The sequence below is a fragment of the Aristolochia californica genome, unplaced genomic scaffold (genome assembly GCF_029961685.1).
Source record: "Aristolochia californica isolate CCGP_79_NKW_82.1479 unplaced genomic scaffold, dmAriCali1.0.hap1 SCAF_4, whole genome shotgun sequence".
NCBI lineage: Eukaryota > Viridiplantae > Streptophyta > Magnoliopsida > Piperales > Aristolochiaceae > Aristolochia > Aristolochia californica.
Genome location: NW_027182103.1, coordinates 8081429 through 8153517, shown reverse-complemented (window position 1 = coordinate 8153517; position 72089 = coordinate 8081429). Strand labels below are relative to the sequence as shown.

At 37.4% G+C, this 72089-nt stretch overlaps 2 protein-coding genes across 2 annotated transcripts; one reads left to right on the top strand and one right to left on the bottom strand.

The window, feature by feature from the left end:
• The first annotated feature begins 39005 nt into the window (after positions 1 to 39005).
• Positions 39006 to 40362, top strand: LOC137963869 (uncharacterized). The gene has a single exon (XM_068811087.1). It carries the CDS (start codon positions 39465 to 39467, stop codon positions 39870 to 39872), a length of 408 nt encoding a protein of 135 aa, XP_068667188.1. The 5' UTR covers positions 39006 to 39464; the 3' UTR covers positions 39873 to 40362.
• Positions 40363 to 49210: 8848 nt separating this feature from the next.
• On the bottom strand, positions 49211 to 52583 carry LOC137963712 (peroxisomal membrane protein PMP22-like). The gene is made up of 7 exons (XM_068810882.1): positions 52441 to 52583; positions 52225 to 52323; positions 51449 to 51550; positions 51082 to 51157; positions 50267 to 50337; positions 50065 to 50150; positions 49211 to 49910 (listed from the first exon to the last, which is right to left on the bottom strand). The coding sequence occupies exons 1-7, from the start codon at positions 52510 to 52512 to the stop codon at positions 49859 to 49861; spliced, it is 558 nt and encodes a 185-aa protein (XP_068666983.1). The 5' UTR covers positions 52513 to 52583; the 3' UTR covers positions 49211 to 49858.
• Between the last annotated feature and the right edge of the window lie 19506 nt (positions 52584 to 72089).

Here is a 72089-nt window from a genome sequence, read left to right as displayed (position 1 = left end):
GTTTCAGTCCAGGTGGAGGGGCGATTCTAAGGTACACTAAACTGGACTTCCCTATTTTCAATGGGTCTGAAGACCCTCTAATATGGCTTTATAGATGTGAAATTTTTTTTCCTTCCAAAGAACGGCTGAAATAGACAAGGTGGGTTTGGCCACCTTCCACATGCTCGATGAAGCGCAACTATGGGGCCATCAACTAGAATTGGAGAACCCGAGCTAGATTGGGAAGATTTTAAGGAGTTGTGCACCATTCAGTTTGGACTACCTGCTCAGAGCAACCCATTGGGGGTATTTAGTGTGGAGCAATACCAAAAACACTTCCAAGAAAAATTGGCCCTGGCAAGTAAGGTTGTGAGGGTTGACCAACATGTTAGTCTGTTTACAACAGGTTTGACTGAGTCACTCCGATTAGAAGTGGAACTCCTCACCCCTCTGGACCTAGCAAGAGCCATGAATTTGGCCAAAGCATTGGAAGCCAAGCAAAAGATTCAAGCATGTAGGTCAAATTGGCAAGGAGGGAAAAATAATTCTGTATTGGCCACAACAGCCCAACCGTGGAGAGGTAGTGTTGCTGCGGGTAATCCTACAACGACTAAGGCCAGTACTCCCACTCTAGCATTCATCCGGAAGTTGAAAAGGACAGAGATGAAAGACCGCAGAGCTAAAGGATTATGTTACAATTATGAGGAGCAGTACACTTTCAGCCATCAATGTAAAAAATTATTTTGGTTGGAAGTTGAGAATGAGGAAGATGAGGGAGTAGAAGTGGAACATGCTAAAGTTGAAGAACCAACTATTTCATTGAATGCAATCACAGGACTCCATTCAACCAAGACGATGCAAGTGTGTGTGTTAGTCCAAGATCAGCCCCTATTAAGCCTTGTGGATTCGGGAAGTACTCATAATTTTTTGAGTTTCACAACAGCTCAACATTTACACCTTCAGATTCAACCTCAACCACTTGCTTCGGTTTCTATTACAAATGGGGAGAAAGGTTCCTAGCTACGGGGTCAGCAAGGCGGTAATATTTTCTATTGATGACACCCCTTTTTCTGTGGAATTTTTTATCATTCCATTAGCGGGATTTGACATGGTTTTGGGAATTAAATGGCTGCAAACCTTGGGCCCCATCTTATGGGATTTCGTGGCTTTGATATGAGCTTCGAGTTTGGAGGGCACCAAGTTAGACTACAAGGTCATAAGGCTGACTTTCCAGCACAGCTACACTTACTCCACCAACAGGACACTTCAGACAGCACTTTAGACAAATTGTTGGATGAATTTACATACCTATTTCTGGACCCTTCCGGTCTGCCTCCCTTGAGAAATTGTGACCATCGGATTTGTTTGAAGGTTGGGTCAGAGGTGGTGGTTGTTTGTTCTTATAGGTATCCATACCTACAAAAGGATGAAATTGAACGTCAATGCAAAATCATGCTCGAACAATGCATCATCCAACTGAGTAGGTCCCCTTTCTCCTCTCCAGTTCTGCTTGTGAAGAAACATGACAACACTTGGAGGTTTTGTGTGGACTACAGAGAATTGAATGCCAAGACGATCAAACACAAGTTTCCCATAACTATTGTGTTGGAGTTACTAGATGAATTATATGGTGCTCAATTTTTCACTAAATTGGATTTGTGGTCAGGTTATCATCAAGTAAGGATGTATCCACCGGATATTGAGAAGACAATATTCCGTACCCACCATGACCACTTTGAGTTTGTAGTGATGCCCTTCGGTCTCTCCAATGAGCCTTCCACTTTTCAGGCCTTGATGAATGAGGTATTTAGTGCCTATCTCTGAAAGTTCGTTTTAGTCTTCTTTGACAATATTTTAATCTTCAACAAATCTTGGGACCAGCACTTAGAGGACTTACAATGTGCCTTCCACTTTTCAGGCCTTGATGAATGAGGTATTTAGTGCCTTTCTCTGAAAGTTCGTTTTAGTCTTCTTTGACAATATTTTAATCTTCAGCAAGTCTTGGGACCATCACTTAGAGGACTTACACCTTGTCTTTCAACTTCTTCGAGAACATCATCTTTACTTGAAATGTTCCAAGTGTTCTTTTGGAAGACCTCAGGTGGCCTATCTGGGTCATTTCATAACAGCAACAAGGGTGACCATGGACCCAGAAAAAATTCAAGTCATCACACATTGGCTCCAACTGGCCCACATTTTAGCGCTAAGGGGATTTTTGGGTTCAGCTGGCTATTATCGAAAGTTCATTCAGAATTATGGTCCATTAGCTGCTCCTTTGACAAGCCTACTCAAACGCAATGCCCTTCAGTGGAGTAAAGCTGCCAACCAATCATTCAATGTCCCCAAGCAAGCTTTAGCCTCCGCTCCAGTGTTGTAGCTACCAGATTTTGAGGCCGTATTTGTGGTTGAATGTGACACTTCGGGAGGAGATATTGGGGCGGTGCTTCAACAATCCCAACACCCTATTGCCTATTTCAGCCGTCAACTAGCAGACCACCATCACAAATTACCACCCCATGAACGAGAACTCATTGGATTAACCAGGTGGTTCGACATTGGAGACCTTTCTTGTGGGGCAAATTTTTTATCATCCGAACTGATCACTACAACCTAAAATTTTTGTTGGACCAGAGGATTTCCACATCCCCACAACAACATTGGATTAGCAAATTAATGAGTTTTGACTTTACACTGGAACATAAGGCGGGTACCTTGAACAAATCGGTTGACACTCTCTCAAGACGTTTAGAAGAACCACAACAAATCTGTGTCATCAGTCATCCCAAACCTCTCTTGCTTGACTCAATCAAAGAGGAAATCCAGCACATCCCAACACTCCAGGAATTGTATCAACAGATTGCTGATGGAAAAATGCCTTCCAAATGGTCCCTTCAAGACAAACTCATTTTATATGATCGGCGCACCTACTCATCCTCTTCTTCTCCCTTGGTTGCAGTGGTTTTATCAACTTATCATGATAGCACTCATGAAGGCCTTCACAAAATGTTACATCGGATTCGAGATGATTTTTATTGGGAGGGTATGAAATCTGCAATTGCAGATTATGTGGCTGCTTGTCAAGTTTACCAAAGAAACAAGGCCGAACATTTAAGTCCTGCGGGTGTTCTCCAACCAATCGATCTTCCCACACAGGTTTGGTCTGACATTTCTATGGATTTCATTGAGAGCCTCCCTAAGGCTTCGGGAAAGTCTGTCCTGTTTGTGGTGGTAGACAGATTTTCCAAATATGGTCATTTTATTCATTTAGATCACCTTTATACAGCTTCTAGCGTGGCGCAAGTATTCTTCTCCAATATTGTTCGCCTCCATGGCATTCTGGACTCCATTGTGAGTGATAGGGATGTCGTCTTGACCAGCCACTTCTGGTGAGACCTGTTTCTGGTTATGTGGGACCAAACTCAAATTTTCATCGGCTTATCACCCTCAATCCAATGGCCAAACTGAAGTGGTTAACCGCAGTGTTGAAATGTATTTAAGGTGTTTTGTGGGTGATCGTCCCAAACATTGGGTGGAATGGATTCCTTGGGCGGAGTATTGCTATAATACGTCTTTACACACTGCCTTACAAGATACCCCCTTCCAGATCTTATACGGGTGGGAACCCCCTTGTTCGCTCTCTTATGCTCCAAGTTCCACCAGAGTTGACGTTGTTGACTAGGCCCTTATGGACCGTGATCAAGTGCTGCAACATGCTGTCCAACGCCTTCAGAAAGTTCAAGCTCGCATGAAAGAATATTGTGACCAAGGGCACCTGGATATTCAATATAATTTGCGTGATGTGGTGTGGCTCCGTCTCCAGCCTTACCATCAAAATTCCCTTGTTGGCCATCGACACAAGCTCCCTCCTAAATATTTTGGGCCCTTCACTATTCTTTAGCAAGTCAGCCAGGTGGCCTATAAGCTGCAGCTTCAGCCCAATTCCAAGCTTCACAATGTTTTTCATGTGTCCCTTCTCAAGCTGTTCAAGGGGACAACACCACCTCCAGCTCCATTTTTACCTCTGGTTGAAGATGGGCACATTCTTCTCACTCCAGCCAATATTTTGAGTACTAGACAAAACCAAAACAGGTGGGAAGTCCTCGTTCAGTGGACCAACACTGATGCAACTAAGGCCACTTGGGAGGACGTGGACGTGTTTCAGTAAGTTTATCCTACCTTCAAGCTTGAGGACAAGCTCTTTCTCCAGGGGGGAATGATGTTGTGGATTCAATAGCGGGATGAGTCATTCAGAGGTGACACGTATGAGTTAGTAACTCAGTGGGTGGATGCACATTCAAGTACTTTGGGGACTATTAATTTTACTTTATTATTTATATGGTTAGTAGTGTTATAGCCACCGATGGCACTTTCATAATTTTTCTATTCGAACTCCCTTATGTTGTAAACCTTTAAAAAGGCTATCGGAAGTGAAGAAGGCAAGTATTATCTCTCTCAGAAATTGTATCAGTGCTCTCCTCAACGAACCCTAGGATCGGTGTTCTCCGAAATCAAACCCAAGGGTGCAGGTTCCCCTCCATGAATCTGATATTTTCTCCTTCTTTTATCTCCTACTCGCCAACACAGGGCGTCCAAGGAAATCAGGCCTTCCTGGTTTCACTCCAACACCTCTAGACGATTTCTCTCTTCGTCAAGTCACGAGGTCAATGGTCCGGGACCATAACAAAATCTATCAAGTGTATCTTTTTAGGATACTCTTGCATACAAAAGGGTAATGTTTTCTGCAATCCCACTCTCCAACGTTTACTTGTATCCAGGGATGTCACTTTTTGTTAAGACTCTTCATACTATTCTGACAATGCTCCTCCAGGTCTATCTTCAGTACCAAATTCTCCTCGACCGGTTGTGCCCTGTTCTATAAAAATTGCTCAACCCCAGACAATCTAGCGGACACCACACTTGCTGAGTTTATAGATCCCATCGAGGTAAGTCCATCTTCTCCTGTTGTTTTTGGCCCACAATATGATACTTGTCCCATTGCCTTGCGAAAAGAACCCAGAACTTGCACTAGGCTGTCTACTTCTCACCCCATATCCAATTTTGTGTCTTACCAACGTTTATCCCCTTTTATGTTGTTAATTTATTTCATCTATCTCCTGGATATAAGTCCCACAGTCCTATCAGGAGGCTCTCAAAAATCCAAGGTGGAAGGCGGCAATAGACAAAGAAATGCAGGCACTAAATGAAAATCAGACATGGGCTCTAGTTCCTCTTCCATCAAATAAGAAACTTGTCGATTGGAAGTGGGTTTTTACAGTGAAACACAATCCAAAGAAATATCAGTAAGGCTATTCTTTTACCTATTCAACCAAATTTTGATCTGAGTTACCTACAAATAGAAATTGATATTTGAAGCAGCAAAGGTCAGATTAAAAAAGAGGTTCGAGCAGTAGTAGAAAGCTTCAACTTCCGAGGATATTTATGCTATCAATAAAGAGACTTTATATGGATAATTATATATAAAAAGAAAGATCTATAAGTCTATTTTCTTATCTATTCAACCAATTCTCGTTATGATTTTTTTATAAGGAGATATTGATCTTGTAAGAGTCGATGGTCATTCTGGAAAAAAAGGAGAAACAATATTTAGTTCGGCTAGATGACAGAGACATAAATCTATCAGATTATTTATCTTCTGATAATTATATTTTATGAAGAGAAGTTATACTTGGATGACAGGTATTTAAGTTTAATTTTAGAATAAGAAAATTTCATTTCAGTTTGATCTATATTTAAAGATATATTCGCACTAGAAGAATCAAAGGTCATGTTGGTATCATGTTACATTGAAAAATCCGAATTTAAGACTTTTTAATTTTCTATATCAGGAAAATATCTCAATTTTCTCTGGTTTAAGGGCTTATTACTACATCTATGTTATTTGGGCTTATTACTGCATCTATGATATTTGGTTTAAGTGGGGATCACTGCCATTACTTCCCAACTTGAGGAGGAAAAGTAGAAGAAGTACAAGAAAGAGGTATTTTATTCCATATGTTGTGGATAAGTTTATGTCACCAAAATATTCAATAAAGGGGGTGCACAAAAGAAAAAAAAAATTATATCGGATTATGATTATTTCATGGGTCCTTCTACAAGGTTTATTATTTTGGTTCGTGTTATATGAGTTGGAAGATGGTCATGTTATATTCAGTTGCAGTTATTATGTCTCTTTGGGGACATTATTATTTAAGAAGACGTGGCCTCAGTACCTTTTCTCATTCCACAATTTATTTGACTCTAAAAAATAATCATGGTTGGGACACCATGAGAGTCGGTGTCCGGACTGGGATACCTTTATAAATAAACCCACTACACCCCCTGTAATGGCTTTTATTACTCTTACCACTTGAGAATCGTTGTCCTGTGGAGGGACACGGTGATGGAGGATTTTTTTATTATTACACTTCCAAACAGCGTATAGACCCACTACCTATAGAAGATATGAATGACACTACCTATAGAAGATAGGAGTGTATCGAATATCCAACATGAGTTAATTGATTGGATTAAAGAGCAATGTCATACGACTAGAAGTGATTTTTTACTCTCACTTATATTATGCCAGCAAGGCTTCATGGAAGGACGCAACAGCATGAGGGGGAGTATTAGAAGATGAAGGCATATTAAAAGATGTGTCATTTTATACAAAAAGATTCTATACATCATTTGCAGCAAGCTGGGAGTTCATGTTGTTCTCTCACCCCCAGCATGAGGGAGAGTGTTGGAAGATAGGCCCAAGGCCACATGACCAAGGAAGGCCCACAAGATGGGCCTAATCACATAAGAAGTAGGATCCACCATGATTACCACAAGCTGGCATCCTTATCACATAAGTTGGAAGATCAAGAAGGACTCACAAAGGCATCTTTATCCTATTGTCACGTCCTAGAAGATTTTTAGTTTGAGTTATGTTTGTCTTTTATCTATATTGAGTTATTTAATTATGGTAGGACTTATTTTAAGTGTTAGAGTTTGGGTGTAATTGGAACAAAGGTAGTTTTATTGTAATTGGACTCTGCTACCTTCATCTATTATAAATAGAGGTTCATGTACTCTAATTATAATAAGTCAATGAAGTATTTATCTTTTCCATAAATTCAAAAAAGTACTACAATCTAGACATGGGATTGTACTATATCAAATGAAGTATGTCCTTGATCTACTGGAGGAGACAAGAATGATGGAGTGTAGACTAGTAGAAACCCCTATGGACTCAAATACAAAATTATGAGTAGGTACTAGAGAAGATGTGGATATTGGAAAATATTAAAGACAATTGGGAAAACTTATTTATCTCTATGTAACAAGACCAGATATATCATGTGCAGTAAGTGTGGTAAGTCAATGCATGCACAAACCACAACTCAGTCACTGGCAAGCCCTAGAAAGAATATTGTAATATTTGAAAGAAGCTCCAGGAAGAGGGCTTCTCTATAAGAACCATGGTCATTTCAACATAGAAGGATTCTTAGATGCAGACTGGGCCGGATCCGCGGATGACAAAAAATCTACTTGGGGATATTGTACAATGATTGGAGGGAACTTGGTTACATGGAGAAGTAAGAAGCAGAATGTAGTTACACGGTCTAGTGTAAAAACAGAGTACAGAACCATGGCATACACAGTTAGTGAGCTTCTATGGATCAGATCCCTTCTCACTGAACTGGGATTTAAACAGGCAGCAATACATATCACATCAAATCCGGTCTTCCATGAGAGAACAAAACACATTGAAATAGACTGTCACTTCATATGAGAAAATTTTCAAACAGGCATTTTATCTCTCAAACATATATCTTCACTGAGCCAAGTTGTAGACATTCTCACAAAACCAATCACTCATATGGATCTATATTTCATAATCAAGCAGCAATACATATCACATCAAATCCGATCTTCCATGAGAGAACAAAGCACATTAAAATAGACTATCACTTCATATGAGAAAAATTTTAAACCGCCATATTATCTCTCAAACATATATCTTCACAGAGCCAAGTTGTAGACATTCTCACCAAACCAATAACTAATAAGATCTTGTCCACCATCTGTAGCAAGTTGGGCATTTACAATGTTTTCTCACCCCCGACTTGAGGGAGAGTGTTACAATGTGGGACCCACCATGGTTGCAAGGGCTGGTGGAACCCACCATGACAATGTGAGATGCCAAGAGGAATCATCACATGAGCTAGCATGAGTTGGAAGATAAGAAACACGAGCTAGAATGAGTTGAAAGATTTTAAGATCAAGTGGGACCCACAAAGATACCACGAGCTGGTATGCTTATCACATGAGTTGGAAAATCAAGTGGAACCCACAAACATGAAAGTTGGCATCTTTATCCTATTGTCACGTCCTCATAGATGAGGTTTCATTTGAGTTATTTTAGTCTTCTAATGTTGAGTTATTTTATTATGATAAACTTATCTTTAAGAGTTATAGTTTGAATATAATTAGGGGAAGGTAGTTTAATTGTACTTGGATTCCTACAACGTATAATTCTTTAAGATTTACACCATCAATGAAAGATGCAATTGAAAAATATATATATATATCCTCGGGTTCATCAGCCATTCCGGACACAAGACACCACATGATAGGAGAACTTGGACGAGACTGTCTCGTGCGATCTCCTCTCACAACCAAAATTAAATTTTATCGAGTCGTGTGACCTGCCAAGCAAGCGCATGTTAGGGTCCTGGGCATTAAGTACCTATGTCTTCCGCTCCTAACAGGCCGGTCTTTTGGGTAGTATTGGCTAGGTGCTTAATATTTGGTATCCCAGTGACACGACATGGGAGCCCTTAGCTGCGTTCTGCACCCTCTACCCCTACTTCGAGCTTGAGGACAAACTCTTTCTCCAAGAGGGGGGTGATGTTATGGACTCCATAGCATCACGAGTTATCCATAGGCATAGGAATTAAATTATGTCAATTTACTTTTAATGTAATTTAATTTGGGTTGGTTTGGTTTAGTTTGGTTTGGTTTGGTTTAGATGTAATGTGGCGTGAACCACTTGACCCATGGGTCTATTTTGTAATTCCATCCTCAACCCTATTTAGGGGGACGTCAAGGTGAAGGAAAAGAAAAGTATTGAGAAATTAGAATTAAACAGGTCAGATTCTCCCTCAGAGGTCTAGGTCGGATTCTCCCTTTGAGGTCCAGGTCAAGCTTCCTTCAAAGCTCAATCATTCCATTCCTATTTCCATCATTCCATGTTTAAGGAACAAGAATCCTCTTCCCGCGTCAAGAAGCAATATGGAGGAAAGAGAGGAAAGAAGGGTGACTCGATCCATGGCTCGGGAAGAACCTAACAGCGCACCAGACATGGCAAAGGCATGAATTATAAAGACAATCGATACAAAAGTGGCAACAATAATCTTGCACTCCTCCCCCAACTGCTTAGAGTCCATCCCAATGTTGTGGGCATGCAAGAAACTAAATTGCATACACTCAGACATCCAAACAAAGTAAGATTTGGTTATAGGAGTTGCCTCTGACTAATCTAGAATTATTCCTAAATGTACAACCTAAATAATGACAATACCAAATATAAGAATCAAAAAGAGAATCTGTTATAAACAAAATCTCAACAAATAGTTATAAAATTCTTTTTATTAGATAAAAATGTTGAATAGATGGAAAGACAATGAAAATAGAGGTAAGGGAAATAAAAAAAATAGGAAATGAATAACAAAAAAAAACAATTTTTTTATTTTCCTTTTTTTCATATCATTGCATGCTCAAGTACCTCTATCAGGATTGTCATCTATTAAACATTACACCATGCATACTTGACATAAATCAAAGCAAGATCACAAAGAAACAAAGGATAAAAAATAAGAACATTTATGTTTTCTCTTCCTCTTCATACCTTAAACTGCAGGGGCAATCAATGTTCTTGTGGACCCTCACTATCGATATGATAAAAAGCAAGCTTGCAACCAAACAACTAATATTAATAATAATAATAAAATAAAAAATTTCAATCACATCAAAGAATAGATTATAAACAAATGAAAACTTAGATAAGCTTTTCAGTTTACCTTTGATTGTGCCATAGAAACTCAGCCTTTGGTCAAACACACCAATAACAGAAGGACCACTTCAGCAGAATTAACTGATGAGATTGGTGATTCTCTTGCTTCACCAAGCCACCTTGGGAAGAAACACCTTTTCAACAAGGACGCTTCTTACTACTTAAAATTATTTAAAATTTACACCATATTTGGAAAATACAATTGTAAAAAAGAAACCTCCTCAAGATCATCAGCCATTCTGGACACAAGACACCACTTGAGAGGAGAACCCGGGCAAGATGCTTCGTGCGATCTCTGCTCACAACCAAAATTAAATTTTATTGAGTTGTGTGACCTACCAAGTAGGCACACCAGACATGGCAAAGGCATGAATTACAAAGACAGTTGATACAAAAGTGACAACAATAGTCTTGCAATCTTGCCCCCAACTGCCTATAGTCCATCCCAATTCTATGGGTGTACAAGAAACTAAATTTCAAACACTCAGACATCCAACAAACTGAGATGTGGTTCTAGGAGTGGCCTCCGACAAATCCTAAATTATTCCCAAAGGTACAACCTACATAATGACAATACTAAATAAAAGAATCACAAAAGAGGATTTTTTATTAAAAAAAATCTGAACAAATAGTCTATCAAATTCTTTTTATTTGATAAAAACGTACAATAGATGGGAAGAAAAAATGAAAATAGAGGTCAGGGAAAGACATAAAATAAGAAATGATGAACAAACAAAAAACATTTTTTCTATTTTCCTTCATTTCATATCATTGCATGCTCAAATACCTCTATCAGGATTGTCAGCTATTAAATAATACAAGATGCCTACTTGACATAAATCAAAGGAAGATCACAAAGAAATAAGGGAAAAAAATAAGAATATTTATGTTTTCTCTTACTCTTCATGCCTTAAACTGCAGGAGACAATCAATGTACTTCCAGACCCCCACTATTGACATGATTAAAAGCATGTTTTCAACTGAACAAACTAAAAATAAATAAATAAAAAAAAAATAAAAAAATTCAATGACATCAAAGAATACATAATAAACAAAAGAAAAGTTAGATAAGCTTTTCACTTTTACCTTTGATCATGACATAGCAAATCAGCCTCTGATCAAATCCTTCAATAATAGAACAACCACTTGAGCAGAATTAACCAATGTCATTGGTTATTCTCTTGCTTCACAATATCACCTAGGGAAGGAACACCATTCCGACAGAGACGTTTTCTGCTGCATACAATTCTTCAAAATTTACACCATCTTTTGAAGATACAAATGAAAAAGAAAAAAGAAACCTCCCTAGGATTATCAATCATTCTAGACACAAGATACCACAAGAGAGGAGAACCCAGGCAAGAGTGCCTTGTGCGATCTCCTCTCCCAACAAAAAATAAAATTTTATTGAGTTGTGTGACCTGCCAAGCAAGTGCACTTGACATGGCAAAAGGCCAAAATTGCAAAGACAATCCATACAAAAGTAACAAGAATAATCAAGCACTCCTTCCCCCAACTGCCTATAGTCCATCCCAATTCTCTGCGCATACAAGAAACTAAATTGCATACACACAGACATCCAACAAACAAAGATGAGGTTTTAGGAGTGGCCACTAGAAAATCTTAAATTATTCCAATAGGTACCACCTACATAATGACAATATCAAATAAAATAATCACAAAGAGGAGTTTTTATAAACAAAATCTGAGCAAAAAGTCTATAATTTTTTTATTAAGTAAAAATGTTGAATAGATGGGAAGGCCAAATGAAAATAGAGGTCAGGGGAAAGACAAAGAAAGGGAAATAAAGAACAAACAAAAAACATTAATTTTCTTTTCCATTTTTTTATATCGTTGCATGATCAAGTACCTCTATCAGGATTGTCAGCTATATACAATACAATATGCCTAAAAGAAAATCAAGGGAAGACCACGAACAAACAATGGATAAATAAATAAGAACATTTATGTTTTCTCCCTCTTAGTACCTTAAACTGCTGGAGCTAATCAAGGTACTTACTAAGCTCCACTATCGATACGACAAACAAGCAAGCTTTCCACCGGAGAAACTACAAAAATATATATAAATAATTGCAATCACTTCAAAGAATACATAATAAACAAAATAAAAGTTTGATAAGTTTTTCATTTTTACCTTTGATCATGTCATATCAAATGAGTCTCTGATCAAACACTCAAATAAAAAAATGTCCACTTCATCCGAATTAACTGATGTCATTATGATTCTCTTGCTTCACCATGCCACCTAGGGAAGGAACACCACTTCGGCAAGGACGTTTGTTGCTGCATATAATCCTTTAACATTTACACCATTTATAAAAGATACAATTGAAAAAAAGAAACCTTCCCAAGATCATGGGCCATTCCAGACACAAGACACCACTTGAGAAGAGAACCCGGGCCAGACTGCCTAGTGCGATTTCCTCACACAACAAAAATAAAATTTTATCGAGTTGTGTGACCTATCAAGCAAGCACACCTGACGTGGCAAAGGCATGAATTACAAAGAAAATTGATACAAAAGTGACAACAATAATCTTGCACTCTTGCCCCCAACTGTAGTGCATCCCATTTTTGTGGGCGTACAAGAATCTAAATTTCATACACTCAGACATCTAACAAACAGAAGTGTGGTTGTAGGAGTGGCCTCTGCAAATCCTGACAAGAGCAAATAAAAGAATCACAAAAGAGGATTTTTTATAAACAAAATTTGAACAAATATACTATAAAATTCTTTTTATTAGATAAAAATGTTGAATAGATGGGAAGACAAAACGAAAATAGAGGTAAGGGAAAGACCAAAAATATGAGAATAAACCGAAAACAATGTCTATGTTTTTCTTTTTTCATATCATTGCACACTCAAGTACCTCTATTAGCATTATCAACTATTAAACAGTACAACATGCCTACTAGACATAAATCAAAGGAAGAACACAAAGAAACAAGGAATAAAAAAATAAGAACATTTATATTTTCTCTTCCTCTTCATACCTTAAATTGCAAGAGGCAATGATAAAAAGCAAGCTTTCAACCAAAGAAACTACAAAAACTAAATAATATTAAAATAAATAATTTCAATCACATCAAAGAATACATAATAAACAAAAGGAAAGTGTGATAGGTTTTTCATTTTTATCTTTGATCAGGCCATAGCAAATCAGCCTCTGATAAAACACTCCAATAACAGAATGACCACTTTAGCAGAATTAACTGATGTCATTCGTAATTCTCTTGCTTTACCATACCATCTAGGGAAGGAACACTATTTTGGCAAAGACGCTTCTTATTGCTTATAATTCTTTAAAAATTACACCTACTTTTGAATATACAAATGAAAAAAATAAACCTCGCTAGGATCATCAGCAATTCCAGACACAAGACACCACAAGAGAGGAGAACCTGAGCAAGACTGCCACATGCGATCTCCTCTCCCAAAAAAAAAATTTATTGAGTTGTGTGACCTACCAAGCAAGCACACCTGACATGGCAAAAGCCAAAATTAGAAAGACAATCCATACAAAAGTGACAAGAATAATCTAGCATTCATGTCCCCAACTTCCTATAGTCCATCCAAATTCTTGTTCGTACAATAAACTAAATTGCATACATAGAGACATCCAACAAAAAAGAGATGTGGTAGTAGGAGTGGCCACCGGCAAATCCTGAATTATTCCCATAGGTACCAGCTACATAATGACAATACGAAATAAAATAATCACAAAGAGAAGTTTTTATAAACAATAGTTGAACTAATAGTCTAGAAAAAAAATTTATTAGATAAAAATGTTTAATATATGGGAAGACCAAATGAAAATAGAGGTCAGGGGAACGACAAAAAAAAAGTAATGAAGAACAAACAAAAAACAATTTTTTTGTTTTTCATTTTTTTCATGTCGTTGCATGTTCAAGTACCTCTATCAAGATTATCAGCTATTAAATAGTACAATATGCCTAGTAGACATAAATCAAGGTAAGAGCACAAAGAAACAAGAGATAAAAAAGAAGAACATTTATGTTTTTTCTACCTCTTAATACTTTAAACTACAAGTGGCAATCAATGTACTTACGGACCCCCACTATCGACATGATAAAAAACAAGCTTTCAACTAAACAAACTAAAAAAATTAAAATAAATAATTCAATCACACCAAAGGATACATAATAAACATAAGAAAAGTTAGATAAGCTTTTCAGTTTTATCTTTGATCTTGCCATAGCAAATCAGCCTCTAAGAAAACACTCCAATAATAGAACGACCTCTTCAACATAAATAACTGTTGTCATTGGTAATTCTCTTGCTTTACCATTTTGGCAAGAATGATTCCTACTGTTTATAATACTTTAACATTTACACCATCTATGAAAGATACAATTGAAAAAAAGAAAGCTCCCATGGATCATCAGTCATTCCGAACACAAGACACCACATGAGAGGAGAACCCAGGTGAGACTGCCTCGTGTGATCTCCTGTCACAACAAAAATAAAATTTTATTGAGTTGTGTGATCTGCCAAGTAAGTGCACCTGATATGGCAAATGCTAGAATTACAAAGACAATCCATACAAAAGTGACAACAATAATCTTGCACTCCTACCCCTAACTGCCTATTGGCCATCCCAATTCTTTGTGCGTACAAGAAACTAAATTGCATACACAAAAACATTGAACAAACTGAGATTTGACTATAGGAGTAGCCTCCAACAAATCTTGAATTATTCCCATAGAAACAACCTACATAATGACAATACCAAATAAAAGAATCACAAAGAGGATTTTCTATAAACAAAAGCTAAACCAATATTCAATAAAACTCTTTTTATTTGATAAAAACTTTGAATAGATGGGAAGAAAAATGAAAACTCTGTCATGGAAAGATAAAAAATAGGAAATGAAAAGCAAAAGAAAAAACAATTTTTCTGTTTTTTCTTTTACCATATCGTTGCATGCTTAAGTGCCTCTATTAGAATTATTAGCTATTAAATAGTACAACATGCCTACTAGACATAAATCAAAGGAAGAACACAAAGAAACAAAGGATAAAAAGTAAGAACATTTATGTTTTTTCTTCCTCTTCATACCTTAAATTGTAGGAGGCAATCAATGCACTTGCCAACACCCACTGTCAACATGATAAAAATCAACCTTTCAATCGAACAAATTGAAAAAAATAAATAATATTAAAATAAGTAATTTCAATCACACCACAGAATACGTAATAAAAAAAGAAAAATTAGATAGGCTTTTTAGTTTTATCATTTATCATGCTATAGCCAATCACCCTTTGATCAAACACTCCAATAATAGAACGACCACTTCAGCAAAACTAATTGATATCATTGGTAATTTCTCTTGCTTCACCATACAACCTAGAGAAGGAACACCAGTTCGTAGGGATGCTTCCTACTGCTTAGAATTACTACTATACCCCTGGAAAGGGTATAGTAGTAAATCTGAGTATGTCACTCTTGTGACTCAAGTTTTCTTCAGCCACAATAGGCAATTCAAAAAAAATTCTCCAATCAAACACTAATAAAAAAAAACAAGTAGAGTTCTTTAACCAACTCGGTTAATGGAAAGGCTTAGCATATAAGCTAAGTAATCATATTTCTGAAATTCAATGAATAACCACTCATAATAGGTTCAATACCAATCTTCTTTATCAGGTAATCTTGTTCCCACAAAATTATAACTTTTTATGCATAAATCTCAACATAAACTGGTCTCGATAAAAATTTTCCAAACCAATAAAATTGCCTTGGTAACTTCTTCTAATCTGAAATGCATACCTCTCCATAATCTCCTAAGATGAAGACAGACATAAAAACATCTCTAAACCATCTTCTAATATCCAAAACTAAGAGCATGAATCAATAATATCAAAAAATAAAGAAACCTATCTCATGAGCTTCAATCTTGCTTCATAAAGAACCTTCTATGAGTAGCTTTGATCATAACTTCTTAGAGCATTCATTTGATGTGGGGAACCTAAATTTGATGCTCTGATACCATGTTGAATTTAGGACCCCTTTACTGATATCTCAAGCAAGGTGAGAGAGGGAGAAAGATAAGGGGGGAGAGAGAGAGAGAGCTCTCGGGTAGAGAAGAGAGATGAGAGAAAAAAAAGGTAGAAGAGTTTAGACTAGAGAGGAGGGTTTCACGATGAGAAGTGGAGAACTACTTCTTTCTTATTCATAATTTGAGTAAAAACACCTCTATTTATAGTAGAGGAAAGTAGTAGAGTGCAAGTACAATTGAACTATAATTCTCCTAATTACATTCAAACTATAACTCTTAAAGATAAGTCTATCATAATAAATAACTCAACATAATTAGAAGACTAACATAACTCAAACTCAACCTCTTCTATGAGGATGTGACCATAAGTTAGAGATGCCAGCTCGTGGCTATCATTGTGGGTCCCACGTGATCTTCTATCTCATATGATAAGGATACCAGCCCATGGTATCTTTGTGGGTCCCACTTGATCTTCAAATATTCCAACTCATGCTAGCTCATGCTTCTTATCTTCCAACTCATGACAACTCGTGTGATGACCCATCATGTCATCTCTCATTCTCATGGTGGGCCCCACCATCTCATGCATCCATGGTGGATGAGTGAGAAAATATCGTAAACTCCCAACTCGTTGCAGAAGGTGAACAGGATCTTATGAGTAATTGGTTTGGTAAGAATGTCTGCAACTTGGCTCTGTGAAGATATATGTTTGAGAGATAATATGCCGGTTTGAAAATTTTCTCGTATGAAGTGGCAGTCTACTTCAATGTGCTTTGTTCTCTCATGGAAGACCGGATTTGATGTGATATGTATTGCCGCATGATTATCACAATATAGATCCATAGGGGCTTCTTTATAAAATCTCAGTTCATTGAGAAGGGATCTGATCCATAGAAGCTCACTAACTGTGTGTGCCATGGCTATGTACTCTACTTCTGCACTAGACCGTGCAACTACATTTTACTTCTTGCTTCTCCATGTAACCAAGTTCCCTCTAATCATTGTACAATATCCCATAGTAGATTTTCTGTCATCCAGGGATCCGACCCAGTCTGCATCTGAGAATCTTTCTATATTGAAATGACCATGGTTCTTATAGAGAAACCCTCTTCTTGGAGCTCCTTTCAAATATCGCAATATTCTTTCTAGGGCTTGCCAGTGACTGAGTTGTGGTTTGTGCATGTATTGACTTACCATACTTACTATATATGATATATCTGGCCTTGTTACACAAAGATAAATCAGTTTTCCCACAAGTCTTTCATATTTTCCAATACCCACATCTTCTCTGGTACCTGCTCATAATTTTGTATTTGAGTCTATAGGGGTTTCTATTTGTCTACACCCCATCATTCCTGTTGAATTTTTGGAAAAGATAAATACTTCATTGACTTCATTAACTTATTTTAATCAGAGTACATGAACCTCTATTTATAATAGAGGAAGGTAGTAGAGTCTAATTACGATATAACTACCTTTGTCCAAATTACACCCAAACTCTAACACTTAAAGATAAGTCCTAGCATAATTAAATAACTCAATATAGATAAAATACAAACATAACTCAAACTAGAACTCTTCTAGGACATGACCATAAGATAAAGATGCCTTTGTGAGTCCCTCTTGATCTTCCAACTAATGTGATAAGGATGCTAACTCGTGGTAATCATAGTGGGTCCTACTTCTTATGTGCTTGGGGTCATCTTGTGCCTTCCATGGTCGTGTGATTCATCTAATAATACTCTTAGATATGTGGATCTTCCTTGGTCATGTAGACTTGGGCTTATCTTCCAGCACTCTCCCTCAAGCTGGGGGTGAGAGAACAACATGAACTCTCAGCTTGTTGCAAATGATGTATAGAATCTTTTTGTATAAAATGGCACATCTTCCAAAATGTCTTCATCTTCCAACACTCCCCCTCACGCTGTTGTGTCCTTCCATGAGGCCCTGCTGGCATAATATAAGTGAGAGTAAAAATCACTTCTAGCCGGTAAGACATTGCTCCGTACTCCACACTTCGTCTTCTATAGGTATTGTGTCTATCAGCATTGCTCTGAAGTGTCCACCACCGTGTCCCTCCACAGAACAATGACTCTCAAGTTATAGGAGTAATAAAAGCCATTACAAGGGGGGTAGTGGGTTTATTTAAAATGGTGTTCCAATCCGGATACCAACTCTCATGGTATCCCAATTGTGGTATTTTTTAGAGTTAAATTTATCATGGTGTCCCAATCTAGGCACCGACTCTCACGGTATCCCAACCATGATATTTTTTAGAGTCAAATAAATTATCGTAAGGGAAAAGGTACTGAGGCCACCTCTTCTTAAAAAATAATGTCTCATCTAAAGAGACATAATAGCAACATCTGTAATGTAACACGACCATCTTCCAACACATATAACACGAACCAAAATAATAAACCTTGTAGAAGGACCCATGAAATAATCATAACCCGATATAAATATTTTTCCCTAGATGCATAAGCTTCATCTTTTGTGCTCTCCATTTCTTGAATATTTTGGTAACATAAACTTATCCACAACATATGAAATAAAATACCTCTTTCTTGTACTTCTTCTACTTCTCCCCCTCAAGCTAGGAGGTAATGGAAGTGATCCCAGCTTGAACCAAATATCATAGATGCAGTAATAAGCCCAAATAATGTAGATGTAGTAATAAGCCCTTAAACCAAGGAGAAGTGAGATATTTTTCTGATATAGAAACTCAAATAGTGACTCAAAACAATCGGCTTAAATTCAGATTTTTCAATACAACAGAATACCAGCATGACCTTTGATTCTTCCAATGCGAATATATCTTTAAATATAGATCAGATTGACATGAAATTTTCTCCTCCTGAAACTAGACTTAAATACCTTTCATCCAAGTATAACTTCTCTTCATAAAATATAATTATCAGAAGATAAATAATCAGATAGATTTCGGTATCTGTAATCTTGTCGAACTAAGTAATGTTTCTCCTTTTTTTCCAGCATGACCATTGACTCTTCCAAGATTAATATATCCTTATAAAAAACTCAAATAGAGAATTGGTTGAATAGGTAAGAAAATATACTTACAGATATTTTTTTATATATATAATTCTCCATATAAAGTTTCGTTCTTGATTGCATAAAATACTTCAGAAATTGAAGTTTTTTGCTGCTGCTCGAACCTCTTTTGCAATCTGACCTTTGATGCTGAAAATATCAATTTCTCTTTGTAGATAATTCAGATTAAAAAATTGGTTGAATAGTTAAAATAATAGAATTACATATATTTCTTTTGATATATATTTCTCCATATAAATTCTAGTTCTTTAGAGCATAAAATACCTCGAAAGCTAAAGCTTTCTGCTGCTGCTCAAACCTATTTTGTAATCTGATCTTTGCTCATTCAAATATCGATATCACTTTGTAGATAACTCCGATTGGAACAAATCATTTTTCCTTGGAAATTAGACTCAAATATATTTCTAGAAATATATAATTTGCAATATGAAAATCTCATTATAGATTTGAAAAACTCAAATAAAACTATGGGTGTAGGGAATGAAAAAAATAACTTCGAACTTAGACTTAGGGTTTAGGGTTTAGGGTTTAGAGAAAATGATCAGATTATCTCTGTGGGTTGACCAAGTCAACTCATAGAACCTACTCTGATACCATGTTGAATTTATGTAAAAGATAAATGCTTCATTGACTTCATTAACTTATTATAATGAGAGTATATAAACCTCTACTTATAATAGAGGAAGGTAGTAGAGTCCAATTATAATATAACTACCTTTGTCCCAATTACACCCAAACTCTAACACTTAAAGATAAGTCTTACCATAATTAAATAACTCAATATAGATAAAAGACAAACATAACTCAAACTAGAACTCTTCTAGGACGTGACCATAAGATAAAGATGTCTTTGTGAGTCCTTCTTGATCTTCCAACTAATGTGATAAGGATGACAACTCGTGGTAATCATGGTGGGTCCTACTTCTTATGTGCTTGGGGCCATCTAGTGGGCCTTCCTTAATCATGTGGCCCATCGAATAATACTCTTAGATATGTGGATCTTCCTTTGTCATGTGGGATTGGGCCTATCTTCTAAAAATTCATGTTTCCTCTAGTAGATCAAGGACATACTTCCTTTGAGATAGTACAATCCCATGTCTAGATTGTAGTACTTTAATACCCATAAAATATTTTAGTCCAAGATCTTTTGTCTTGAATTCTGCATATATTTTTTTCTTGGTTTTCTGGATGCCCTCTGGATCACTACCTGTTAAAACAATATCATTAACATATACTGTTAAAATCACCTTGCCTTTAGGTGTGTCTTTAATAAATAAAGAGTGATCTACCGAACATCTATGAAATCCAACCCGTATGAGGGCTTGGCTAAAATTTTCAATCCATGCTCAAGGAGATTGTTTTAGACCATACATGGATTTCTTCAATCGACATACCGACTCCCCCTCAACCACATAACCAGGTGATTGATGCATATAAATTTCTTCCTTGATATCTCTATTAAGAAAAATATTTTTCACATCAAGCTTATATGCCTGCTAGGAAGAATTAGCCACCAGAGATAATAAAATAAGTACCGAGTTCATTTTGGCCACCGGAGAGAATGTTTCCTCATAATCAATTCCATAACACTGTGTATAGCCTTTAGCAATGAGGCGAGCCTTAAGGTGAGCAACAGAGCCATCCGGATTGTGTTTCACTGTAAAAACCCACTTGCAACCGATAGGTTTCTTATCTGATGGAAGAGGAACTAGTGCCCATGTTTGATTTTCATATAGTGCCTACATTTCTTCGTCCCATTGCCACCTTCCACCCTGGATGTTTGAGAGCCTCCTGATAGGAATGTGGGACTGATAAGGAGGACATAGATGAAAGAAATTGACAACATAAAGGGGATCAACGATGGCGAGACACAAAATTGGATATGGGGTGAGAAGTAGAGGGCCTAGTGCAAGTTCTAGGTCCTTTTCGCAAGACATTGGGACGAGTATCATATAGTGGGCTAAAAACAACAGGAGAAGATGGACTTACCTCGGAGGGATCCGTAAACTTAGCATGTGTGGTGTCAACTAGTGTGTCTGGGGGTTGAGCAGTTTTCGTAGCACGGGGCAAAACTGGTCGAGGAGAATTTGGTACAGATGATAGACCTCGAGGAGCATTGTCAGAATAGTATGAGGACTCTTAAAAAAAGTGACATCTCTGAGCACAAGATGGACTTACCTCGGTGGGATCCGTAAACTTAGCATGTGTGGTGTCAACTAGTGTGTCTGAGGGTTGAGCAGTTTTCGTAGCACGGGGCAAAACTGGTCGAGGAGAATTTGGTACAGATGATAGACCTCGAGGAGCATTGTCAGAATAGTATGAAGACTCTTAAAAAAAGTGACATCTCTGGACACAAGTAAATGTTGGAGAGTGGTATTGTAGCAAATATAGCCCTTTTGTGTGCGAGAGTATCCTAAAAAGATACACTCGATAGATTTGGGATCAAGTTTACTGTGTTATGGGGAGGTAATATGAACAAAACATTGACACCCAAAGACTTTCAAGGGAAGTAAAAAAGGATCATAATGTAGCAATAATAACGAGTTTGGGGATTTATTACCTAGAATAGAGAGTAACTTATTTACAAGAAAACTTGCAGTAAGGATGGCATGCGGCCAATAAAAGTATGGAACTTTCATGGTATATAGTAAACTGTGAGCTTGTTACGATATCTTGGGATGTATATTAGATAGGATTTATGTTAATACTTGTTGTATAATTTATGTTATGTACATAGGGTAATTAGATAGGGCTTAATGGGCTAGGTGGCATTGTATTGGGCCCATGGGCCGTTATGTAATAATCTTTCTAAGACCTAAGTTTAAATAGAAAATGAAGGAGGGAAGGAAGGCACTCCATTCATTCCCGAAATCTCTTCCTCTCCCTCCTCTTCGTTTCCCTCGCCGAGAAACCAGAGAGCTTGAAGCTCTCTGTCTGGACTGTGTCGTCAGTCCCTAGAGGGTGTGGTGGTTTTGTCCACCACCATAAGAGTTGAGAGCTCTCTGATGGGTTGTGCTGTCAGCCTCGTGATGAGGTGTTCCATTCCTGGGAAAACCAGTCCGTGAACTATGGTCTTGGTTGATCCGTCAGCCTTGGTTCACCGTCGTAAACCTCTTTTGTCATGGTATCAGAGCTTAGTGGTTCAGCTATGTTATTAAGCTATCTCCATTCGAAGAGTTTCCGTCCGAAGAACTTTTGTCCGACGAGCTACTGTCTGACGACTCAGAGTTCAGTTAGAGCTCTCGGGAGTGGTCAGAAACCTCTGTCCGAGCTTAGTGGAGTGGTCGGAAACCACTGTCCAAGCTCAGAGGAGTGAGGTGATGGATTCTTACTGGGAAGGTGAATGGCCAGGTGGGTGTTTCTCTCCGTGCTCGGATTTCTGGGCTGACTTTATTTGTGTAAGGTGTATGGGATGATATTATTTGCATAAGGTGGGGGCAGATCTAGAATTTCTGAAAGTGTAGGGGCAGATCTAGAATTTCTGAAAGTGTGGGGGCAGATCTAGAATTTCTGAAAGTGTGGGGGTAGATCTGGAATTTATGAAAGTGTGGGACAGATCTGGAATTTCTGATATCATGAGGGTAAATCTGAAATTTCTAATATCATGGGGGCAGATCGAGAATTTCTGAAATTGCGAGGGTATATCTGGAATTTTTGGCAACTGTAGTTAGCGGGGTGGTATTTCTGAAAATCTCAGCAAACTTTTGCTCTTATCATGTCAATGGACAAGTTAGATTTCTCTCCTATTCGGTTCATGGGTAAGAACTACAATGCATGGGCATTTCAATTCCAGTTATTTGTCATGGAAAAAGATTTATGGGGTCATATTGATGGGTGTGATTCAGCACCTCGCGAGGCTGAAGCGTTGTCAAAATGGACTACCATAGATACTAGAGTCATGACCTGGATACTTGGATCCATTGAGCCTCCTCTAGTCCTTAATCTGAGGCCCTACAAAACTGTGGTGGATATATGGAATTACCTCCACAAGGTTTATCATCAAAATAGCACGGCCCGATGGTTTCAAGTCGAATATGAAATGACAAATTTTACGCAAGGAAGTCGTTTCGTTGAAGAATATTACTTGGGCTTCCAAAATTTGTGGGCTAACTATACCTGATATTGTTTATGAGAACGTCTCAATTGCTGCTCTCTCTACAGTGCAAACCGTACATGAATCCAGTAAGAAGTATCAATTCTTGATGAAGCTTTGTCCATAATTTGAGATTGCTCATTCACATCTGATGAATCGTCATCCAGTGTCGTTTCTTGATGCATGTTTGAGTGAAATTTTAGGGAGGAGCAGCGCATTGCTACTCAGGCTGGCATGGAACATCGAGCCCAGGATGATACCTCTACTTTTGTGGCCTATACAGCAAAAGGGAAAAATAAGGGTCAGGACATGAGTTTTGTTCAGTTCTTCCACTGTGTTGAATTTAGGACCCCTTTTCCATAATCACGAGCAAAAGAAAGAAGAAAGAAAATGAGAAAATTTTGGAGAAAAGCTCTCAGGTAGAGTAGAAAAAATTAAAAGGGAAAGGATGAGTTGGGCCAAGCCAGGAGAGGGAGAGAGAGAGAACAAACTCGGGATTGAATGTGTTGCTCTTTTTAATTCCGAATTAAAACCTCTCTATTTATAGGAGAGGAGGAGGTAGAGTCCTTATACAAGTTGTCATTCAATCCTAATTACATTCTAACTCTAACTCTTTAATATAAGTACGTCTCAATATAAGTAAGTCTATTCAAACTAGAACTCCTAGAAGACTAATTGGAGTAGAATTAGGAGTTCTTTATTATCCACGTGAATATAATGGATAAGCCAGCTCATAGCCTTATCCTAGTGAGCCCCTCATGATTCTCCAATGCACCTTGATAATTGTGCCAGCTCGTGAGATCTTGTGGGCCCCACTTGATCTTCAAGTCTTCTAAATCAACTTAGCTTGTGCTTCATGATTCCTTTACTCGATCTTGCTTTGGGAGAGGACTCTTCTTGGTGTCCCAAGTCCTCTAGGATTCTTCTTGATGACCTATGTCCTCATGGTGGGTCCCACCAACTCAAGCACCATGGTGGGCCCCACATTGTAACACTCCCCCACAAACTGGGGGTGAGAAGACGTCATAAACACCCAGCTTGCTGCATATGATCTTGTGAGTGACTGGTTTGGTGAGGATGTCTGCAACTTGATTTTGTGAGGAAATGTGCTTCGGGGATAAGAGACCAGCTTAGAATTTTTCTCGTATAAAGTGGCAATCAACTTCAATGTGCTTTGTCCTCTCATGGAAGACTGGATTCGATGCAATATGTATTGCTGCTTGGTTGTCACAATATAGATCCATTGGAGCTTCTTTATAAAATCCCAATTCAGTGAGAAGGGACCTTATCCATAAAATTTCACTTACAGTGTGTGCCATGGCTGTGTATTCTGCTTCTACACTGGACCGTGCTACCACATTCTGTTTTTTGCTTTTCCATGTAACCAGATTTCCTCCAGCCATCGTGCAAAACCCAGAAGTAGATTTTCTATCATCTAGGGATCCAGCCCAGTCTGCATCCGTAAATTCATCAATGTTAAATTATCCATGTTTTTTATAAAGCAACCCCCTTCCAGGAGCCCCTTTCAGATAATGTAGTATCCTCTCAAGTGTTTGCCAATGACTAAGTTGTGGCTTGTGCATATACTGACTTACCACACTTACTGCAAATGAAATATCTGGCCTCTTTACACATAGGTAAATAAGACGCCCTACTAACCTTTGATATTTGCCAATATCTATGTCTTCTCCAGTGCCTCCACATAACTTTGTATTTGCATCCATAGAAGTGTCTACCGGTTTGCATCCCAGCATACTTGTTTCTTCTAGTAGATCAAGGGCATATTTTCTTTGGGATAGAATAATCCCATGTCTGGATTGTAAGACCTCAATACCCAAAAAGTATTTCAGTAATCCAAGATCCTTTGTCTTGAATTCAGCACATATTTTTTTCTTTTATTTTTTAAATGCCCTCAGAGTCACTTCCAGTTAAAATGATATCATCAACATAAACTGCTAGAATCACCTTACCTCTTGTTGTGTTCTCAATAAATACCGAGTGGTCTGTAGAGCATTTGTAAAAACCTGCCATTGATATATTGGCCATGATGTAGCTGCCAAGGATAATAATATACGTACCGAGGTCATTTTTGCCATTGGAGAGAATGTCTCATCATAATCAATGTCATAGCATTGAGTGTATCCTTTAGCCACCAGTCGAGCTTTCAGTCGTGCAATAGTCCCATATGGATTATGTTTAATTGTATAAACCCACTTGCAACCAACGAGTTTTTTGTCTGTAGGTAGAGGAACCAGTGACCATATATGATTCTCATTGGAGATAGGATGAGAAGTAGAAGGTTGAGTGCATGAATGAGATTCTTTTCTGATAGCAATAGGGCAAGTATCAAATTGAGGACCAAAAACAACTAGAGAGGAAGAACTTACCTCTGGTGGATCCAAAAATTTGGCAGGTGTGGTATCGGCCATTGTCTCTGGGGGCTGATCAATCTCTGTATCACGAGGCACAACTGGTCTAGGAGAATTTGGTACTGATGACATACCAGGTGGAGCGTTGTCAGAATAATATGACGAGTCTTCAAAGAATGTGACATCCCTAGAAAAATATAAACGTTGCAAAGAGGGACTATAACAAACATAACCCTTTGTGTTCAAGAGTATCCAAAAAAGATACACTTTATAGATTTAGGGTCAAGTTTGCAGTGTCTAGGTAAAGTATTATGAACAAAACATTGACAACCGAAGACTTTCAATGGTAATGCAAACGGATCATCATGTGGTAAAAGTTTAGAGTAGGGGGATTTATTCCCAAGAACAGTAGACGGTAAATGATTTATAAGAAAACACATTGTAAGGACAGCATGGGGCCAATAAAAATATGAAACTTTCATTGCATATAATAAACCTCGAGTTACCTCAAGAATATGACGATTTTTCCATTCGGCTACACCATTTTGTTGGGGAGTGTAGGCACATGATGTCTGATGGATAATGTCATTCTCTTGACAAAAGGAGTCAAGGTCTTTTGAAATATACTCTTTGGCATTATCAGACCAGAGGATTTTTATCTTCTGACCAAATTGTGTGAGTACCATCACATAAAAAGATTTAAAAATAGATGGTATCTTAGAACGCTCCTTAAAAATAAACAACCAAGTTGTGCGAGTGAAATCATCAATAAAAGTGATAAAATATTTGGCTTGAGAAATATTAGAGACACTCAAAGGCCCCCAAACATCAATATGGATCACTGAAAAAGGAATGTTACTTTTGACTTCAGGACGAAGAGAGTATGTACTCCTTTGATGTTTACTTAACTAACATACCTCACAACTGAATTCTGACCTTATCTTAAGAGATGGAAACATATGATGAAGAGATTGTATGGAAGGATGTCCCAACCGATTGTGCCATAATCGTGTCTCATTCTTAGTAGTAGACACAATATTGACCTTTGGCACGTACAAGTAGTAGAGCCCCCCTTGTTCATGGCCTCCACCAATCACCTGCTTCGTTATAAGATCCTGAAAAACATATGAAGTAGGTGTGAAGGTAACCGAGCAATTAAAATATTTTGTAAGCTGACTCACAGAGAGCAAGTTTAAAGGAAAGGAAGGAACAAAAAGAATATCATTGAGCGGAAGTGATGGGGTGCAAAAGTGGAACCTTTTCCTTGGACTTTGGTTTGAGAATCGTTAGCTATGGTAACAAACTTGTGTGAAAGACTCAGAGATAAAAAAAAATGTAATAAAGTTTTGTTACCTTTAAGATGCTCGGAGGCTCTTGAATCAATTATCCAGGATGAAGAGGAGGCAGATAACATACCTGAAGTAGTAGTGGCAGAGGGGATAGGAGAAGACCCTAGCATGGTCTTTATTTTCTGAAATAATTCATACTCTTCATCAGGAATAATTTTCTATGCAGCTGGTGTTGGGCGATGGTCTGCTTGCGCATCACTAATGAAGGCTTGATTAGCCCTTATTGATTCTGACTTGTCATTAGCCTTATAGCATAATTCTTTATAGTGACCATATCTACCACAGTAAATGCATGCCCTATAACGGCACTAGTCTATAGTGTGGCCCCAAAATTTACAATGAGTGCATTTAATATCATCTGTTTTGCCAGCACTATAGGGTCTATACAGTGTATCAAGGCTTGAATATAGGTACATGTCTCCCAAATATGTTTAGTTGTGTCAAGATGAATAACATTACTAGAGACATGTGCTTCCATGCTATTTATCAGCCAACCAATTACCAAAGTATCATTCTTCAGCCATTTCATATAAAAAAATATCATCTTCATCAATAGGTGGTCCTCGGGTAGTGAGGTGACCAAGTAGGTCTTTGGTTATGAGAAACCTCCTAACCGAGGTGGACCAACTCTTAAAATTTGATACCCCACGTAAGGGTATGGCGGTGATCTTCAGTATATCACCTTTGATATTCATAATCTCATCAACCATGATGGGCTCTTCTTTTTCAAAAAAAACTTCAAATAATATCACCAAGTAGCACTTCTTCAATCAACTCGGTATATGTAAATATAGCATCAATGCAAATTATTATTTGTTTTTTCAGAAAACCACTCATAAGAGGTTCTATAACAATCTTCAATATCAGGGAAATCTTATCCCACAAAAAAAATTTCAATAATCTGAGTATGAACTGGTCTCAGCAAACAGAATTTCTAAACTGATAAAACTGTTTTGATAGCTCCTTCTAGATTGAGGGGCATGCATATTCATAATATAATCAGATGAAAGAATTCACATATTCATACTTGAATCATCATCAAAAAATGAGAACCAGTAGCATAAAATAAAAATTTTAAACACTTATCTCTCGGCAAGTGTTCTTCCTTCACACAAGAGCCTTCTTTGAGTGGTGTTGATCATCACTTTTCTAGAGAATGTTTTGTTGAGGGATCCTAAATATGTTGCTCTGATACCATGTTGAATTTAGGACCCCTTTTCCATAATCACGAGCAAAAGAAAGAAGAAATAAAAAGAGATAAAAGGGGAGAAAATCTCTCAGGTAGAGTAGAAAAAATTAAAAGGGAAAGGATGAGTTACGCTAAGCAAGGAGAGGGAGAGAGAGAACAAACTTGGGATTGAATGTGTTGCTCTTTTTAATTCTGAATTACAACCTCTCTATTTATAGGATAGGAGGAGGCAGAGTCCTCGTACAAGTTGTCATTCAATCCTATTTACATTCTAACTCTAACTCTTCAATATAAGTAAGTCTATTCAAACTAGAACTCCTAGAAGACTAATTGGAGTAGAACTAGGAGTTCTTTATTATCCACGTGAATATAAGGGATAAGCCAGCTCGTGGCCTTATCCTAGTGGGCCCCTCTTGATTCCCCAATGCACCTTGATAATTGTGCCAGTTCGTGAGATCTTGTGGGCCCCGCTTGATCTTCAAGTCTTCTAAATCAACTCAGCTTGTGCTTCTTGATTCCTTTACTCGAGCTTGCTTTGGGAGAGGACTCTTCTTGGTGTCCCAAGTCCTCTAGGATTCTTCTTGATGACCTACGTCCTCATGGTGGGTCCCACCAGCTCGAGCACCATGGTGGGCCCCACATTGTAACACACTGCAAGGCATATGGTCACTTTGCTCGGGAATGCCCCAAGAAGTCTTGTAACTACTGCAAGAAGCCACATCATCTTATCACAGCTTGCCCTACTCGCCCTAAAAAGAAGAAGAATACAACTTATCATGCCTCCACTGGTACTTCTAGTTCTGCAGTATTGCCGACTGCCGTCACAGTTACTACAATTCTTGTTCCTCCAACACCTGCAAGTTCAAACACACTCACCCCTAAAATGGTACAACATATGATCATATCTGTTTTTTCTACTTGTGGTCTCTCAAGTAAGTAGAAAATCTCTACTCAGCCATGGTATTTTGATTCCGATGCTTTAACCATATGACCAACAATGTAGTGTCTCTTTCTAACGTCAGAAAGTATGATGGAAATCTGCACATTAACACTGCTGATGGCAGCTCTCTACCTATCAGTGTTGTTGGTGATCTCTCCCCCTCCTTAGCTGATGTCTTTGTGTCTCCTGACCTATCAACAAACCCTCTGTCTATTGGTCAACTGGTTGATAAAAATTTTAATGCTCAGTTCTCTCGCTCTAGTTGTGTTGTGCAAGATTAAGCGTCAGGGAAGCTGATTGTGAAGGGACCTAAAGTGGGAAGGCTATTTCCACTTAAAGTCTTTTTATCCACCATTATTCTGCGTACTCCTGTACTTTATTTTGCATGTAATGTTGTTGGCTCTGGCACTAAGATGTGGCATAGACGTCTAGGCCACCCAAACTCAAATGTTCTTTGTACAATGTTTAAATTTGGTTTATTAGGCAGTCAAAAATGCACCTCTCTTGATACTTCTTTTGACTGTTCATCATGCAAACTTGGCAAAAGTAAAGTTTTACCATTTCCTCATCATGCCTCCCACTGCTTTGATCATATTCATAGTGATGTCTGCGAAATTGCTCCTATTGTCTCATATGCACAATATAAGTACTTTGTTACCTTTATTGATGGTTTTAGTTGGTTTACCTGGGTCTACTTCTTAAGGGCTAAGTATGAAGTTTTTGTCGTCTTTAAGAGGTTTCTTGTGCTTCTTGAAATACAATTCTCTGCTCACATTAAAGTACTGCACTCTGACTCTGGAAGCGAGTACATGTCTACTGAATTCTAGGATTTTCTTTAAAGCAAAGGCATTATCACTCAGCGTTCTTGTCCCTCGACACCGCAATAAAATGGGGTTGTTGAGCAAAAAAATCGTCACCTTCTTGATATGGTCCGCACCCTTCTCCTTGAATCATCCATTCCTCCCCATTTTCTGTGTGAAGCACTCTCTACCTCAGTTCATTTAATCAACTGCCTGCCCTCGCCTACCTTGCATCATGTCTCTCCATTTGTTATATTATTTGGTTATTCTTCGTCATACATTGATCTTTAAATGTTCGGTTGTGTTTGTTTTGTGCATCTACCTGATCATGAACGACATAAACTTATAGCCCAATTAGTTATGTGTGCATTTCTTGGGTATGCCATTTCTCAAAAAGGTTATGTTTGCTATGATCCCCAGGGGCGTCGAATCCGTGTTTCTCGGAATGTGGTCTTCTTTGAAAATAAATATTTTTTTCCATCTCAAGTTACATTGCCATTTGCATCTCTGCCTAATCTACCGAGCTTTGATGAGTTTTGCCCCACTTCATCGGTGCCCCCTCCCGATCCCAACCTGGCGCTTGCTCCTAATCATCCCTCTGCTCTTGCCCCCATCACTCTTTGCATATCTACTCGTCCTTCTTGCCCTTCTGATAGGTATGGTTTCCCCTCCCCTGTATCACTTGCTACAAACAGGCTATGGCACATAAGTGTTGGCAACAAATAATGCAAAAAGAACTACAAGCGCTAGAGGAGAATCACACTTGGGACATTATGACTTGCCCCCTTGATATTCAGCCTCTTAGGAGTAAGTGGTTATTATTTGTCAAGCTGGCGTTCAGATGGATCGTTGGATCGGTACAAAGCCCGCCTTGTGGCCCTAGGAAACAAGCAGGAATATGGGATTGATTATGACGAAACATTTGTGCCAGTTTCCAAGATGACCACAGTCCGCACTATATTAGCCATTGCAGCCTCTCAGTTTTGGCTACTGCATCAGATGGATGTGAAGAATGCATTTTTACATGGTGACCTACAGGAAGATGTCTACATGAAGCTCCCCTTGAGTATGACTACCTCCCCTCCTGATAATGTCTGCAAGCTACGTCGTCCTCTGTATGGGCTTAACCAAGCCCATCGGGCTTGGTTTGGGAAGTTTCGCGGCACAGTTATTCTCCACAAGTTTACATAGAGTCAGTATGATTCATCTCTCTTCTATCATAAGTTTGTCACGAGAATGGTTATTCTCTTGGTTTATGTGGTTGACATCATCATTACTGGCACTGACTCTAGCCTAATTACCAAGCTTCAACAAGTGTTGCATGCCACCTTTCATATGAAGGACCTTGGACAACTCACATACTTTTTAGGGCTGGAGGTACATCACCAACCCAATGGTATTTTCTTAAACCAACATAAGTATATTCAATATGTTATTACTCTAGCTGTGTTGGAGGACACATCTTCGGTTGCTATTCCTATGGAGATCAATGTCAAATATAGGAAAGATGAAGGGACTCTTCTTGATGATCCTACTATCTATCGACGACTGGTTGGGAGTCTCATATACTTGATCACTATTCGCCCGGATATCTCCTATGTTGTTCATCAGGTAGTTCAGTTTATGTCATCTCCTCGGCACTTCATCTTGCAGTAGTTCGGAGCATCATCCGCTATCTACACGGTTCTCCTACTAGTAGATTATTCTTTCCTACAGGCTTCGCGCTACGAGCGGTTGCATACAGTGATGTTGATTGGGTAGGATGCCCCGATACCCGTCGCTCTACTACAGACTGGTGTATGTTTTTAGGGGATGCACTGATTTTTTGGAAATGTAAGAAACAGGACCGGGTGTCCAAGTCATCCACCGAGGCCGAGTATCAAGCCATGTCTACTGCGTGTTTTGAAGTCATTTGGATCCGCGGTCTTCTTGTTAAGCTCCAATTTACTCAGACCTCACCTACACCACTTCATGCTGATAATATGAGTACTATTCAGATTGCGGCCAACCCTGTTTTCCATGAGCACACCAAGCACATTGAGGTTGACTGTCACTCTATCCGCAACACTTTGGAGAGTCTAGTAATATCTCTTCTGTACATTTCTTCAAATATTCAAGTGGCTGATGTCTTAACCAAAACATTGTCTCAACCTCGGCATAATTTTCTGGTTGGCAAATTGTTGTTGGTTGACTCACCAACATCAATGTGAGGGGGGATGTTATGATATTTTGGGATGTATATTAGATAGAATATATGTTGTATAATTAGATAGGGCTTAATGGGCTGGGTGGCATTGTATTGGGTCTATGGGCCGTTATATAATAATCTTCCTAAGACCTAACTTTAAATGGAAAATGAAGGAGGGAAGACACTCCATTCATTCCCGAAATCTCTTCGTCTCCCTCGCCGAGAAACCAAAGAGCGTGAAGCTCTCTGTCTGGACTGTGCCGTTAGTCCTTGGAGGTCGTGGTGGTTCCGTCCACCACCATAAGAGTTGAGAGCTCTCTGTTGGGTTGTGTCTTTAGCCTCGTGACAAGGTGTTCCGTCCCCGAGAAAACCAGACCGTGAACTCTGGTCTTGGCTGATCCGTCAGCCTTGGTTCACTGTGACCTCTTTTGTCAGTGCTACCTCAAGAAGATGACAGTTCTTCCGTTCTGCTACACCATTTTGTTGATGGGTATAGGTACAAGATGTTTGATAGATAATGACATTCTCTTGACAAAATGAGTCAAGGTCCCTGGAAGTATATTCTTTGGCATTATCAGACCGAAGTACTTTTATTTTCTGACCAAACTGAGTGAGTACCATAGCATGAAAGGATTTAAATATGGATGGTATTTTAGAATGTTCTTTAAAGAGAAATAACTGTTGATTTTCAGGACTCCATGGATTTAGTTCATGGAGAAATAGGGAGAGAGACCCATTGGGAGAAAACTGGAGGAAGAAGAGGTTCTGGATTTGATGATCCTAACCCTCCCTGTAAAGCTCTATTTACAAATTAATGAAAGTATTGTATTACAATAATACGCTTGAACTTAGGGTTTAGGGTTTTAACTCTGGAACTTTAATCTAATTACATCAATGTCATCTCTATGAGATGACTCTCTATTTACCATCATGTCATCATTGTATGTGGGCTATGGGTCTTTTCTTTGATCTATGGGCCTTGAGTCCGTCTTCTATATCTTTTGGATGCACGGGTCTTCCTTGGTCTTATGGGCTTGGGCCCATCTTCTAATACACTTGGATATGTGGGTCTTTCTTGGTCATGTGGGTTTGGGCCCTATCTTCCAACACTCCCCCTCAAACTGGGGGTGAGAGAACAACATAAACTCCCAGTTTGCTGCAAATGATATATAAAATCTTTTTTTGTATAAAATGGCACATCTTCCAATATGTTTTCATCTTCCAACACCCCCCCTCACACTGGTGCTCTCGTTCATGAGGCCCAACTGGCATATCACAATGAGAGTAAATCAGTCCTAGCCACTAAGACATTGCTTCGTACTTCAGTCTTAACTCATGTTGGATATAGGGCACCGTCTTCTGTAGGTAGTGTGTCTATCGGCATTGCTCTGAAGTGTTCGCCTCCACCACTGTGTCCCTCCACTGGACAACAACTCTCAAGTGGTATATGACGTTAATGGGGTGGGGTGGAGTAACATAAATGTAATAATAAGTTCCTCCATCATGGAATCCCAACCGCAAATATTTTTGATATTTTTAATATTAAGTTCCTCCGTCATGCAATCCCAACCGCAAATATTTTTTATATTTTTGACGGGGTATTATGTTCCTCTGTCATGGAATCCCAACCACAAATATTTTTTTATATTTTTGACGGGGTATTAAGTTCCTCCGTCATGGAATCCCAACCGCAAATATTTTTGATATTTTTACAGGGACAAATAAATAATGGTATGAAGCTACCTCTTCTTCAATAATAATGTCTCATCAAAAAAGACATAATAGCAGCAGCTGAAATGGGCTTGGCCCATATAACACGAACCAAAATAATCCTTGTAAAATGACCCATGAAATAATTCAATGCAAGTATTTGTACTAAATAATTAAATTTTATATTTTTATTATATTAAAGCGAAGGTTTTTAAAACCAAAAAATTTAATTACAAAATAACCTAAATCAATCATGAAAAGAAAATGGGAGAAAAAAAAAGCAAACTAACGTAGAAGGCTTACATGACATTTGATGATGTGGTAGGTGAAGTGGCGTAAATCTCTTCGGGTGTTAATGTGGTACCTCGTAAACGGTCAAAGCTTATGTGTCACTTTTTACTATACACGTGTAGTTGACTGGTCAAATTTGTGTTTTGTGTAATTAAGTTCAAAAGATGGTTATTTATGTTATCATTTTAAAATTTTGAGTACTATACTAAAATTCGCTTAATTATAATTTTATTGTACTTATTTTCTCTATTATAAATAAAGGCTCATTATACTTAATTATAAACAAGTCAGTTAATTATTTCCATTTTTTCAAAAATTCAACAAATTTCACTGAATCTGGATGAGTTGGTTATCAAACAAATTTTCCTTGAAATCCCTAAATCCTTACGTTATGTTGGGTAGCAAAATGGTCTATAAGAAAAGGCGGTCCCATTTTAATGGTTATGATCCCATCTCATTTTGAGTTCTTTGGTCTCCTTCGAAGAAATTTTCCTAGATTTACTTCAGCGTCTTTCAAAGTTCTTTCCATTATTGACCATTCCAGAGGTCATAACATCGAGGATGATTTGTACCCGTCAAGGTGGAAGTCAACAACTTGTTTGATAGAAAGAAAGGAATTTTAGTATACTACCCAATTTTTTCAAATAATAACCCAACCAACTTTTGAACTTAATTATACAAATACTCAACTTTGACCTGTCAACTGAATGTGTACATTCAAACGTGACACATAAGCTTTGACCGCTTATGTGGTACCACATTATCACACCACATCAGCACCTGAAGAGTCTTGCACCATGTCACTACCATGTCATCAATAAGTCACATCATCCTCCATGTAGGATGACACATGATTTACCACATCATTGACTGCCACGTATGCCTTCCACATCAGTTTGCCTTTTTCTCTCATTTTCTTTTCAAGATTGATTTAGTTTATTTTGTAATTTTTTTTAAATATTAATTTCTAATTTTAAAAAATCTTACACATTTCATTTCATTAGCTTCACTTTAATATAATAAAAATATAAATTTGATTATTAATTATTTAAAAATTATTTTTTAATATAATTAATACTTTATTTTACTTAATACCTTAATGTAATTATTTTACTTTAAGATATTCTTTAAGTTAATATAATATTTAGTAAATAATAATTTAGTTTTAAAATTCTTATTTGTTGTTACAAATAATCTACCTTCTTTTTTATATAAATTTTGTATATTAATTAATTTAATTTTTTATTATTACCTATTTAACACCTTTTATTATTGATTAATTAAAAATTTATTTAAAAAATTATTTTGGACTTTAAAAATCTAATTTATCTGTACATCTATTATTACCTTATATTTAAAATATATAAAATTTTGTTTTTTAATTATTTTAATCATATTTTTTTCAAATATATTTAAATTTTTTAGAAAATAAATATTTGTTTTTTAAAAATATTTTAAATTTTTTAAATTTAAAAGATGTTAAATTAATTAAATATATTTTTAAAATATTTTAATATTTAATTTAAAAATCATAAAATAAAATTAAAATAAAATTTTTAAATATTTATCAATGACATGGCTTCCTATGGTGACATGGCTTCTCGATGACATGGCATAAGACTCTTCAATGCTTATGTGGTTTGATGACATGTTACCATATAAGCGGTCAAAGTTTACTAGTTGTAGTTGACCGGTCAAAGTATTTGTTGAATTTACTTCAAAGTTATTTGTGTTATTATTTTTAAAAAAATAGGGTAACATGATACTAAAATTCCCCAAAAGAATCGGTTCGTACTTTCCGGCGTCGTTTCTTTGCCTCTCCATGAAACAACGATGCCAGGATGAAGCTCTGTAGAACCTTTGCTACCGATGTTGGCAGGCTTATCGTCGAGAAAACTCTACTTGCTTGCCATAGGCTGCACATCCATGTGTGGGGCCAAACAAATTCTCGCCCAGCTCTTGCAAAACGACATTTTTAACCACCCTTCTTGTGTCTCTTCAATCCTCTCTTACACTGCTACCTCTCCGTAGCCTTACTCCATTCAACCAGTTTACCTTTCGTCTTCTTGTGCAACCAACCGCCTTTGCCTACAATTCGATCACTAGAGATTTTACGAACACTAACCAACCGACTGAAGCATTTATGTTTTACTTGCAAATGAATCGGGAGAAGCCTATGTGCAACAATTTCACTCTCCCTTACGTTTCTAAAGCTTCTGCTCTTCTATTGGCTGCAAAGCTGGTAGAGCTGTTCATGGACAAGTTCTGCGGATGGGGCTTTTCTTCCGATCCCTTCATACTAAGCAGTCTTGTTAAAATATATGCGGAATTTTGTGATAGTGATACGGCTCGCGAGATTTTCAATGAAACTGATGCTGGAGATAAAGCAGTCTCGTTAAGATGTATGCGGAATTTTGTGATAGTGATACGGCCCGCGAGATTCTCAATGAAACTGGTCCCAGAGATTCTGTTTTGTGGAATTCAATGCTTCGTGGATATTTGGATTGCGGTCTTTTAGAACCTGCACGCTACTTGTTCGAGAAAAATCCTCATAAGAACGTCGAAACGTTCGATGCAATGATGGGAGGATATGTGAAACTAGGTTGTCTTCAAAGTGCCCAGCAGATTTTTGAAATCATGCCCACAAGAGATGTTGTATCGGGGAACACTGTGAGTGGGGCATCTGCAAGTTTGGGTTATCACTACTTGGAGTGCTATCATTTCAAGCAGTCAGTTCCAAGCGTCACTTGAAATGTTTAAGGGAAGTTGGCTGAGGGATTGAGGCCAAATCAGGCAACTGTAGTTAGTGTCATCTCTTCATGAGCTTATCTTGGGCTCTTCAGCAGGAAGTTTGGGTTCATGGTTCCTCTCTCATGGACATTTACTCTAAATGCAGTATGCTCCAACGTTCAACTTTGGTGTTTGATGAGATAGTGAAGAGGCATTCTGTTCATGGACTGCAATGATATGCGGCCATTGCAGCTAATGGGCATTCCCTTAAAGCACTTCAATTGTTTAGTGAGATGGAGGAAATGGGGATTAGACTAAACGCCATCAGAGCCATTGTTATCCTATGTGCTTGCTCTCACGCAGGCTTTGTTGATATGGGAAAGGACATCTTTTCTAGGATGGATCAAGTTTATAACATTAAGCCAAGTATTGAGCATTACCCATGCTTGGTTGATCTTCTAAATTGAGCCAATCTCTGTGAGGAAGCTCATGAACTTGTCAAGACAATACCAATGGAGCCTGATGCATATGTATTTGGAGCTCTGCTTAGTGGATTTAAGATGCATGGAAGATCTTATTTGGGGAAAGGCATGTCAAGATATATATGCTTCCATCATGCAATGGGATGAAGTTGGTAGAGTGAGAAAGGTGATGGCAGGAATGGGAATCAAGAAGATTCCTGGATGCAACTCAATCGATGTTGATAATGTTGTCCATGAATTTTTAGCTGGTGGTATGTTACATCCAGAATCTACAAGAATCTATGAGTTGTTGCATCAAATTTACAGAGAAATGGGGATGCAAGGATTTCTGAAACGTGAAGAAAGAGACCAAAATCAGTCTAAAGTACATGCATCTTCCTGGAAACGTAAGTTGTCGGCCAACTCTTTTCAAATCTGATATTGTTGATGATTTTTTGTGAAATTGTACAGATAGATCTCTTGTAGTTTCTATATGGATTATAGGGTTGAAATAGGCTGCTCCTTAAATTACACACAGTGGCAACCCTAACAAGGATTATTAACATCAAGGGTCAAATTTGATAGTACATATGTATTAACATCAGGCTGGTCTCCTCCCGTCACACATAGGAAAGATAAGAGCAGACTTATTTTTCTATTTAAGATTGCAACGAAATTGCAAAACAAGAAGTTGGATTCATTCGTCCATATACAAACCGATCTTTGATTTCCAATTTTTGCAATTTTTTTACGGTGGCTTATCAACTCAAAGTCATAAGCTTAAATCTAGATTCGTTTAATCGGAAACCTTGTGGGTGGTGGCTACAAACTTGTTGTTTCCGGATTTGAAAATTTCTAACAAAGCGGAAAGTGATTAGAGAAAATCAATTTCCAAGTGGTTAGTTCTAACTTGGAATCTTTAGACTTAGCCCCAATTTTCACGTGAGTTTGTTCACCCGGTCGACAACCTCTCTAGTCTGAACACAGGTTTGGCTCGCTTTAATTATTTCCACTTTTCACCAGACTACTCATACCCCTTATCTAACACCTCTATCTAACTCAGGTTTTGGTACCGTATCCGTCACATGAGACGCTGATATGTGCCGATATGTATTGAATTTCAGAATCGGGATAGGACAATCCGCGACGGAATTGGGAAGTTCCGTCACAATCTATCTGGCCCACTCTACTTTGTCGAATAGGCCACGTGTCACGTATCTATTGCATAGCGAGGAAAAAGGCCATCATGAATTGATGCGTCATTGCGGTCCTACGATTCTTCCCTTCCCCTCCACACACGGCCACATCCAACAAATACTTCCGTTTACGAAACTACCCCTACTCGTTTCCAATAATGTCACTCTACGTCCACGTTCAAATTTTGGTGAAGGCGATCGAATCAATGGCTGAATTTAATAGCTCATCACACGCGTCGTCCAGAAGTTACACTCGTGTGAAGGAAGTCCAAATTCGGAGGGTGCTTGAGGTGTGGGCCCTGAATTGCCGGCCTTGTTGACCACATAAATTTTGATCTTTGATTGCAAGAGGTTATTAAATGAAAAGAAAGTTAATTATTTTATGACTGAAAAAGGAAAGGGGCGTTTAAGTCATTTCATCTACGAAAGGGTATTACGGATATTTCTCACAATGACGGGGTCTTTCGGTGAACGGATTCCACTATAAATACGACCCTGGCTCTGGAAATTTTTTTTCTCCACATCTCCGAGACCCCCGGTTATCCCTCTCTTCCTGCCTCCTCTTAATCTTTTCCCTCTCCTCTCTCTCTCTCTCTATTTCTCTCTCGCCCGCGCTCAATACTTCCTGTCTTCGCCCTTCCTCGGGCTACCGTTACCTTCTCCGGCGGCGACAGACGCTGCCGCCTATACGATCCAACAGTATACCGGCGAAGACTCCCGATTCTGGCCTGCCGATTTTTACCCACCGACCGAAAGAACAAAAACCCCTCTTTTCTCCGTCTATCCTTCTCCCGTTTAGATTTATTTGCAGTTATTTTTCCCCCTTTCATTTCTCCCACGGAAGTTGCGATTTTACCTTTATGCCCTTTTGATTTGGTTTAGGTCCGTCTCGTCTGTGTTGTATTGAATCTTATCCAATTTCTCGCGAGTCGACAGTCCATTCGCCGTATTTCGTTTCGAGATGACTCAAGGGGCTGACGTGGCACGTGATTGAGGGGATGTCGAATAACCTGCACCGTACTTCTTCGACACTCGGGGTGTCGAGGAAGCGCAAAGAGAGGGAGGGAGTAGCCTCGACGGCATCGGCCACTGTTACTCAAGCCGAGCCGACTGATAATCGGCTCTTAGCCGGCTACCTTGCGCACGAGTTCCTCACCAACGGCACGCTCTTCGGGCAGAAATGGGACCCAGCTCGGGCGGAGGCCGCCCCTCTGGCCTCCCCCTCCCACTCGAAGAGGTCCGGTCGAGGCGATCCCAAAGCTACGGCGGTGCCGGCGCCGGTCCCGGCCCCAGCCCCTACCAAGCCCCATGGTTATGCTGACATGGCAAGGCTTTTGAAGACGGATGGGGCCTACATTCCCGGAATCATTAACCCAACCGAACTCGCCTTGTGGCTTCAGATCTGATCCGAGTCCGAAGCTGCTCATGATCCAATTGGCCGGAGCCGTGGAAGAAAGGCGCCGAAGCGGCAGAGGTTTTGTCAAGGTTGTGCAGCGAGCGGTCTACGTAAGCAAAGCTCTCAACGTGCATGGTCTCGAGGAGCTGAGTTCGAATTTTCTGCTCCGGATTGGAGGGCAGCAAACTGTGCTCCCCTGGCAATCAAGAGGGGACTTGAGATGCGTTCCGTACGTTAACACCGCTCTGTGATTTGTGGTGGGAGCACCGATTTGGTGCTCTGAGCGGATGCTGCAAAATCTGATCCTGCTCTCGAGATCGTTCATACGAATGTTCCAGTTGCATTTGCAGTTGGAGAAGGAGAGAAGGCGAAAATGTTTGCCGTTTATGTTTTTCAATTTTGTAGTTTTGAAATGTACTTGTACGTGGATCATTTTCGACGAAATGTTGTTGCTTCTTCTATAACTCAACTCGCTGGTTCTATTCGAAGTTGACAATCAATTTGCAGGTGTTTTGTCTTTAATTCTTGCTAATTTCTTCGTAAACATCTCTCCGAGTCTTGATCGCTCTTTCATCTTTCTGGTTCTTTTCTGAACTTTGAGAATTAATCTGAGTAATGTTGTTGGCGGCGGAAGTAGGAATTCCATGAGTGAGACTGCTTGATCAAGCATGCTTACGCCCTGCGTTCGCAACTGTGTCCGTTTATCGTGGGTCGTGCGCATGCATTTTGCATGCGATCCAGGTGGTCCAGATATGGCAGGCGATCGACGGATATATTCTTCAAATAGCTACCTACCTCCTCTAATTTTTTTACAGGTGAAACTCTTTATGAATCACTGAAATCAGCAAGAACTATCGCCTGATTCAGATTTTTGGCTCCTCCTGTCTGTACTGAGTTATTGAGGATCGATCTGAAGCTTTTGGTTTCGTTGAGACGATGGAGAAAACGGTGAGATGTGAGCTCCAATTTTTTCTTCCTGAAAAGAAGAAAAAAAATGCATGCATTTTCTCAGTAAGGCAAAGTTGAATCGTTTTTAACTTGGGAGATTCTCAGTTATGGAATTGCTCAAAGAATCGCAGATGAGGAGATTTTTTGCTTTCAGAGGATACCGGCAAACTGAGAAACTGCCGAGCGGCTCGAGAAGAAGGTAATTCTTATTATAACCTTCGTTACTAAGGATCCGCTGCTGTTATGAACTGTCGATATGTCCCTGCTTTGCTTCCGTCTCTGATCTCTTCGTTTTAGCGCGATATATGTTTCTTGGAGTTGTCTAACTGAGAAGGCCTGCAAATCTTCTTAATTCTCATGGCAATTTGACAAGTAGAGTTGATTTAATTTTGGTGGCAACCACCCCTCTTCTGGCTTTCATTACAGTGCCGCATAGGAAGAAGAAAACAATATTATATTCCAGTCCTACTCATCGATCGTATGTAAAGCGTAAATTATTGTAGCAGGAAACAGGTAAAGCTTCGATGGCGCAGCTAGCAGTTTGGAATAAATTTCGATCCTTGCCCTCAAGTTGTCATCCGATTCTTCTTGACTAGATGATTTTATTTTTGGTCCCATCGGAAAAAGTTGTGAACAGAGAAAGGAATCGAAGCATACAATATGATCAGGAGCCTCCACATTTTTAAACCGGCGGAGGAGCCCTCGAATCAGAACATGGACTGCTGATCTCTGGAGCTGGTCTGTGCCGGAGAACAAAATAAGATACTCTCCGTTCTCCGTTCTCCGTACTCCGTCGGCAGGGGTAAGCTATTCAATCTGATGCGCCATTAGAGGGGCCAAAGATGTAATTGTCATAGAGGGAGAGGAAATTTCAGAAAAGAGGGGCAGAGAGTAGTTGGGACGACGATATTTGACCATTAGCATATAGAATCCTAATTAAACCATTAATTTTTCATTAATTATCACTTTTATTGAAATTTTTTTTTTTTCTTAAAAAGGCAGAGGACCATTTTTTTTTGGCAAATGGGAAGAAGTACAGGCGATGGCTCCTCCTCCTTGTCCAGTTGATCAAATGTGAAGAGCAAGAAAGATGAGTCTTCTTCCATTTCTGTCGTGGATGTAGCCGTCTGCATGCAGATGGAGGTGCATGTCTAATTGTCATTCATGACTTGGACCAGGGACTCGCAAGTCCAATACAGGACTGAGGGCGGGGGGGTCAAATAAGGCTAAGGATAGAGACCAAAATTGACCTTACCTGTTGCCTTTCTTATTTCTTTAGATCATAGCTAACCAACATAGAAAACTATGAAACGATAGTGAAGGGAGAATTTTTTTTTTTTTAGGGCATATTTGGAACCCATAGAAAAGAAAAATAAAAGGAAGAATTTTTTTTTTTTGTTTGTCAGCAGAGAATCATTGAAAAAAAATAAAAATAAGAGAGAAATAATTTGTTGTTTTTGCATATGTAATATGTGCACAAGTTATGGAATAGTTCAAGTGCTTTTTTTTAAATTTTAATTAGAGATAATTCGATTTTAGATATTATAATAAATATAATTTAATTTAATTTAATGTAATTTATGAACATAGATTTATAGTTAATTTCTCTCTCTCATCATTTCGACAAAGTTGTTGACTTGTCTCATTTAAAGCCTGAGCCATTTTGAACAAGTTGTGTTAATTTTACTATACTTCTGAGATAATAAGAGGCATACTGAGAGTTGAGTTTAATCGAATAGAACATTGTTCTTTTTTATTCTATTCATATTAAAAATTTATAAAATTTATAATAAGAATTAAAAAATTGAGATACGCCCATTTTGGTTAACGGAAAATGTAAGAATCATGTGCTAGTATTTAATTGTAATTTTGATCATATTATGTTGGTTGTAAGGAATTGAATCATTTTTTAGAGCCTCTCCAAACAACCATGGTTTCAGTATTCGATATGAAGCCAATATAATCAGAAAAACTCTTTTATCCTAACTCTAAGAAGTGGAAGCCATTTTTTGTGTCTCAAACACTAAATTTCTAATGGGAAGTCTTGTGATTTGAGTTTAATGAATCATATAAGAGACTTTTGAGCCTTTCTAGTGTTAAAAGTAAAACCAGGCAAAGAAAATATCTAAGGGCACATTTTTTAATCGGCCTGTGGAGAAAGAAAGTGAGAGTCAACATGGCAAACAAAGCCATAAGAAAAATATTTAATTACATGCACCAACTCACAAGTTTTCTAATAAAATACTTTAATTTTATCCATGTTGTATAGATTTTTGTTAGAGGTCATTTTCAGAGTATTTTTGTTATTCTTATACTTAGGAACTGTTTGTCCCACCAAAAAAAATCATGGGATTTGGAGAGAATTTTAATCATCAAAATTTAAAATATTGCTAATTTTCTTTTCATTTTCATTTTTATTTTCATTTTCGTTTTCATTTTCTATGTGTATCCAAACAAAAGAAACTATATTTCTCTTCCATTTTCCCTCTCATTTTCCATGGGCATCCAAACAACAGAAAATAAACCTATTTTCTTTTCTTTTCTTTCTCTTCTCTTCTGTTTTCTCTCTCTTTCCCTCTCTCCACTTTTTGTGTTCCAAACACAGCCTAAAAGTGAGAGGACATGGAAAACAAATTGTCCCTAATAGTCACAAAACACCAAAAAAATTTGGTCAATCAAAAAATTTTCAGCTAGGCATTTTTTCCTATGCTTTTCTATTGCCAATAACACTCTATACATGGGGTAGTTTAGAAAGTTGGATTTAAATGGATACAAAGAAAACTATTTTAGTTTATAAGGATCGTATAATCCTTAGGTATCAATTAGGGTTGATCTTAGAGATGCAAAAACATCTATTTAGTAGAAATTCATGATTAAATAAAGCTGCCAAAAAACCCATATTTTTTGTTTTTGTTACTTTGTGTGTGTTGTTGTAAAAGATGAACTACAAGCTATGGCTAGTCATTCTTCTTATTTTTCCTCTGAAAAATCCTTACTTTCAAACCCTCTCTTTCTTTTCGATTGGAGACAAAAAAATTTGTAAAATTGGTATCAAAGAAATTCGTTCTTTGAGTGAAGAGAAAATTTGGTTTTTTTTGCAAATTCTAGAGTTGCAATCCCTCTCCTCTCCATTGGTTTTCTCCATCTTTTGTGATCTTCATCAACCCCTCTCATTTCGTTCCTTCCCTCACTCTCCTCTCTCTCCTCCCTCTCCTCTCCCTTCCCTCGATCTTCCTCTCATCTCCTCTGATTTCCCCTCCCCCGGTCTGGCTTTTTGCTTCATTTTGTTTAATTCATGATCTTGCATGATTTTTTTTGCTTCATTTTGCTCATCGTCGGAGACATCTCACAACTCTTTCTCAATGAAATGTGTTTGAGATAGTCTTCAACAGAAGAAAGGAGCTCCTTGGTGTTGTTGCTGGCTACTGCTTCTTCCAAATTGCGAATTGGTTCATTTGGTTCTCTCTCTCCAATGACCCTCTATTTGTTAATACTATTGTTTCTTTGCTTCATTCCACTATTACTTTTGTTTTCGATACTAATATCTCCTCACTTTTATTTTTTTAAATCTTTTAATTTATGATTTATATTAGTTATACATAACACATTTCATTGAATTATGTTCTATGGTTCATTTTTGAATTATGTTTGTGTATTTGATTGAAGAGAATGCTTGTAGTTAGGTTTTTTGGATGATTTCTAGTGATTTTCATCTTTTGAAAATGGTTTTCGATTAATAGATATTTCATTTCTTTTTTTTCTTTAACTTAGCGGAGTTTCTTTGCGAGTAAGTTTTGGGTACGGGTGCCTAGGAATTCAGAGACCTAAAATTTCTAGGATTTTCTTTTCAAGGATGGACTTAAATTTCAAGGTGTTTGAATACCCATATTCTATTCTATAATATCAGGATGGACTTAAATTTTCTAGGTGTTTGACTTAAATTTCATGAGGATGGACCTAATTTCTCTGTTTCATGGATCCTATAATTTATTGGCGATGAGGATATTCATGGAATACCCATATTGGTTGAGTTTGGATTTGGGACAACTGTCATATTTGATTCTAGTTTTTCAACTTTGTAGCATAAATATAAGTTTAATTTCTCTCTAATGTTGTAGAATAATACTAATGCAACCTATCTGGAGAATATCAAAGCAGTTAGGTTTTTGAAAAATGAAGTTTTCTTGTTTGTTCTATTTAAAAAATTACGAGGCTTGATTTTGAAAGGAATTTCAGTGTCCTCGAGATGCTTAGTTTGTAGTTTACAAGGTTCTATCATTTTATTTGATGGGTTTTAATTGGATTTACTAACAAGCTTACACACATGTAAACACAATTGTAGGATTAGGACTAGGAAATACGAGTTTTTCATTTTTCATTTTTTTAATGATCATGATGCATAGGTAACCACTTTTTAAGTTTTCTATTCAATATCCACTCAAAATTGGTGAATTGTGTGTTCTTTGGAAATGAAATTGACTAGAAAGAATATCGAGTTAACCGCAAAAAGTGTTGCACTACTCCATTGTTCTTTCCATTGAATGGAGCATTAAACTTAATATTGTGAATCCAATGCTTACGTTTTTTCTTGAAGAATATTTCTATAAATTTCTTTTTTTTTATATGAACAAATTGTTGACGCTATGTGAATGGTTCCATTGAGATCTTTTCAATCTAAAAATTATTTCTCAGTGCGTTTATGTCACATGTTTTCCCCCAGGGACATGGTTCTCATGTTTTTGAGCAAACAAATGATAATTAATCTTTATTTTTAGTGAGTGATCTTTCTTAAATTCATGATCCACATATACTGGTTCACATGCATTGCCTTTCTCTTGCTCCTACTGATATGGTTTAGAAATTGACATCCTCACAATGGAATTGAACGTTTATGCTATATTTCAGCTTTCAATACTTAACCTATTGCTTAGTTTAACACAATCGTGTTGTCGTTTTCTCAGGTGGTTGCAAACTGTTTATTTGCATTGCAAGAGATTTGGAACTTAGAGGCAACTTCTTCTAAGGAAGCATCAAGAGAGAGGCTTTGCTTAGACTATTTTCTGAACTAGTATGATCTTATCAACCTTTTTATTTTACCATAGGTCTGTAACTAAGTACCTGGGTAGTCCATGATCCGGTATGAGATGCAAGACATCTCATCCTAGGTGTGAAATAGTGCAGCTAGATGTGGACCCATGTGTGTATCCTAGATATTTTTCCTTAGATGCTATATATATTGATTGGACTCATGCATTTTATGGTGATACATTGACTGGAATTAACTTTTTTTTATTGTCTTGAACTTCATTAGCAGAATCTTTTATGTATGCATATATAGGGTAAATCTTTGATTTAAACTTTGAAAGAGAATTTGAAACACTTTTTGATAACGACTCTGGAGGATTAGTCACTCTCTTAAGCCAAGCATCTTGATGCTTCAAAATTGATGCAATTCTTTATATATTGATGGGTTTGTAGACTTGGTAATTGAGAAAAATGAGCTGGAAGACTTTAGAAGAACTTAACTTGATTTATTCTTAATAATTTTATTACTAAAATGTGATCCTCTTAGGAATGTCAATCCTTTTGTTTGAAACTTTTATAGAAAATTTTAATATCAAAGTATTCAATATCCACATTGATGACAATTTGTTGTTATTTTATATCACTTTCACAGGATGAAGGAATTCAGTGAATGGGCCCAATGTCTTGTATGCGACTTGATGAAACTATCCCAATCTGGGACCCAAAACTAAAATATTTATAAATTATTACATAATTGAAGGAATTCTTTTCAGAAAATGTTTAAATGAATTGAGGTTAATGCTGAAATTATTATTCTCTCTTGAAAATTATGGATATAGTTAATAAAAACTAAGAATGCCTTTGGGAACTAGTAGTGTCAGCATGAGCAGGTGATCTTGACAATTCTATAATATAGAATTGGTGAATCTTATTGGGTTTTTTCTTTAAATTTTTGTCGGAGTTATTTGTATATACTTAATCCAGCCCCAAGCAGATATCAACCAGTTCCATATTTCAAAATTGAATGCAGAAAATTTCAAACAGAAACAAAAGGGGTTGCTCTTTGCAAGTTGTAAGGCACATTTGTTTTTGGTTGTTGTAATCTTTTGTATAAGGTAGGAAAGCTTAATCAGTTTTTTTACTTAATTAACTAGTTATAACTTTCAGAAACTTGAACTAGTGATAGCTGCCTAGTATGAAATATTTTTGTATAACATTTGCTTTATGTAATGTAATTTTATGTTGGATTTTTAAATATGAAGTTTAACATTTTTTTTACATTGTGGGTTATAAGGAATCATATTATATTATGTGTGAATGTGTTACTTGTGCATGGCTAGTACTGCAAGCAATGTGTTGTTGTGCAACATTATATGTTATCATGGATTGTTGTCGGATATAAAATTCCTTTTTGAAATGGAAGTTAGGAGGCTCATGTTGTCAAGTGGGTGGAAGGTGGAAAAAGTGAGATGAAAACCAAAATGATAAATTTGTGAGAGAGAAAATTGATTTTTTTCATTGTGGGTTGTCTTTTTGGTAGATAGAAGAGGATTTGAGAGGTCGAACTTCTAAAGTTTGATATGTCTTTCCAGTAGTAATGTGTTTAATATTTTTTAAAAAACGAGTTTAGTAAAATTCACTGTATGGTATCTTATAGAAATCTGAAGGAAGTGCTAAGCGACAATAGGGATCATATGAAACGTGGACTCCTTGTGATGATATGACCATGCTTACTATCTTATCAGAGAAGGTCCATAGAGGATCTAAGCTAGGAAATGGCGAGTGATACATGGCCCAAAGTACAACAAGAATTCAAAGACAAAATTAGAAGAGAAAATACTAAAGATAATGCTATCAATCATAAAAAAACATGAAAAAAATAATACAAAAGGATGGCCACATTGCTATCATCAAGTGGGTGGGTCTGGGACCATGAAAGTAAGCGAATGGAAGTGCCTCCACATATTTGGAAAGAGTTTATTCAGGTAATGTGTCATGTACTACAATTTATTACATAATAGACTTTTAAATGATATTTTCGTTAAATTTTATTTTTTGTAGAAAAACAAAGATGATAAGCACTTTAGGCATCAAACTTGTCCCGACTATGAATTCCTCTATACTATGGTTGGGAAAAATTGAGCATCCGAAAGTTTTGCTTTTATGGCAGGTAGTCAAAGTAAAACAAATGAAGTTACAAAAGTTAGTCATAATGAGCCAGATGAAGTGTAAATAGGATATGACTGTGTAATGGATTCAGGGACTGAACAAACACTTGGATCAAGTGATGGAGGTGGCTCAACTAGTAGCTATAGTCGAGGTCGTCAAACTCCTTCGTAGAGTGAGCATAAACATTGAGATCGAGTAACGGGGGAGAGGAACGAAGCAATAGTGGCTTGTATTGAACAACTTTCGGCTACAATTCAAAAATTGGTAGAAGTTGGTAACAATTCTGAAGTAAATAAATGGATGGATGTTATTCGAGAAATTCCTGATTTGGACACAAATCTTTGCCATCGTGTTCCTTCTTTGTTGGATACAAATGAAAAGAAAGTATTATTTGTTCGATATAACATTGGAAAAAGGAAAGAATTTTTGAAGTTCCTCTATGAAGACAGTAGAAATAGGAGGATGTAATAAGAGGATAATATGAGGATAAAAAATCATTTAATTTGTTATTGTTATAATCATTATATTATGGATGTCTGTAGTTGACTTTTATGTTTTGATTTCTCTTGTTGATAATGAAAATTGATTGTTTTAACGTTATATATGAATTTATTTTATTTATGGATTTCTCTTGTAGTTGATCAAATGGGCTTGTCATCCCTAGAGATGATATATTTATTTTTGTATGTATTACCTTTATTCATATTAATCATTATTATTGTTTCATATTATAGGAAAATACTACTTCATAGATGTTGGGTACGATAACTTGCCTATTTTTTTGGCACCTTATCGTTCAACAAGATATCATTAAAATGAAAATGATGAAAACCATCTCCCTCAAATTGCAACAAAGTTATTCAACCATCAACATTTATCATTAAGAAGCACAATTGAAAGGACTTTTTGTATGTGGAAGCAACGGTTTGTAATTTTGGATCGAGCACTTCCATACCCATACAAGACTCAAGTGAAAGTTGTCATTGCATGTTGTATCATTCACAATTTTATACGTATATCATATCACAATGATGAAAGAATTGAAGGAAATGAACCAATAAAAGTTATTGGGGATGATGTAGCAATTGGACAAGATCAAGAAGTGGATGAAGATGATTTGGAGGAACTAATTAACCAACCTACAGTCTTAATATCTAAAGGATTTTTGGAAATGTGTATCCTAAAAAATTATTTTTCTTGGAAATTTCTAAAATTTTCAATGTAACTTCATAGTAAGACACTAATAGGATATTTATGGCCTAAGATCTCACTTCAAAACTTGAAATTAAGTAGTTCAAGGCATGCCCTCCCTTCTTCCAAAAGAGATGCAAGAGTGGTCCCCACTTCTGCACCAAAGGAGGCTCCGACACAACCCACATTTGTCATCCAGTGGAGAGTCTGAAAGGTTTTCTCTTGCCTACACCTTTACCCAAGCTTGACCAACCAATAGATAAAAACATGGCTATTACAAAGGCTCTGCAAATGAATTGCTGACATCCACAATATCATCAGTGACTTCAAGCCACTAGGGGAATGATTCGTGGTCAGGTTAAAGCAAAGCTCCTCCATACCAGTTGATGATGCTTTGAACTTACTAACACCACTGTGCCCTCTCCTTTGATAGCAGATTTTAGCTGTGCTAGCCAATGATTCAGTGAATCACTTTTGATCCTAGTTAATGACTCCAAATCCTTCACCTTAATAAAGGAATAAATTTGGTCAATATTCACTTCATTGTGCAAAAACGAAATTACTCCCATCTTTGTCAATGATGACTCAAATCAGCTTCCGAACACAGTCCATCTGGACTAATAAATGCAAACAATTCACAATGCACAGAGGCATCTCTTGCTCTTACTCATTCTTAGTGGTGAGAGTACGTGCTTTTAGATTCAGAAAGATTGCCCTACAGTTGGAAGTGAAACAGATAAAGTACTCAGATAACAGAAACATCACAAGCAATTTTGTTAAAAGCACGGAGCTGTTTGAAGAACTGAACAAAGTGGAATTCAATTTTATTCTTCCTGTATTGGACCTCAAAGAAAATCAGAAGCACATACCAGCAAGAAGCAACAAAGCTGTGGAATATGACACGGAACTGCAATGGCATATAATGGTAATTTACCCAACCAACAATAGGCCAAAACTGCAAATCAAATCAAAAGTTTCTGTTAGAGAGAGTACTAGGGGCCTGTTCATTTCAGAGAAAAAGTACTAGGAGCTGCCCCGTAACAGATGAGAACACCATCCTGTAATCCATACCCTCCATGCTGTCAATTGAACAGCAGGCCAGTCCTTCCTTACTTTACTCTTAACAAGGCCCCATGATCGCCCTGCAGGGGAAAAGGAAGATAATCACGAGGGCAAAAAATTCGGACTCTTAACATGCTAAACAATTTTATCAAAAGATCTCCTAACACTGTCATTAATTTTGTGAACTTGAAGATAGTGAACCAAGAAAGGGAACTGATGAGTGATAGAGCACAATGGATGGTGACGGTTCATCATCTTTAAGCACACTTTTACAGTCAAATTTTACCAAAAAAAAGGCAAGGACAGATAAAGTGGCTCTTCAATTCGCTATTAACTAAATCCTACAAGGATTTGTATCAACATATGCAACAACAAAGTTAGGACCATTTATGTTTTTTAGCAGTAGAGACACTCCTATTTGAAACAAGCTCAAGAAGTCTTTCACTACAGCAGAAATAATCCGAGAAAATTCATACCCCAACACAAAAATGTAGGACTGATATTAGGCCCAGTTACAGGCAATGCAGGCCACAGATTCAATAACCCTGCTCTCATGGAACACTAACTAGCCTTCAGCAAGAACTAACTAACTGGAGGACTTGAGGACCCGAATTATATACTCTTCATGAAGTACAGATAGATTCTACATTTCATGTAGAATATTCAGGACTATCAGTTGAGCAGTATGAAGTCCAAATGACAAAATGAAAGCAGCATACACGCATGGTCTGTTTAACACCTGTACCTGAGGAGGTCAATCTTATAACAAACAAATGCAGAGCTAACAATAATGATGAATTGACAATCTAAAATTCTGGACTTACCTTCTATTACTAAACCGTAGTACATCATAAACAACATGTTGTTCCAAGGGGAACTTGTTAGTTGTTCCAACAGTACCTGCAAATCAAATACCTGTCATCATTCAACACTGTTTTATAATCAAGATGAAACAACTGCTGCACAAAGCAGTCTAGGACTTCCAAAGGGTGGACTCCAAACGAGAAATTTTCTCACATTCATCTCAGTTAGAAAATTCAGATATTAAGAACCAAAGATTTCAATGACAACAGGTCAGAACAACCTACAAACAAGACATTCTTTCAAAGAAACTGCTCAGAACTGACATTAAAAAAGATCAACGCAGGTATATTGATGTAGAAGAGTCAAATAACACACTATTTTACAGACCTTCTTCAAAACAGTCATTTTGTCCCTCTTGCCCTTGAAAATAATATCCATGAGCTTGTGTAGAAAGTGACCAAAAGGACCTCCATAGGCAAAACCATATAGCTGTAAAGTAAGAATATATTAGAATTAGGCAGAAGAGTAATAAAAATGGAGTGAAACATGTAGGTAGTTGGGAGCAAATACAGTTTTTATATGGATCATATGTAAACGACGAGACAGTTAAGAATATCCATTGACAGGTTCTTTTACGAGATCCCATTTTACAAAAAGAATAATAGTAAGGAGAAAAAACTGTTTACTTCAGATAGCTCTCTGCAAAGATGGCTCAAACCAAAAGCAAGTACATCCAGGCAATCAGAAACGAATATTCAACTTAAAAATTTGTAAATTCCTTTCCAACACATTCTATTGCATAAACGCGTAGAGATTGCAAAACTTTCCAAACAAACATCTAAACAGGAAAAACCCGAAATTGAACAACAAATGTCCCCATCAGCAAACTACATAAACGAAATAGAGTCCCCACAAAGAGAACTAACGACAGAGATAACTAAGAAATGGCAGTTTGTGCAATTATGTCTTCTCCTCCTTGTAGTAAAAACCAATGATTAAAGTGAAAGAAGAAACAAAATAACAAGATCATAAAGTTAGAAAATAAATAACAGTTTCAACGACTCAATAGACGGCAGCACCAATAACCATTTTCAAAGAAAACAAACCGTCAGATACACCTAATTCCAAGTTTTAATACAAATCACAACAAAACGAATTCTCACCATCATAAGAAGCAATCTTCTTAGTCGAAGCTTCTTAACTCCAGAAATCTTCTGGGCAATTGCGTCACTGCATCCAGCTAGAATCCCAGCCGTCACAGCCTGAGAAAAAAACAAAAAAACAAGCGAGTAGCTGAATAAACCCACCAAACAAGAGTCGATGAAAAATCCAAAACCGTAGTTTTTTTTTTTTTTTCTATTCAAGGAAATCAAGAGCACCTTAGTTCTGAGTGGGTGGAGTTGCAATTGCAACAGGTATTTTCTCCATGCTTCTCCGACGACCTCCGACATGGCCTAAATCTCTGTCTCCCGCTCCCTCGCTTTGGTCACTCTGGCCTCTCCTCCTTCCCCGAAAACAGTCGTGGGGTAGGTGCAAATGGCCGCAGAGCTATTACTGGGAAGAAAGCAGAGAGACGCACAAAAGAAAACAATTCTACAGATCTCCCTCCAGCCGGGTCAAATCTAGGGGTCAAATCTAGGGAAGTTTATTTTGGCGGGATAGTGGAATGTGGGGTCCACCAGGATGCTGGACTTAGGCGCCCGAAATCAGAAATCTGATTTCTGAGATTTCATTTGACATGTATTGGGGTATAATCGAACCCGACCCGACCTAAAAACCTCATATTTGGGTCTTTCAGCAGGTTAGCCACAGTCCTTTTAAAAGAAATCAAGAGCACCCTCTTTTCCCTTTTTCTTCTTTTTTTCTCCCCTTCTTTTCCTTTGGAGGGGGAAAATAAGTAAGTTAGAATAGTATTATTTTAGTTTAAATTAATTTAAATAATAAATTTAAAATAATTATAATAAGTAAGTTAAAATAAATAATTATGCATATTAAAACTAATAAATATAAAAATTATTAAAAATTAAAACCATGTTAAAAGAATAAACTAATGTGAATAAATTATATTATTTTATATCATAAATTATTCTATCTAAAAAATTGAAATATAAAAAACTATTAACTATTATTAATTCGATAAATTAGTTAACTTAACATTTTTTAATTTTTATATATTTTTAAAAATTAATTTTTTATTTTCCTCAATTTTCCTTCTCCTCCTATTTTAATTTTAATTTTAATTTTACTTTTTAAAAATAGTTAAGATTTTATAATTGTCCCTTTTTCTCTTTTCCTTCTCCTCTTATTTTTCTTTTTTCCCCCTTTTTCTTCTTTCCCTTTGTTCCCTCTTTTTCTTTTTTTTTTCTCCCCTTCTTTTTCCTTTTTTCCCTTCCCCTCTTATATGTAAGTATTGTCATAATTTAATTTTCTTTATAATGCATTTTATTTTAAGCAAACATAATTATCTATCTTATGTTATTTTTCAGAGGAGGTGATGTAGTGGTTGGTTGTGGAGGCATAGGAGGCCGGTGAGCAAGTTGATGATGAGTGTGCCATTGTGTGTAGCTTTACCTAGAGTATAGTGTCGAGAAACTATGGAATCGTTGATCCAAACTTAGAAGTAGCTAAGAAAAGTATAGTGTCGGATTGAGGAGTTTGAGCATTGTGTTGGCAATTTGAGCTTTGTATTGAGGAGTTTGAGCATCGAATTGAGTAGTTTGAGCGTTGTGTTGAGGAATGAGGAGTATCACTATCGTGCTAAGGAGTATGAACATCATGCTAAAGTGAGGATGAATAATCTATGAAATAACTACCACAATAAGAGGAAGACTATCAAGGATAAGATGCATTGGTTCTTTCAAGAGATGCAAACTTAGAGTCATCCACCTCTAGAGGTGTATAGTTTTTTTATTATAATTTTTTTTATATTTTATAAACTTTTATATAATTTGTATTCTCTTTGTATAAATTGTAAAACATTTTTGGGTTTTATCATATATAGATATATTTCTTATTATGTAAATTTATATTTTATATTCAATTGATTCTTTTATTTTTAAATAATTTTAACATTTATATAAATTTTAATAAAAATAAAAAAATTAAATTATTAATGCTTTTCCCTTTGCCATCGAAATTGAGAATTCACTGATAGATATTTTGACTTTCACCAGTGAATTTTAAAATTTGTTGGTAGAAATTCTATCAATGGAAACACACAAGTGAATTCTACCAGCAATTTTTTTTTTTGCTGTGAAAACTTTTCCCAACGAATTTTGAACTTCTACTAACAAAAAAATTAGCTAGCAGAAGTCCATTTTTTTGCAATGGAAGATTGGGCCATGGGATGAAGTGAGATGGATGGAGGATATGGGGATATAACGGGGACATGGTTGTGGAGGATGAAGATAGAGTTAGAGTTGGGGTTGTAGAGATGAGGATTGTTCAAATTTTTTTGGGGGGTCAAATTTCATAGTCAGGCTTCAGGTTTACTCAACTCATGTCTATTCCTAACCCCAACACTATAACAACAAAGACATATAAGAAAAACATCATCATGTTTGTATGTAAAAAGTCAAACAAATAAAAGAAAAGAAAAATGGCTTAATTGAAAATGAATTTGAAATATCACTAATAATGAAAACAACCTCATTGAAAAATTATGTATATAGGCATAATGAGAACATTATGTCCGTTCTATTGGCTTATATGTAAAGTAGGGATCTTATCATGTTTCTATAGAGTTTTTTTTATCTATTGCCCTATTGGAGTTGTTCTAGTCAAGTTTCAAGAACAAACCTATGGGTGTACTAATTGACTTTAGATTTTCAATGTTGAATCTTTGAAGCAATCCTTTGGTGTATTTGGATTGATTTATAAAAGTTCCATTTTCTGTTTGCAGTGCTTGAAGTTCAAGGAAAAATGTGAGTTCACCCATTAAACTCATTTCAAACTTATTCTTCATTACAATAGATTTTTTTTTTTTTTTACTTTGAGAGGGGTTTTTAGATCCAAATATGATAACATCCACATAATTTGAACAATAATCAGATTTTGATCATGGTGCTTAGTAAATAGAATCTTATCTATGCTACCTCTCTTATAACCGTTCTTCTCTAAGAATTTGCTAAATCTTTCATACCACACTCCAGGAACTTGCTTTAACCCATATAATGTTTTATGTAGTTTGTATACATGGTTGAGTTTGCTCATGTCTTTAGATTTTCGCTTGAATTTACCCATTTAAGAATGCACTATTGACGTCCATTTGGTACAATTTGAACTTTATGTGACAAAAATAGGCTAACGGGATTCTAGTTGCCTCTAGTCTTGCCACAAGTGCCTAAGTAGGGGTGGCATCGAGCCGATCTGAGCCCGAACCTGCCTATATTTGAGCCGAGCTTGATTTAAATATTTCGAACTTGAGCTCGAGTCAAGCCTAGGCTCGAGCCTAATAATTTTAACCGAGTTCGAGTCGAGCTCGAGCCGAGCTCGAACTTCAACATTCATTTAAAACTTTTCAAAAAATACATGTCTCAAGTTTGTGCTCCAACATACATTTAAAACTTTTCAAAAACTACATGTCAAATAAATTGTATATAAAATTATGCATACATTTTACATAAAATTGGGAATAACCTCTACTTAAAATTGGGCATAAGGGTGACATTGAATCTAGCTGAGTATGAACTTTGTTCAAGCTAAGTTTGATTTAAATATTTTGAACTTGAGCTTGACCCGACCCTAGCCTCGAACCTAAAATTATAATCGAACTCGAGCCTAATAATTTTAACTGAGTTCGAGCTCGAGCTCTACCCGAGTTTGAGCTTAACCTATATTTAATACTCTATATAAAATATATGTCAAATAAATTATATATAAAATTATGCATACATTTAAAAAAAAGAATGATGGGGGAGGTTGAGGATTGAATTTCAATAATGGATTAAAATGCACCAATATTAATTTTTTTTACTCCAAATATTGTCTAACTTGTTTTGTAATTTTTGAATTTGGCCATAAATTTACTATGGCCTCCTTAGTGCTCCTGGTTGAAAATTTATATTCTAGGAAAAACTAGAAATATTTTTCCTATGATATATATTAAAAAAAATCTTTAAATAAAATCCTATTACTATTAGTGACTTATTAGAAAATTACAAGAAATATTTTAAAATTTTCTTAGGAAAGTTAAATTGACTCTTCTAGGAAAATAAATAAAAATTAATAATCAATCTAATATATTACTTTACTTATCGATAAAATTTTAATCAAATTAAATATCAAACACAAAATTGCAATAATAATTGCCTCATGCTAAAAGTATTACAACATCAACTGTCAAATACTTATTTAAAATTTTTTTATACGGTTTTCTAGCCCATCTTGGCAGGAAAATCTTACTTAGAAAATTATATGATGTTTTAATAAGAAATTTCAATTAGAAATTGCTTTACAAAAAACATGAGACACTAATAGTCCCTAGAAACTTATTTCTACTAAAATATATTTTTAATTTCTTCGAGAGCCATAAGCAAGGAGATTTTAAGGAATTTTTTTTTCACTTTATAATCTTGCACGTGCGAAATCATCTTCGCGCGGAGGGGGGGGGGGGGGGGGGGGGGGGGGGGGGGGGGTGTGTGGAGAATTATTTTTCCCATGAACTTAGGTATCTGGCTCTGGTGTTCCACAGAGATGACGCGGAGGAAGGGGGTTACGGCGCCGACAAGGACCTGTCGTCGGGGATGACGATTGCGACGGCAACAGAAGTCGCAGTGACGGAAGCGACGACGACAAAAACAGAGGTGAAGATGAGGGGAGGAAAAAATTGAACGGACAGCCACAGAGGCGGTCACGCGAGCAGCTATCGACGGCGACAACAACGGACGAGAGGGGAGGAAAAAATTCCACACCCCCCCCTCGCTCCTGGTCCCTACTCAGCTCGTTAACAAGCCGGCTCGCGAGCAGTCGAGTCAAATCGGTCAAGATCGGCTTGTTAATTTAAATGATCCGATCCCGAATCTTGAACTTGGCTCGAGTTCCTGGGATATAGAATCGAACCGAGCCTCTCGCGAGCCGACTCAGTTCGAAGCCACCCCTATGCCTAAGTTTCTTCGAAATCAATTTTTTTTCTTGGTTATATCCTCTGGTTTTTGTTTCTTGCTTTATGGTAGCTAGAGATTCTGGGTAGGAATATGTTGAACTCTTATAAAAAATTGAGTTGCTTCATGCTAATAACAATAAGACAACAATGAATTGATTCAGTGATGAGTTGCTCTCTTTGATTCGGTTTCTGGTATCCTTTTACTGGCTCTCTCTGGGCTCACGTCTGAATTGCAGAACCTTAACAACAACCTCTCTTGGTTCTCCCTTGGCCCTTTTACTTCAACTTGAATTCTGGAAATTGAAACCCTACCTGGATGTGTTATTAGAGGACTGATTCTTCACGTCAATTAGAGTGCTATAAAAATTCAGAATTGCAAGCTTTCCAACATTGATTTGTTGCTTGGAAAGGCTTAAGGAAGGAAGACCATATTGAGAAACTTGCCTTCATACAATTTTAGTCAAGAAATATTTTTGGAAGTTGCCTTTTTTGTTTAGGAAAGGCAAAGAAAGCACGATCAACTTCACTATTTAAAGTGGTTTTACGAACAGAGTCACGATGTACATAAGCATATACTTCTTCAAGATCCAATATCGGGTCCTTTCTGAGAATTTTTCCATGGATTTGTTTGAATTTTGCATCCAATCCGTTTAAAAAAATGTGCACACGCAATCTTTCAACGGATTTTCTATAGGCGATAACATCATCAGGATCTATCATTATAATCCTGTCAAGATGATCAAGTTCTTGGAAAATTTCCATAAGATCACTATAATACGTTGAAAGAGGGTGACCAGTTTGTTTTGTGGAGAAAGTTCTCTGATTCAATGAAAAAAATTGTGATTCATTTGACCCATCATAGAAAACTTTTGCCAGAGCATTCCATATTTCGTGTGCGGTGTGCAACCAAATATAGCGCTTCATAATATCTGGTGACATAGAGGTTAGCAACCACTTCTTGACCTTTTGATTTTCAGCATACCACTTCGTATAGGAGGCATCAATTTCTTGTGGGAGTGGTGTTTTCCCATAATATATTCAAGTTTCTCATGTCTTGCAATTTGCATCTCCATGATCTAGGACCATACATCGTAGTTTACTTCTGTAAGAATGACGCTGGTTGTAAAACCAGAGTTTTTGGATTGAACATGAATAATTAGTATTGATTCCGTCTACATGATGAAAGAAGATCGGCGGTGATCAGAATAAAATCTACCAAAAATATTGGTCCAGTCCGATTCTTGCTACTGGGTTTACCCGGTTTGGGTCTCTAATTTTGGTGTGGTCCAAGAATTGATCCGATCTGGTCTGGTTCGCTTTCTCTCGCTAGGTTGACTTGGTTCGGGCCTTTGATCGTGGTCCGTTTCGAGACTGGGTCGCTCAATAAAAAAAATAAAAAATGGGACCCAAGTTAAACAAAAGCTAATTTTTTTTGTACCTTCGTCTTCTTCATCGAGAAGGTATGGCTCCTTCTTCCCCAGTGACGTTCTAGCCGGTGGTTTGCTGGAAGGCCGAGTGGTGGCTCGACTGCAGTCGTCGACGACATCCAAAAAGTCCACCGGGGTAGGTGACAACGATTTGTTTTTGTCAAGACGCACGCTGGTGTGGTTCTTCATTGTTGGCGACCTTTGGGTTGGTGTTGTCTGATGGAAGGCCGAGCGGTAGCTCGGCTGCGGTCGTCAGCAATGTTCAGAAGTTTCGCCGGAGTGGGATGACAATGGAGATCAATCGGCATCACTTCTAAACAATGTTGTTCACTACGAAACAGAACAGACCTGCTTTGGTTTTTTTTCGATGACTGAGATTAATATGGGATAGTCTTCGGCGACGGGAAGAGAGTGAGATTCATACGGGACAAAGCATCTGCTTTGTTCTTCGGCGATGGGAAGCTATGGGATAGAGCCGCTGCTTTGAGATTAATATGGGACAGAGTTGCTGCTCTGTTCTTCAACAACAAGGATGAGAAGGAGAAGGATTATCTTGATCTGATACCAAGTCGAAAATAAGACTTCAATTTTAGTGTATATTCTCATTCACATCGTTGACTTAAATAGCCATTTTACAAACTATACTTGGAAAGATTACGAGTGATTACGAGGATTATAGACAGTTTACATAATTACAGGATTTACATAATATTTACAGGATTTCTTCTTAAGGGAAGAAATCTCTGAGGAAATCTCAACAATAAATATATATATATATATATATATATATATATATATATATATATACACACAACAGTGAGAAGAGTCCTTTTTATGTGAGAGTTGTGTTTCTGGATTCTTACTAAAATCCACAAGCTAAATCAAAAAAATAATTTCAAATTTAAGTGCACCTTCTCATTATATACATTAGAAGATCATGATAAATATGTAGAGTGAAAATGATCTCATCCAATCAGACCATATGGCAAAACTCTTGCATAAACCCCATTTGCAATGGTATGGTGATAGTGTCATATTTTTAAATTTTTCTATAGTATATCATCCCAAAATCATATTTTATATATTCTTTTACTTTCCTTCAGTAGTTTGTTTGTCTTTCTATTTTCCTCTCAAAATTTACTTCCTTTGGTAGATTAAGACCATTTTAGGCAATCAATCTAATTGGGACATCCATAATTTTTCCTTTCCTTGAATGGCTTATATGTAATCATTTAGAAACAAAGTTCAATTAGGTTTGTAGGTGTTTATAGGTATTCAGTCAAAGGTTGATAACAGCTTAGACAAGTTTGGCCACTAAAAAGTGAGGACAAAATAATTCTATCTGGATGTAATTTTCATGATATTTGTTTCTTTTTTTTCCTTCCTATTTTCCTTCCAATATGTTCTCTCAAATTTCTTTGAGAGTTCATCTAGATCCATTACATGCAGATGCATAGAGAAGGAGAAACCCTCTCCCTAACTTTTTTCTTAAGGGAATCGATTTTCCCTTCCTCTCATCATTCGTTCATAAATTTCCTCTCTCTCACTATCGCTGCTAGGGAAGACATCTAGCTGTTAGGAGGAGCTTTGGTCGAAATGGAAAATACTGGGTTGAAATGAAAAGCAGAGGGAGAAAGTTGTAAAAGTTGAAGATAAAGAGGAACTGAATGTCCATCTTGATTTATTAGATTAGAGACATGAATCAGGTTCCCCAACAAAATTGCAGAGTACGGGAAGAGAGGTAAAACATCTCAGCTTCCGCGGACCAGCTCGAAGATGAAATAAAATTTGCATGCCTCCGTTTATGGAGGAAGAACCAAAAGCTGGAAGAAACGAAAAGGAGGAAGCAGAAATTAACAAATCGAAGATTTTTAAGTTCTAAGAAGATCCTGCGTCCTCAGGAGTCCATTGATTGCTTCACTGTCTCAGCCTTGTCTTTGATGTTGTCTTTGGCGTCCTCGGCGGTGCCCACCACGGCATCTTTGATCTTTTCGCCGGTCTGCTTCGCCGAATCCCATGCGTCTTGTGCCGTTTGCTTCGCCTTCTCTCCTACTTCTTTCGCGGTTTCCACCACCTTGCTGGCGGCTTTACTCCCAACGCCACTCGCCGTCCCTGCAGCATTGTCAACGGCATCTTTAATGTTCTCAGCGGATTTCTTCGCGTCGGTAGCTCCCCGCTTAGCGGCTTCTACGGCTTTGTCGCCTGCATCTTGTTGTGCGTATACCTGAAACTGTTTTTTTTTTTTTGTCAAAGCTACTCTACTGATAAACGATATTGTTTGAAAAAGACTAGTCTGACGAATTAAGAAATTTGTAAACGAATAGGAATTAAAACGACCTGCACCGTTCTTGGAGCAGTGGCGACACAGAGTGTAGGATTTGCAGGGCTTCTCAGAAAGACGGAACCGAGGCAGCGGAATTTGGGAAAGCTCGCTGCTACCAAAGTCATGTTTGCCATGTTTAGCTAATTGGAGCAGGAACAAAAATGACAAATTAAACAAGTGGGAAAAGGATCGACTGAGCTGGAGTACTGCTAATTTAATTGATTGATATTGTAATTCGTTCATCCTTGCTTGAAGAAAGATTTATTTATATAGAGGTAGGGAGGAAACGAAGCAATTGAGAAGGCGGGCTACGTGGGTGATAGACGGCGAGAGTAGTGAGAGGTCCGCCATGAAAGGGTCGTGTAACAGAAACCTGAGGAGGCGGAGGAAGTAGTGGTGATGGCTGCAGGCTTCTCGCGAGAGGGGCTGTTAGTTACGATCGAGTACGAACGTGTAAATTGCAAATGGGATCTGTTATTTAGATACGAGTCTCATGCGTTGATCAGTGAGAGATGGTCTCTCGTCACCGGACGTTAAGGGGTGGCGCTGTCAATGATTTGGATTTTATTCAATTCAAAATAAAACCCAAATTACTTATCGATCCATTGGATGTCACGATTCACAACATCTTCTTCAAACCGTCTCATCAACACAACACATATCACATTAAAAAACTGCAAAGAAGCAACAAAGTGAAGATCAAACCAACAAGTCTAGACCTGTTATTATTCCTGGATGAATCAGCTACCCTTCCCGTCTTCCCCTAATCATTCTCAGTTCGTAGCCAATACTCCTGTCATAGAATTATCCGGTCGAAACAAAACAGACTAATGAAGTTAACACTCAGTTGCAGCAAATGCAAGAGTCATTCGTGTTAAGTCGATGGAGAAAGAACTAATTAAAAAACAAGTACATGTTTTGCATATAGGGGATACCTGCATTCCCACAAATATGTAACCGAACTCTTCCAAATAGGTTACAGTGAAGTATTGAAACTACATATTTCTTGCTGCAGAGATGCTACTTGGTATAACATATTAAGATTTGGTTCCATGAAATAGCCGATCCCAACTATTAATGACAGTAATTAACAGAGCACACAGAAAGCAAAATTTGATCCACTACCAAGCACAATTACTGAGATGAGGCACCAAAATATATGACCACCTGGAGTAATTAGATGATTTTTACTCTTAACTACAAGCAAATTGAATCCATACTATCAGCAAGGGATGGCATCGACCCGAGCCAAGATCAAATATGCATATGTTCGACCTTGGTTTGATCTGAATATTTCAAACTCGAGCTCGAGCGCAAGCCTAAAATTGGAATCTAGTTTGAGCCCAAAAATTTTAACCGAGTTTGAGCTCAAGTTCGAGTCATGTTCGAGCTTTAACCTACATTTAAAACTATAAAAATAAAAAATAAAAAAATAAAAAAATAGAATATTGTGATGAACTTAGTACCATTGAACTGCAAGTTATTGCAGAGAAGTCCAAGACTTTGCAATGGAGCATACTAATGTATAATAACTATCTTAATAGACCTAAAAAAAGAGCAAGTACCTTTATCAATAATGTTTATTCCACTGACAAACAACAGCATTAGATATTGATATTGGGAATTAGACGACCTAATTCAAAACTAACGAGAGCAATAATAATAATCACAGAAGAAAGGAAAAGTAAGCATGAGAACAAACAACAAGATTTATACAGGTTTGCCTCAAGGTGAAACTACGTCCTGTCTTCCACCGCTGCAGTAATCCACTATGAAGATGAAATAGTTTACAAGAGAAATCACACACACTTACAAGTGTTTTTTTTTCTAATCTCACCTTGGGCCGCAACTCAAGATTCTCCTCATCGATGATAAGATAAAGGAAAAATTAAGGCAACCGATTTACAAGACTGAAATTTCTAAACTGCCCTTAATGAAACAACAGTCAATATATTGTGGAACTTTCAGGGTTCTATCCCTTCCAACCCCCATGGTGACCTTACTGCGAAGGTCAATCCATGTACCGACTCAGCATAAGGCATTGATTAGGCTCCACAACTTAACAATTGAGGGACCCAAAAGAGCTGAACTATCGATAGTCTTTGAGGTTTGAGGTAAATAAGAGCAATTATCAACCAGCTAAAGAGGAAATTGACGACAAAAATTAGAGTAAATGATACTTTTTGTTAAAAAATCTATGCTAACAAATTGGCTTACGAACTCATAAGTCAAGCTTGGAAAATCTCAAATATGGCTTGTTATACTTAACGAGCCTTATTTCAAGTCTAACCTTGAGTTGAGCTTATGTAAAAACTTAACTGAGTCGAGCTCAAATGGTGCCACCCCTACTATCTATCGAATTTAGGATCCCTTTTCAAATATTCCGAGCAAGGGAAGACAGAAAGAAAAAGAAGAAAGGGGGAAGAAGGCTCTCGGGTATAGAGAAGAAGAGAAGAGGAAAAAGGTGTGCGCCAAGCAAAGAGAGAAAGAGATTTAGTCAAGAGAAAATTTTAGTACTTGATTAATTTCGAATTACGACACCTCTATTTATAGTAGAGGAAGTGATAGAGTCCTTATACAATTAACCTTTAAACCTCCAAATTACATTCCATCTCTAACTCTCTAAGATAAATCTATCAAGAAAAGATAACACAATCTAATAGAGTTCTAGTATAAGTTGAACTATAAATCTTCTTCAAGAATGTAGATATAAGGGAGGAGGCCAGTTCATGGCCTTATCCTTGTGGGTCCCACATGATCTTCCAGCTCATATTGATAAGATTCCAGCTCGTAATATCTTTGTGGGTCCTCTAATCCATTTCAGCTTGTGCTTCTTATCTTCTTCACTCGTGCTTACTTCGGTGAGGACTCTTCTTGGCATTCCACGTCCTCATGGTGGGTCCCACATTGTAACACTCCCTCTTAAGTTGGAAGAAAGAAAACATCATAGATGCCCAACTTGCTGCAGATGGTAGACATAATCTTGTGAGTGACCGACTTGGTGAGAATATCTGCAACTTGACTTTGTGATGATATATGATTTAGAGATAAAAGACCCGATTGGAACTTTTCTCGTATAAAATGGCAGTCCACTTCAATATGCTTTGTTCTTTCATGGAAGACTGATTTCGATGTAATGTCTATTGATGCTTGATTATCACAATATAGATCCATCGGAGCTTCTTTGTAGAATCCCAATTCAGTGAGAAGAAATCTTATCCATAGGAATTCACTAACAGTGTGTACCCAGGCTCTGTATTCTGCTTCTATAGTAGACCATGTTACTACATTTTGCTTCTTACTTCTCCATGTAACCAAATTCCCTCCAACCATCGTACGAATTCCCGAAGTAGATTTCTTGTCATCCAGGGATCTGACCTAGTTTGCATATGAGAATCCTTCGATGTTGAAGTGACCATGATTTTTATAGAGAAGCCTCTTCCTAGAGTTATTTTCAGATATCGTAATATCCTTTCAAGTGCTTGCCAATGACTAAGTTGTGGTTTATGCATCTATTGACTCACCACACATACTGCATATGATATATCTAGCCTTGTAACACACAGGTAAATAAGTTTTCCTACTAGTCTCTGATATTTCCCGATATCTACATCTTCTCCAGTACTTGCACATAATTTTGTATTTGAGTCCATAGGAGTGTCTCTTGGTTTGCATCCCAGCATTCCTGTCTCCTCCAGTAGATCAAAGGCATACTTCCTTTGGGATAGCACAATCCCATGTCTGGATTGTAATATTTCAATACCCAAAAAATATTTGAGTAGTCAAAGATCCTTTGTCTTGAATTCAGCACATATTTTTTCTTTTGTTTCCTGGATGCCCTCAGAATCACTACCAGTTAAAATGATATCATCAACATATACTGTCAGAATTACCTTGCCTCTAGGTGTTTTTTAATAAAAACTGAGTGATCTCCAGAGCATATGTAAAATTCTGCCCGTATGAGGGCTTGACTAAATTTCTCAAACCATGCACGAGGGGACTGTTTTTTAGTCAACACACTGTTTTTTTTAGACCATACACATATTTTTTTAGTCGACACATTGACTCCCACTCAATCACATACCCAGGTGGTTGTTGCATATAAATTTTTTCTTAGATGTCCCCATTTAGAAAGGCATTTTTCACATCAAGTTGATATACCTGCCAGGAAGAGTTAGCTGCCAGAGATAATAACACGCGTACCGAGTTCATTTTTGCCACTGGTGAGAAGGTTTCCTCATTATCAATTCCATAACATTGTGTATAGCCCTTAGCCACAAGGCAAATCTTCAGCCGAGCCACAGACCCATACGGATTGTGTTTCATAGTAAACACCCATTTGCAATCGACGGGTTTCTTATCTGATGGAAGTGGGACTAAAATCCATGTCTGATTTTCTTAAAGTGCTTGCATTTTGTCATCCATTGTTGTCTTCCACCCTGGATGTTTGAGAGTCTCTTGATAGGATTATGGTACAAATATGGAAGAAATAGCAGAGAGAAATTGACAACATGCAGGGGACAGACATAGAGGGTATGGTGCATGATCTGGGTTATTTTCTTTGTGCGATAGGACGAGTATCATATTGTGGGCCAAAAACAATTTGAGATGATGGACTTACCTTGGTGAGATCCGTAAACTCAGCAGGTGTGGTGTCAGTCGGTGTTTTTGGGGGATCAGAAGTTTCGGTAGCATGAGGCACAACAAGTCGAGGAAAACCTAGTACTGAAGATATAATTGGAGGAGCATTTTCAAAATAGTATGGAGAGTCTTCAAAAAATGTGACATCCCTGTACACAAGTAAACACTGAATAGTGGGATTATAACAAACATAACCCTTTTGTATACGAGAGTATCCTAGAAAGATACACTTGATAGATTTAGGATCAATTTTACTGTGTTTTGGGGAGGAAATATGGACAAAACTTTGACACCCGAAGATTTTCAAGGGCAGTGAAAATGGATCATCATTTGGTAACAATATAGAGTAAGGAGATTTATTACCAAGAACGGAAGATGGTAGACGATTTATAAGAAATCATGCTGTAAGGACTGCATGAGGCCAATAAAAGTACAAAACTTTCATGGCATATAATAAACCTCGAGCTACCTCAAGAATATGATAATTTTTCCGTTCGGCTACACCATTTTGCTGAGTGTAGGCACATGATGTTTGATGGATAATGCTATTTTCTTGACAAAAAGAATCAAGTTCTTTGGAAATGTATTCTTTGGCATTATCAGACCAAACTGAGTGAGTACCTGTTATTGACTCCATAGCATCTAGAGTAGCAGGTAGATGTAGAGGGTGACTTATGTAATTTTCTGAATTTCTACTTAGTGACACTTGATGTAATTTTCCTTAAAAAGACTATGGCTTTTGCGTTGGCTATGTAAGGGACGTCCTGATCTTATAAGGGTGTGAATGGAATGAATGAAGGCAAACAATTTCAATAGGTAAATGATATCAGGTTCTCTCTCTCACGAGGCCTAAGGGGGAACTCCTTTGAAAGCTCAATCTCACAACGTCTCTGCTCTCCTTCCTCTCTGAACTCACCAGCCACCATTGGACATTCTAAGAAACCAATAACACTTTCGTCCTCGTCATCTACACTAGAACCGAGAGGAGATCGTTGGGTGACTCGATCCATGCCTAGAGAACCCAACAGTACCATAGCATGAAAAGACTTAAAAATCAATGGTATCTCAGAACGCTCCTTAAATAGAAACAACCAAGTGGTATGAGTGAAGTCATCAATAAATGTAATAAAATACCTTACTTGAGAAATATTTGAGACGCTCAAGGGTCCCCATACATCAGTATGAATTAATAAAAATGGAGTAATAATTTTGACTTCTGAACGAGGTGAGTATGTACTCCTTTGATGTTTACTCAGTTGACAAACTTCACAATTAAACTCAGACTTGACTTTAAGAGTAGGAAACATATAATGAAGAAATTGTGAAGATGGATGTCCCAACCGGTTGTGCCATAGCCTTGTTTCATTTTCACTGGTGGAAACAATATTTATTTTTGGCACGACCAAGTAGTATAGCCCCCCTTGTTCATGGCTTCTACCAATCACCTACTTCATTATAAGAACTTGAAATACACACGAAGTGGGTGAGAAGGTGATAGAGCAATTAAAATGCTGTGTCAACTGAGTAACAGATAACAAATTCAAAAGGAAGGTAGGAACAAATAGAATATCAGTGAGCGGAAGTGATGGTCTAACAGAAGTGGATCCTTTCTCTTGAGCCTTGGTTTGAGAACCATCAACTATGGTAACAAACTTATGTGAAAGACACAGAGATAAAGAATGTAATAAATGTATGTTATCTGTAAGATGCTCGGAGGCTCCTGAGTCAATTATCGAGGATGTAGATGAGACACATTGCATACCTGAAGCAGTGGTGGTAGCGGTATTTAATGAGGAACTTGGAGAAGAACCCATCATTTTCTGAAACAAGTCATATTCATCATCAGTAAAAATTTCTTTTTTAGTTGATTTTGTGGGCTGATCCTCCTTCGTATCACCTACCAAGGCTTGATTAGCCTTTGTCAAGTCTGAGTTGTTGTTGGCATTATAACATTTTTCTCCATAGTGACCATTTTTTCCACAATAACTCCTTTCCTTGTAATAGCATGTATCGATAGTGTGGCCATATCTCCCACAATAAGTGCTTTCTTTCCACAAATTTTCCATGCTTTTGATAAGCCAACTAATCACAATGGTATCATTTTTTAACCATTTGTTATAAAAAATGTCTTCTTGATCAATAGGTGGTCCACGGTTGGTGAGATGACCAAACATGTCCTTTGTTATAAGAAACCTCTGAACCGATGTGGACCAACTCATAAAATTTTATGCCCTTCATAAGGGTATTGTGATAATTCTGAGTATACCACCTTTGCTACTCACATTTTCTTTAACCATAATAGACACTTTAAAGAAAATAATTCTCCAAAAAATTCTAATAAAAATATCCAAGTAGCATTCTTCAAACAACTTCGTGCATGGAGAAATTTAGCATAGATGCTAAACAATCATTATTCTGATTTTTTTGAGTAAATAACCAGTTATATTGACTCAATATCAATCTTCTATATCAAGGGAATCTTGTTCCTATGAAAGAAAAAAAAATTCAACAATCTGACCATGGTCTGGTCTCGGTTAACAGAAATTCCAAACCTACAAAACTGCTTTGATAGCTTCTTCTAGATCGAGAGGCATTCATTTCCACAATCTCATAAGATGAAAAATATTCACATACACATCTTTAAATCATCTTCTAAATCTGGAAACTAGTAACATGAAGCAATAAAAAATAATGAAGGAACTTATCTCACGGTTTTTTATCTTCCTTCACAAGGAGCCTTCTATGAGTGGTGTTGATCATATCTTCTTACAACATTCCTTTTGATGTAGGGATCCTAAATTTAATGCTATGATACCATGTTGAATTTAGGATCCCTTTTCCAATATTCCAAGCAAGGGAAGAGAGAAAGAAAAAGGAAAAAGGGGGTAGAGAGAAGAAGAGAATAGGAAAAAGGTTTGCGCCAAGCAAAGAGAGAGAGAGAGAGAGAAAATGGTATAACTTGATTAATTTCTAATTAAAATACCTCTATTTATAATAGAGGAAGTGATAAAATCCTTATACAATTAACCTTTAAATCTTCTAATTACATTCCAACTCTAACTCTCTAAGATAAGTCTATCATGAAAGGATAACACAATCTAATAGAGTTCTAGTATAAGTTAAACTATAACTCTTCTTCAAGAATGTGGAGATAAGGGAGGAGGCCAGCTCGTGGCCTTATCCTTGTAGGTCCCATGTGATCTTCCAATTCATATTGATAAGATTCCAGTTCGTGGTATCTTTGTGGGTCCCACTTGATCTTCAAGTCTTCTAACTCATTTTAGCTCGTGCTTCTTATCTTCTTAACTCGTGTTTGCTTGGGTGATGACTCTTCTTGGCATCACACGTTTTCATGGTGGGTCTTACCAGCCCATGCACCATGGTGGGTCCCTCATTGTAACACTATCAACTTTAGAAGGTAGAAGAACCTGCATATGGCAAAAGGGATGAGCATATTGTGTACATATACATGCTACAAGCATGACCAAAAATTCTTTCAAACATATCGAGTAAACATAGGAGACACAATCAAAATATTCTCTCCATTGCACAAAAATAATTATAGGTTTCTTCAAATGGAGATAGAAACTAAAACTCCAAAGAAAAGCACATAAAGATGTCCAAACATTGAGGGTAAAAGTCTTATCACCATTAATATGTTCAACACTCTCATCACCATCAATATGTTTTGCAATCTTTACTAATAGGAAAAACACTCAAATACAAGAACTGCAACATTTGGAACGTTAGATGATTTGGGCATCCAAACTGTTACGAATTAAATGCCCTAAGCAATAATAATATTCGCGAAAGAAAGGAAAAGCAAGCACGAAAACAAACAACAAGATTTATACAGGTTTGCCTCAAGGTGAGATTACGTCTTGTCTTTTGTTGCTGTAGTAATCAACTATAAAGATGAAATAGTTTACAAGAGATATTGTACACACTTATAGATGTTTTTTTGACCTCTCTTGGGGTACAATTCCAACTCCTTGGTGATGATGAAACCTTAACAGTGGCTCCCCTCAATTATAAAGAGAAAATTAGGGCAACCGCGATACAAGAGTAAAATTCTCAAACTGCCCTTAATAAAACAATAGTTAATATATCGTGGACCGGGGTAGGAGCTCCGCTCCCACACCCCCAGGAGGGGGCTTCCCGCCCCCCTTCTAACCCCCACAATGACTTACCGCGAAGGTCGATCCACTTACCGATTCAGCGTAGGGCGTTGATTAGGCTCCACTACTTAACAATCTCCCACTTGGAGACTAATCCATCATCAAGATCTCCTTTACAATGGCAAAAATTTCTCAATCCTCAGAGAAAAGTCCAACTGAAGTCGCACACAACTTCAGTTTCTCAAGCGTAACAGTCTTTGTGACCATATCAGTTGGATCCTAACTTCCTCAAATCTTCTCAAGTGCTAAGACTCCATCCTTTGGAGCCGATCTGATGAAGTGGTAACGCACCTGTATGTGCTTTGTTCTGGCATGATAAACAAAATTCTTTGTTAAGTGAATAGCGTTTTGATTGTTGCAATACAACACATTCTTCTCATGCTTGAAACCTAATTCTTCCCAGATGTTGATTTTCAGGACTCCATGGATTTAGCTCTTAGAGAAAAAGAGAATGTGACACATTGGGAGAAAACCAGAGGAAGAAGAGGTTATGGTCTTGATGTCGTAACCCTCCCCCGGAAGTTCTATTTATAGATTAATAAAACTACAGTATTACAATAATACCCCTAAACTTAGGGTTTAGGGTCTAGGGTTTTAACCCTGTAACTTTAACCTAATTACATCAATGCCATCTCTGTGAGATGACCCTTTATTTACTATCCTGCCATCATTTTATGGGCTTGTGGGCCTTCTCCTTGATATATGGGCCTTGAGCCCATTTTCTACATCTCTTGGATGTGTGGGTCTTCCTTGGTCTTATGGACTTGGGCCCATCTTCTAACACACTTGGATATGTGGCCTTCCTTGGTCGTGTGGGCTTGGGTTGTATCTTCCAATACTCCCCCTCAAGCTGGGGGTGAGAGAACAGCCTGAACTCCCAACTTATTGTATGTTGGAAGATGGGCTCAAGCCCACAAGCTCAAGACAAGAAGCCCACACGTCAAAGGAGTGGCATATGTGTGAATTATGATGTTTTTCTTAAAGATGGTATAGGGGTATAAATATGTGTTCTTTTTATGTCTTTTGTTTCATCAAGTTGTAGCCCTAAGGGCATTGTAACGACTATAAATAAATAAAGGCATTGCCTAAGAGGTAGAGCATTGAAGCTCTCTCCTCTCCTTCCACAAATTAGTCCAGCCCTCAATCTCTTTTTGACGCAAACCTCTTCTCCCTTAATCCAAACTCCCTCCGTCCACGTCCTTCTTCTTCTCCTTTCCTTCTCTCTTCTTCTTCTTCTTCCTCGTTGATCTAAAGTTTCTCTAATGAGATCCTAAATTCTATATGGTATCAGAGCAAGGAGTTTAGGATCTCACTTGGTGAAGTTATTATGGAATCTGTTCAAGAAGTTTGTAAAAGGAGTTCAGCCATGAAGAGATAAGTTAATTCTCTTCTTATTTACATTTTTTTCCTTTCCTTATTTACATACTCCTCATTACGACTTTTCTACCTCTTGAAATTTGAATCACATCAAGTCAAGATAAATAAGAAGTAAATCAATTACAAGCTTGATCAAGATCATTTGTTGTTTGTGTCTTATTAAGATTAATGGTTGAGATTCAGTTACCTTTATAGTTACCTTTATGTAACTTGGATCAATCTCATTTGAGGTAGAATTCCAGCATATGTTGCTATAACTTCTCCTACTTAATGGTGCTTATGGGTTTGTGTTATGTTGTTGGATGCCCATTATATGTTTGATGAAATTCTAGCATTCACTTACCCTTTGTTGTTTCTCTTGAACTTCGACAATTGAATTTTTTTACGTTGAAGTATTCCCATGAGCTGAAGATAAAATGTCTTCCAGGTGTCTTGATTTGCCTTTAAATTGTCTCTAAATATTTGTTCTCTCTCTCGGTTTGTGTTGGAGTTTGGATTAAGGCCTAATTGGTTGATCTACCTTCTCTTCTTTGTTTTTAAGAATATAAGAGCAATTGAGTAATGGTTGGATCTTATTCTTACTTGCTAAAGGCACAAAATTGTTGATAATTTGGTGTTTGCTCTCGTGAAGAATTTTTTTTTTTTTTTTTTTTTGGTGACAGATTTGGTCCACAGGTTCTTCAAATTACATTGAGTAATTGTTATTTGAAGTAGGCCCCTTCCCTTGACCTCCACATTTGACTTGCCTCATCATGGAGAGTGGACACAACAATAATAAGAGTGATATACTTCGTATTACTACGATTCCACTCAGAGGTCTCTCCAATTACCTCAGCTGGTCACAATTGGTACGGAGGGTTCTCATTACTCGTGACTTTTTAAGCCAAGTTATTAAATTCCCTCCTCCGATTGATGAAGAAGATGAAACCTACCACAAGTGGGTTAAAAATGATAACATGGTTATAAGTTGGCTCATCGA

Coding starts and splice junctions, on each gene's coding strand:
- LOC137963869 (XM_068811087.1), top strand. CDS start 39,465: ATGTCGAATAACCTGCACCGTACTTCTTCGACACTCGGGGTGTCGAGG.
- LOC137963712 (XM_068810882.1), bottom strand. CDS start 52,512: ATGTCGGAGGTCGTCGGAGAAGCATGGAGAAAATACCTGTTGCAATTG. Junction 50,338..51,081: donor CTACGGTTTAGTAATAGAAG/GTAAGTCCAGAA, acceptor TTTCCCCTGCAG/GGCGATCATGGGGCCTTGTT. Junction 49,911..50,064: donor AGCTTTGTTGCTTCTTGCTG/GTATGTGCTTCT, acceptor TTCCAACTGTAG/GGCAATCTTTCTGAATCTAA.